General features: G+C 36.5%; 1 protein-coding gene across 4 annotated transcripts; it reads left to right on the top strand.

Moving 5' to 3' along the window:
• Positions 1 to 22672: 22672 nt before the first annotated feature.
• LOC149775160 (uncharacterized) lies at positions 22673 to 68508 on the top strand. Of its 4 annotated transcripts, none has more exons than XM_089944348.1 (7): positions 22706 to 22956; positions 24572 to 24650; positions 29007 to 29096; positions 31017 to 31169; positions 41178 to 41249; positions 42406 to 42481; positions 61851 to 68508. In XM_089944348.1, the coding sequence occupies exons 2-6, from the start codon at positions 24642 to 24644 to the stop codon at positions 42436 to 42438; spliced, it is 357 nt and encodes a 118-aa protein (XP_089800474.1). In that variant the 5' UTR covers positions 22706 to 22956; positions 24572 to 24641; the 3' UTR covers positions 42439 to 42481; positions 61851 to 68508. The 4 variants fall into 4 exon arrangements, with proteins under 4 accessions (XP_089800472.1, XP_089800474.1, XP_089800473.1 ...); XM_089944347.1 differs by lacking the exon at positions 61851 to 68508 and adding an exon at positions 51051 to 51187; XM_089944346.1 differs by lacking the exons at positions 41178 to 41249; positions 42406 to 42481; positions 61851 to 68508 and adding an exon at positions 51051 to 53541 and having other exon boundaries at positions 22673 to 22776.
• Positions 68509 to 72089: the final 3581 nt, after the last annotated feature.

The raw sequence follows: 72089 nt of genomic DNA, 5'->3' as shown, positions 1-72089 counted from the left end.
ATATTGGATGGATAAGACCCATGCATTGCGACGGAAAATGTCCGGAAGGAAGCGGCAAGTGTCCATGCGGTTACCTTTGTAATTGCGAAACGGAGTTTGCAGACGAGTGCGATTGTGAGCCTTGCGATGGGAGCGATGCTGTACATTGTGACCTTAGCGATGCCGTAAAGCATCATGGGAACTTTGTTCTCACTACCCCTATCATGGAAAGTGATGCTGTGCGTGTACAACCTGATGGATGCGAAAGCGATGCCACTCGTCCTCTCGGACACTTTACTGGGTTTCATGTTAAATGTGGATGTGAACCTTCACCTCTACCACCCTACGGATGTCATCTAGCCCTGAGCAAACTCCTATTGATGTCACCCTACCCCCATCGAGATCCTGTGGAAGACGAATATTCGTTTCATGTGCGTTTGCCTGAATACTGCGACTTTGAAAAGCGTCTTCAATCGTTCAAAGGAAAATGGCCTAAGTATTTGGGAGGACCGATCCCCGAAGAATTAGCCAGAGCCGGACGTTTCTACTTGGGTGAAGGGGATAAAGTCAAGTGCTTCAGTTGCGGTGTGTCACTTCACCACTGGGAACCACAAGATTCGGCCTACGTAGAACATGCTCGATGGTCACCGAATTGTCATTACTTACCCTTAGTGGGACCGAGACATGAAGTAACTTACCATGTCGTTGAAGAAACCAGATTGGTTAGGAGTCAAATGTTGGACATCACCGAGACCAGTATTTAAACTTCATTTCAAAAATGATATTGAATTATTACCTAAAGAACTGCAAGGGAAGATCTGCAAGGAAGTTTGGCAGGGACTTGCCAGAGTGAAATCTCAATGGGTAACTGCAGAACTTTTGTGCCGAGAAATTCACAAGAGGAAAGTGGAAAAAGATAACCAATGTGTTAGATTTCTCTGGATCAAGGGTGCGTTCATCCAATTATACCGCTTTAGACCGTTTACATCAAAAGATTTCAGTGACATTCTTGGACGTTACCCTGAGTGGCAGTGGTCAGAAATTACTTACTATGTGGATTACTTTTGCTCTATGAGAAGATTGTAAATTCAATTGTGCTGACTGACCTATTCATGGATACTTTACAAGAGAACATTCGTGCTTTGCCTGTGGAGTTGAGAGAACTGGTCAAACGTAAAGAACAATTGCATCCGTTACGTCACCGGTGTTTGAACCACTGGTTCCTGAATGCTATAAGAGAACTGATTCATCAGAAATTGTTCCAGTGGTCAGACCTTGTTCAATACTTCCAGGTCGCCAATGATCGACATGTTTATAATTTTGGTTACTTCGAGATTCACCTAGAGCAACGAATTGAGGAAGAAAAGTTAAAGGATTACCAACATATTTTACGTGGAATCTACTTAGTGGAAGAGGAACTTCTAATCGAACTCTCAAGTGTAGGTTACAGTATGCAACATTTAAATTTCCTACTGGAGAACGAAGATCTCTGCCTAGAAAGTATGTGTATTGCTTCCGAAAAAAAGAGAATATAAAAACAGGCTGCCATGCCACGACTTTTATCACATGTGATTGAACAGATTCCGTGGAATTATCTCAATGACCATATTCAAACCGTGGAAGATTACCAACACTTAGTACGACAACCGTATCCATTCAATTTGGGTCGACAAGTGGTGTGTGTCTTAGTGAATTGTTTTCTAGGATTTCGTTTACCAGCCGATTCCTTTTGGACTCTTTACGAACATTACTTAACACCCAATTCAACATGAAAGTCGTGCCTTTAAATGCTCACGAAAGACTCATTTTACTCAAAGCTTTGCGTTTTCATCTGGATACTTCTTGACCTCTACAGGAAAAAAAGATTCGTCAACTTTTAGCTACCGAAGACGTGTATGACGATGTGTGTGTAGCTTGTGACTTACACCCCCAATTGGACAGATGTACGTGCCTGGAAAAAAGAGGGTTCCGAGGCTTGGACCCAAGAAGTGGCCCAGTATGCTCGAGAGTTATGATCCTTCCTTTCAACGTCCAAAGAAAAAAGTCTCTTTTCAACCTGTGTTAGTGACAGTACCAGAAGAAGAACTCGTCACTCAGGATAGGACTATCGTGAACATGCCTGAAAGACCCTTTCGGGAGGACACTTGTGTGGCCTTACCCCCTATAGAACTGGTCAGAACATTACCCAAAGCATGTTGTATAGAAACTTGTTTCTATTTCACGTTGATGGTTTTTATGTGCCTTTTATCGTTGTACTTAAGCCTTTGGCTTTTATGTATTTTTGTATTTCGTGTTCATGTTTAAAACATTCAATAAACGTGTCCTGAAAAAATGTATAAAAACTCTTGTCTTGTCTGTTTTCGTGTCACAAGTGACATTCCTAACACTATGGCTACCTCTGCTGTCTCTGCTCCCTCTTCCTCCACTGTCAAAGTCATCGACGAACACTTAGATCGTGCCAGTTGGGAGGCTTTGTATCTTCGCCATCCCTTTAACATGCTCATTGCTGGACCTAGCGGTTCAGGCAAAACCGACTTTGTCAAACGTTTGATCGAACACAAACATCATTTGATCGATCGACCACCTCAACTCATCGTGTGGTGTTACAAAGAGTGGCAATCGGCGTACAGGCTATTCCGATAAAGTCAAGCCGATTCCATCGTGTTTGTGGAACGCATTCCTAACGAAGACTACGTAGTCGTCTCTGACTCCCGTCTAACCCATTTGGTCAATTTCAACGACATGTTAGGAGAAGACGAAGAAGAAATTAAACTGTGGTTCACGCGCAAAGGGCATCATCGTAATGCCAGTGTCGTTTACATCACCCAAAATTTGTTTCAACAAAGTAAAGCCCATCGCACCATCAGTCTGAATGCGCATTACGTGGTCTTGTTTAAAAGCCCTCGAGATAAATCGCAAGTGCAAGTCTTAGCCAAACAGTTAGGTACGCCTTGGCTGACTCAGGCGTACGACGTTGCCACTCAAACTCCACACGCTTATTTACTCGTCGATTTGAAACCTACGACCCCCGAGGATTTGCGATTTCGTATCCAATTGTTTCACCACTGGTGCCAAGACGGAGGGCCTGTCCTGTACACGTCTCCGTCCTCGACTTAACCCTTACAAAAAAATCTATAAAAACCTCAGACACTTTTCGTCTGTCTCACACAGTTTGAACATGACGTCCCTTCAGTCGCATCTTCCCGTCAAATTGATTCGTGCCTTGTATGGCATCAGTCGAGAAAAAAATCCACAAATACGGGCTCGTGTCTTAGAAGCTAGTCTCAAAGAAGTCTTACGATGGTTCACGGTGACAGCACGTTAATTACTCCAAGGGATCATTCAGATTCCTCATCAAACCAAACGCTTTTTTGATCGAAACAAGGTTGCTTTGACCCAACTGGCCGATCCCCACATCGACACTCAAACCAAAAACAAATCATTTTGAAACCTGGAGGGAGCGGTACTCTAGGAGGGGTCATCATTCGCTCTCTCTTAAGATGGGATCCTAATGCTCAAAAAGGTCTGCCCATGAAAAAAGTCAAACGAAGCTCCAAGAAGAAGAAAAAGAGCCATGGTGTCAAGACCAGGTCCCCAAGGAGACCCGTATCTCCAAGAACTTCTCCAGTGGGGGGACCCTCCTCTTACCAGTCACCACCCCGGAAAAAGAAAAACCCCCAGAAAAAGAAACAGAGAAAAAGTCCCCAGAAAAAGAAAAGCCCACAGAAAACTAGTCGCAAGAGAGGCACTTCGGCCAGGACGCAACCTTACACTCGCAAACCACGACCTGCAACGGCGGTGACCGCGTCTCCGGTAGCCTCAGGTTCATTCACTTTTCCGTTGATGACACCAAGAACTGAAAGGTACTTTGAGACGTTGATCACACCAAGAACTTCTCCGTTGATGACCCCAAAAACTTCCCCACTGGCAGGACCCTCCAATTTAGCGGCAGTAGCCGTTGCTCACAAAGTACCTGCTCCCAAAATCAAAGTTCAAGAAAGATCGGGCATGTTACAAAGTTTACTGGATTTGTCCAAGCAAGAACTGGCTCGATTTAGTCCGTTGCGTACCCCTGCACGACGTGTCATGCCTGTCCTCAAGTTAATACGACGTAAAGACAATCAGTGGCGACACGTTCCAGTATAAAAAAGCCTGCGACACAGTAGGGTGAACTTGCAAAAGATGTCACCTCAAACAAGTGCACACCGTCACTATCCTCAAAAAAGAAAGAGACAAAGGCAGACTCGTCATCCGACAAAGCGCTTACCCAAGCATCGACGTTACCCTAAGAAAAGATACAGTCGTTCAAAGAAAAAGAGGCGCCAACAAAGGGGAGGATTCCTTGGCGATTTTGGAAAAAACATTGTCACCTTTATGATAAAGCGATAGCCCCCAAAAAAGATAAAAGGATGTGTGTTAAGTCATCGACGTTAGTGTATGTTTGGTGACTGTCCCGAAACCCACAAGCAAAGATGCCACCCTCCAGAAAACATTCCTCTTCTAAACCTCAAGGAAAGAAAAGGAAAGAACTGCCTCCACGTTTAGTCAAACATGGGGACATGTTATCTGTGTTATCCAAAGCTTCTCCACCTCTGCGGAAAAAACTCATTCAAACGGCCTCCAAAGAGGTCATCGATACCGTGTGCGAATGTTGTTTGAACGTCTTGAAAGGCACGATCCCTTTGTCCAAACACCAGAAACAATGCTTAGGCAAACATCGTCACGTTCTTCGCCAAATGGTTCAAAAGAAAATCCCCCTTCGTCAAAAGAAGAAGATGTTGGTCCAACGTGGAGGCATTTTTCCCCTCTTGTTAGGTCCATTGCTGAAAGGAGTCTTGGGAACCATGTTGGGAGGACTGGTGGGAGCAAGATAAAAAGGTCCTCTGAAGTCCCAAGATCTCAGAATTGACCCCTGTCATCCCATGGAAGGACGAAAACTAGCTTTAGTGCCTTACAAACGATGGATGGAATACCATCGTTTGCAAGAACAACGCACCCCGCATTTACCTCCCAATCCCAATTTGAGCGAGATGTCCCAGTTACAACACGAATTGCAGTCCTTGATGGATCGCCAAGATTTGTCCGAAACAGAAAAATCGCAAAAGTACGGGTAACTCTTGCAACGACTGCAACTCTTTCACCAAAAATCTTTAGACGAAACAGCTCTTCCCACTCTGAAAGATTTTAAGACCTTAATGAAAAGTCCATCCCCCACACCATCACCACCACTACTACTACCATCCCCAGGGGTCACCAGAGACGCTACCCCACGAAGGCCTGAGGAAGAAGAGATACGAGAAGTGTTTCAAACACCGTCAGCACCTCCCATGTCTAGTAAGATTGCAACATCCTTGTTGACCCCGTCCCCCACACCCCAACGAGAAGAAATGAAAGAAGTGAAAAAGAAAGAAGGGAAACCAGAGGTGAAAAAAGAAAAGAAGACCAAAGCCATTCCATTGCCACCTCCACCACTTCCTTCGACTTCTACTCCCTTAGCCCATCGGACACGTAAGTCCGTTTCCAAACCACCCTTTCGTCCCACCCAAAGTAGCATCCTCGAAGAGTGGGTGCCTTATTAAGAAACAAAAAAAAATGGAGAAGGTGTTAGCCAGCATTTACTACGATCCCTCCCATCCTGCAGGTTACGCAGGAGTTCAAAAATTGTATTGTGCTGCCAAAACGCGACTGAAAAGTCTCCGTTTACCTCAAGTGCAACGAAGGTTACAAGAACAAGCTACCTACACTTTACACAAACCCATTCGACGCAAGTTTTCCAGAAGTCGCACCCGAGTGGAAGGCATCGATCATCAATGGCAAGCCGATTTAGCCGATGTCTCTCATTTGGCCACTACGATCGTGGCTACAAATATTTGTTTTGTGTCATCGACGTCTTTTCCAAATTTGCCTGGGTCGTACCCTTGACTTCCAAATCGAGCAGTGAGTTAGTGCGAGCCCTGCAACGGGTGTTGAAACAAAGTGGTCGTCACCCTCTTCGATGGCAAACGGACAAAGGTACCGAATTTCTGAACCAAGCTTTCCAAAAAGAATTAAAGAAACGTGACATTCATTTTTTTACCACCGAGAATCCTGAAACCAAAGCCAGCATCGTGGAACGTTTTCAACGCACTTTGAAAGAACGCATGTGGAAATATTTTACGCATAACCACACTCTGAAGTACATCGACATCTTACCGCACCTGGTGCAAGCGTACAACCAATCTTACCATCGAAGCATTGGACGTGCCCCACAAGCGGTGACTCCCGAGAACGAAGTGCTGGTGTCTGATCGCCTGTTTGGTACGTCCCCGACGAGGGCTGTCCCCGAGAAAAGTGAAGTATTGGCCGTAGGAGATTGGGTGCTCATTGGCAAAACCAAACGCACTTTCGACAAAGGTTACTTACCTAACTGGACGACCGAATTGTTTCGTGTCACTGGACGAGTGCATGGCCGTCATCCTGCCGTCTATAAATTGGAAGACATGAACGGAGAAGTGCTCAAAGGAACGTTTTATTTGCCCGAGTTACAACGTGTCACCAAAAAAGAAGACGACGTGTACGACATCGAAAGCATTCTCGAACGCGGAACCCGTAAAGTGGGCAAACGACGTGTCAAAGAAGTCAAATTACGTTGGAAAGGATATCCACCCAGTTTTGATTCTTGGATCGACGCTTCGCAAGTCATCGACTATAAAAAGAAGTGACCATCATGCCCTTTCACACAGACGCAGCTACGGCGACCATTCCTTCACCCAGTTCTTCTCTGCAATATTTACAGAAACAACCCTTGTGGGTGTGGTGTGGAGAACGTGTGCCTAAAACGCAAATCGTCTTTTTCTGCCAAATCTTCGTGGTGTATTGTGTCATCGGTGCGGCCATTGCCAATTTGAGTTTGCAACAAGGAGACAAACAATTGTGGACCACTTTATTAAGCAGTTGCATCGGTTACCTACTTCCCAATCCATCCCTGAAATTCACTTCCAACGGGAACAACGGGAACCTTGTGTCCAGTGCCAGTGTCAGTCACCATTCCAACAACAATAACAACCCCATTTTGGGTGGAGACACGCCTCTGACTTCCAGTAACCCCTCCGACAGCCACAGAACTCTGGAATTATGAGCCACCCTAACCAATTTTACTTAACCTTACCCAGTGACAGTTCCATGGAGGTGTTTCCCAACAACACGTTGTGCTGTTACACGGCCAAATTACCTCGGGCCATCCTATTAGATCACGAAGCCCATTGGGAAGTGGCTTTAGTGGAAATCATTCACCCGACCCAAGTGCTCTATGTCCTTCCCAATCAAAATTTTGTTACGGGGGAAGTTCATGACGAACAATTGCAACAGTACTTGGATACCAACGTCAAATATGATAAGAAAACCCTTAGCACAAAAACTCAAAAGTCGACCTTTCACTTGTTCATTCCCCCAGGTTATTATTTTAGTGGACAACATTTGGTGAGCACCATAGCCTCCAGGTTTAATGTCGTGTTTCTTAAAGCTTTGGAGAGTGTCAAAAAAGTGTCACCCTGGAGTTCCACAAAGTAGCTCGTCGCTTCCTAATGAAATTTCCTGAGGGGGGTAAAATCACGTCCATTTTATTTTGTCCTGAATTGTTTGCCATGTTGGGCGGGGACATGGAGCTAAGAAAGATATTAGAACAAAAAAAAAGACGAATTACCAGTCATCTCCGACAATGATTCTTTTGCCAAGTTTTTTCGTACCCCGGTAGAATCGAACCAAGGACTGAATTTGATGTTTGTGTACTCCGATGTGGTGGAGTACAACGTAGTGGGACACACCTCCGTACCGTTACTACGTGTCATTCCTTTCAAAGTGGAGTCTGCCACGAACGCTGACGAGGAAGGTAGAAACACTTATCACGTACACCGCGAATTTGTACATCCTCATTATTTGCCTGTCAGTAAGTCTTATTTGGACACGGTCAACATTGCTATAAAAGGAGATCTGGGACAAAATATTCCATTCACCAAAGGAAAAGTCACGGTGAAACTCCATTTTCGAAAACGGTTGTCTATCGACTCGTAAGTCATGTATCCGGTGTACCGAGGCTTTGCTCGACAGCGAGGACACGGTTTAGAAGATATGTTGAAGTCAGCCTTTCGTTCGGTGGCCCCGGTGTTGAAACCAATGTTGACACGCGGATTGCACGCCTTGAAAGATGCGGTATTGACACAAGGTAAAGAATGTCATCATCGACAAACAAAACCCAAAAGAAGCCTTCTTGATAGCAGGCAAAAATGTCTTGTTGCAAACGGGCAAAGACATTTTGAGCCGACGAGAAACACCTATAAATGCCCTGAACGCTACCGAGTCAGGCATTCCTACTTCCTTGAAGCCACAGCAAGGACAAGGCAGAAAAAGACGACGAAGAATACACCCTTTCACCAGACTTCACACGTCTAAAGCTAGAAAGACAAAGAAAAGAAGAACTGTTCGAGACCTAGACGTGTTCGATTATTAAAGTATTGAGAAATAGAAAAATGATGCACCGAGAGTCTTGCGCTTGTTTCAAGTCGGAACTAGATCTGTTTGCCATGCCACCCACCATGATGACCATGCAAGAATCCCAATGGGTGGAATTTCATCCCGTCTCCTCTTTGACGGATTCAGCTCCTATCGAGTTTGAAATCAAAGGACAACTCGAAAATTACATCGATCTGAATAGCAGTTACCTGTACTTGAAAGTCAAAGTAACCGAAGCGGACGGTGACCCTCTCAGTGATACGTCCATAGTATCTCCCGTCAACAATTTCATGCATTCATTGTTCAGTGGAGTGGACTTGTATTTGAATAACAAACTGGTCAGCAGCAGCATGGATACTTACCCTTACCGAGTGTACCTGGAAAATCTCTTGACGTACGGAAAAGAAGCCAAAAACACTCATCTGGATGCTTGCATGGTTTGGAAGCCAGACGCATTAGGTGTAAAGTTCGACAGCACTACAATTGATGGGGATGCTCAAAATTTATCGGGATTTATAGAACGAAGAAAGAAAATTGCACTAGGTCGTAGTTTAGAACTGATGGATCGTTTGCATTTGGACATGTGGTTGGAAGAAAAGTATTTGCTGAACGGAGTGAATGTCCGCTTGAGACTGAATCGTAGCAGTGCCGCTTTCCATTTGTTGTCTAATGCTAACGAGTACAAAACTGTCATCCAAGAAGCCAGACTGTACGTACGACGTGTGGAAGTGTTACCTAAAGTGGGAAACGACATCAGTCACACGTTGAGCAGAACGACCGCCAAGTATCCGATCCGCCGCGTAGAAGTGAAAACCTTCACCATTCCCGCTGGACAGTGATCCATGATCGAAGATCAACTTTTTCAAGGACAGCTGCCCAAACGTTTGATTATTGGTATCGTCGAGAATACAGCCTTCAACGGAGCTGTCGATAAAAATCCTTTCAACTTTCGAGACTTTGGCGTGTCCAAGATCGAAGTCAGTCGCGATGGCAAGACCTTGTGTACCCGACCCTTTGAGCCTAACTTTACCCAGAAGAATTATTTGAGATCATACTTGTCCTTGTACGAAGCCACCGGACAGTTAGGAACCAACACCAGTCACGGTACTTCGTACGACGATTATGCAGAAGGTTATGCTTTGTGGGCCTTTGATTTTACTCCAGACCAAGGCAGCGACGAGGGACATTTCCACCCTATAAAATCCGGTCAGATTCGTGTGGAACTTCAGTTTGCAAACCGAGACCCTGATGTAACGGTGAACGTCATCCTGTATGCTGAATTCGATAATACCATAGAAATCAACAGTTTGAGAGAAGTCATTCTAGATTATTAGAAGTCATGGAAGACTGTTATCCCTCTTTACCTAGTGGAGAAACTTTGGACATGGAATGTGAGGAGACCGTGAAAGAAGAAGAATCCCAAGACAAAGACAAAGACAAAGAAGTTATCATGATGAAGTCAAGATGGCCAGAACAAGAAGCCCATTTAGTCTCCTGTTTTGCTACAGTCCTGGCAGGTAAACTGAAAGAACTGATCAAGGAAGAGTGCTATGGATGTCACAACGATCATCCCAGTCAAATTCAACACGATAAATATCTGATGTTGAGTCAAGAAGAAAAGTTGGACGAATATCTGGAAAAAGCTTGGGATCTCATCGAGATAGAATTCGTGTTGAATGAGTGGTATAAAGGCTTGGATAAACATTGTTCTCCTCCATTAACGTCTCTGGAGTGCTGTCGCATCGAATCTCTCTTTGACCAGAGTAAGAAGTCGGAGCTAAACGCCTTATACTTGTCAGACATTTTCAAGCAAAAAGTCAGGATCGAATTGATCACTTATCATTACCTGTGAAGAAGAGAAAAAAAACCACACACAAATAAATGGATACCGGGGAACTTTATTACCTTTTGAACCACAGTTCGTATACTGCTTCTTGGAATCCTGTCGTCTGTGTTAAAGATGAACTCCCTCATCGCAAACCTCAAGACCATCAAACTTATGTGATCAACACGGACGACAGTCATCTCCCAGGAACCCACCGGGTAGATGTCTACTTTGCTCAAGAAGGATGTGTGGAATATTTCGATTCGTATGGACTGCCTCCTTTGGAAGACGATATCATTGACTTTATGAGAAGAAATGCTCAGACCACCCGATTCAATAATGTGAAATTACAAGGTACAGATTCCTTGGTGTGTGGACAATATTGTGTGTATTTTCTGCACCATCGCAGTCTGGGGTATTCTTTAGAACATTTAGTGACTCATTTTGATCCTCGTTCTTCTTCTAGAAACGATGTGAAAGTAGATCGATGGTTCTGTGACCATTGTGCTTATCTTTTGTCTCAAGCTAGGAAACGTAGTGTCCATCAATGGCCTAATGACTTCCAACAGTGGAAATCACAATTTCATTCACAACGTTATCAGCCCTGTCCAGAATAATGTGTTAGTTGAAAAAAATGTTTGTGATTTGAAAAAAAATGTTTGATGTTATATTGTTTGATTATTGTTAAAATCTTATAGTTAGCTGTTAGTGTTAAGTGAGTTTGAATAAAAATGTTGTGTTTTGAAGAAAAAAATGTCTTTGTGGTTTGTTTTGCTATAGGAATCGTGATTCATGCTCTTTGACTTCTTACTATCCCTCTCATGACACTCATTGAACGGTCCGACTCGAAAACCGTGTAGGGATGTTTTCCTTCACGTCCGCGCTTTGACTTTATAACCGGTGTTAGTCTCCAGTCTAACCATCCATTATCGACTCATCCTCCTACGAAGATGTGCTCCAGACTAGCTAAGCTAAACGAAGCCTACGTGAATTTGCATAGGGTCAGACACAGTCTGATACCGAAGCCAGAAGAGATAGAGAATGTGAGAATGTTAAAAGTCACTGAAGACCTGATACAAGAGCTCTTCAGAGAAGAAATTAACAGGGAGAAAGAAGAATGGACAGAGAAGTACAGACTTCAGAAAGAGCAGAGAGAGCAGCAACAGCAACAACAGCAGCAGCAGCAGCAGCAACCTGAACCTGACAGAGGATTTGTCGACTGTCGTATCGATACCAAAGAGTTCTTCTTCTCTTTCCGAAGAAGCAGACCTTATCCTGGGAGAAAGCCTATCGTCAGAGGAGGCCGCAATCTTAGAACCTAAAAGATGGCCATAGCTTCAAGTTCACACACAAAAAACAGCCCTTTTCAGGGCTACCCCAATCTCTAGAAAAGAAATAATTATGAATTTGCCAATGCGTAAATATAGAGTAGTGTGAATATAAACACTCACTCTTTTCTTGTGTGATTGTATATGTTTATGTGTGTGATTGTAAGCGCTCAAGTACGTTTGTGTGGATAGTAGATTATAATAATGTTTTTTCGGTGTTTGACGTGAGTGGATAGTAGATTTTGGATTTGATTTATGTATGTGGATAGTATATTATTTTTTTAAAGTGATTAATGAAAATTTTTAAATTAGTAATGGGTAGTAAAAAAGTGAGTGAGTGTTTCTTTTAGGTCCGCGCGTTTTAGACTCTAATGTAGGTAATATAAGTTTAGGGTTTTAGGGGATGTTTTCATTCACGTCCGCGCTTTTCGTATAAATTGAAAACCGCTAGGCAGTCTAGAAATAAGTGTTCCCTGAACACATTAAAGCCTGGGGGAAGCAGCACCTTTCCTCCCCCCAGGAGTAATCAAAAAGCCACCGGTGGTGGCATTAACCAGTGGTAAATGTCCCCAGTTGGACGCACACCACTTTAATTCTAGCAAAGAAGAAGAAACAGTCTAGCTACCCTTGTTGATTGATCAACGCTAGAGAATGAACACCAGACTAGCTAAACTGTTAGAACTTCATGTGCACCTGGAATATGCAAGGCTCATACTGAATGAGCTGGCTGCAGAGGCTATAGTGGAAGAAGGAAGGATGAAAGAGGAGGAGAGAAGAAAAAAAGAAGAGGAGGAAAAGGAGAGAGGAATGGCTGTACGACAGCCACAACAAGGAAATTTCAGAATCTCAGAGACAGAAGATTGGGATTCTGAAGCCACTCATCCCGCCTCTGCACTCCCAGCGAAAAGAGTGAAAGGAAACTGGAGTAGGAGATGCGTTTGCGGTGCCAGGCCGGGGAGGTGCAACCACTAACAGGTGTCTGTGGAGTTGGAAAAAAAACCAGCCCTTTTCAGGGCTACCCCAACCTCTAGAAAAGAAATAGTAATCGATTTGCCAATGTGTGTATGCAGAGTAGTGTGAATATAAGCACTGACTCTTTTTTCCTAGTCTGAGTGTATGTGTTTGTGTTTGTAAGCACTCACGTACGTTTGTGTGGATAGTAGATTATTGGGTTTTGTAAGCGCTTAAGTTGGTTTGTGTCGATAGTAGATTATTGGGTTTGATTATTGATTTTTGCTCATTGGCGTGTGTATATGGTATATTTTGGGTTTGTTTATTACTGCTTCGCGTATGTGAATAGTAGATAATATGAGAAGAGAAAAGTAGGGGATGTTTTCCTTCACGTCCGCGCGTTTTAAGTGATGATCTAGGTAATATACGTTTTGGGTCTTAGGGAGATGTTTTCCTTCACGTCCGCGCTTTAACTATAAAACTAACAGTGTTAGCGATTAGAACTCATTCCACGGAATAAAGACAAGGAAAATGGTTGTTGTTGTTGTTGTTGTAGGGTTTAACGTCATTTTTCAGCACACGATAGGCTATACATGACGGCCAGTATTAATGGTGGAGGAAGAACCCGGGAAAACCCCAGAAAGAACCACCGACCCACGAGAAGCTACTGGCAAGCTTTCTCACATATCCACATTAGCCGAATCTGAGACTCGAACCCACGCAGACAGAGGTGAGATGGCAGTGATCCGTAAAGGAGAGCGCTTTAGACCACTCGGCCACTCGGGGCCCCTGAAAAGAGTAGTAGCACCAGAGTTACTGAATCATTTGATAGGTATTTATTATTGGATAGTAGATGTTGTGTTTGTCATGGAAAAGATAGAGAAAGAATTCAAGTTAGAAAAGTGTCTTGACTGTGTTAATAGTCTGAAGGAAGCAAAAGAGATAGTAAAAGGAATGATGGAAGAAGAGGGAAAGAGATTGAGAGGATTGATTGACCCGCCTTATGTAAGAGTGGGAAGGTTAAAGGAAGCACTTGAAAATGTCATCGAAGTCAGGTGCTTCTTAGAAAAGATATTGAATTGGACGGAGTGGCGATGCGTAAAATGGGGGTTGGACCAGCTGACAAAAACGGAAGAAGTAATGAGAAAAGTGATGACGGAAGAGGTAAAGAACATCAAAAAAAAAAAGTGGACTAAGGAAAGAAAAGAAGAAGAAAATAGAAAGAGAAAAGAAAGCTTTGAGAAACTAAACAATAACTGGATAAGAATACAGGAGAAATTCCGAGCGATAGGTCATCCTGACTGGATGCCTGAGTCAGAAATAAAGAAGAAGACAGGAATCCTGGCAAAAGTTAGAAGATGGCTAAAGAAGTGGAGGAAATAAAAGAAGAAGATGATGATGAAACCAAAGGCCCTTTTCAGGGCCACTCATAGGTCTCGAAAAGACCTTGACTTTCATGCCTACCCCTTTTTTTAAATAGAGACCCTTCCCTGTTTAAATTTCCCATGTTCAATTTCCATAGACCCATAAGGTCGGGACCATATTAAAAAAGGGTTCCGACCCTGTTCAATTTGCCTTGACGCTAAACAGGCCCACGATTTATTCCCATGTTCAATTCCCCTTGCGCTAAACAGGCCCACGATTTATTCCTATGTTCAATTTACCTTGTCGCTAAACAGGCCCACGATTTATTCCCCATGTTAATATCCCTTGTCGCTAAACAGGCCCAGGGGTTTTCGTAATGTTAAATTTCCCATTGTCGCTAAACAGGCCCAGGGTGGTTTTTAATGCTAATTCCCATTGTCGCTGAATCGCCCCTATTCACTACTATCACACTCGGTAGTCTTGCAACCCATTCACGAGATCTCTTGTCTTTCTGAATTATTTCCTTCGCATATTGATATTGAAAACAATCGCACAGCAAGTGTTCCATGAACTGCGGTATGTCCTCGTCTGAGTTTGACGTTATGTTTTTTCATCAGAGATGATACTGCACCAAGAAATTTCTTGCCAGGATCAACCTGTTGCAACTGTAGCCATCGCAAGGGTCCTCGTTGATAAACCCTTTCGAAAGCAGATGCAACCTTAGTTGCTCTTTTAGTAAATAGTGGTTCTGCTTCTTTATACCTACTTGCAACGTCAACGACAGTCAACGCGTATTTGTATGTACGTGATGGACGTCTACCATTTTTAACGGTATAGTGTGGTAAAAACAAAATATCTGCTTGATAAACTTCATTGAGAGTACTGACATCAAAATGTGCGTACTGATCTTTTTTTAAGGTGGTAGTATATAAATTTGGAATATTGCCTGCCGTTCTAATCAATTTTCAGTAACAGAACGTGCGACATTTACTGCATCAGCAAGTTTTCTAATTGCTGCTCCACCCCTCCAGTATCCTCTTGGGCTATACTAAATCGGTTCCATAATCATCATAATAATCGATCAACTAATTACCAGCCACTAGCACTAGTTTACCTTTCATCGCCGATTTTACTAGAAAACTAGCAAGTTTTTCTCTGAGAGATTTATTTTTAATGGAATTTAACGAGTGAATCAACTTCACATCTGCAATATGTCATTGTTGTAAATCCTTATTTATATACCTCATGAGCGTGGGACGCTTGATCAATCGCATTTTGATACTCTCATGGTCTTGGTAGATCTTTCTCGTCAAGTCGGATATCAAGTCGGGTTCCAAGACCACAATAATTATTTCCAGGAAGATGTTTTTCTCCTGGGTATTTAGCCTATGGAGCTCCTGGTAATATTCCAAGTGAAGCAGCGACTTCAATGCCAGACACTTTGTATCAGGAGATAAATTTTTATTTTCTATATCATATTTCACACATTTTGCCTGTATGTGCGCGCTTTTTTCTTTTTGTTTCTTTTTATTGCTGTTGCTAATCCACTAACCCATATTATTTCTTATATTTGTACAACATGGATATCATTGATTTTCTCAAGACCAGTCAGGCATCATTCAGCGCTACCAAATTCTCTAAGAGCAATTATCATAGGTATATATGTTGCTTAATGTGATAATCAGATGGCTCAAGTGGGAATAAGTTATATTTAGTGGCACCATCTGTAGATGATAAAAGATGTTACGATGTGCTTAAATATTTTAGTGAAAACGCAAAATTGTTGGACGAGGATGGTAATGATATTATTGATTTTATCACCGATATTGATGAAGCCCAATCTGTAAATGACCTCGATGGATTTATTGATAATCTAGTAGTATACGATGAGGTGATGCTGAACAAACGTTTAAATCCAGCTCGGATATTTTCTCGAGGCAGGCACAAAAACACACACGTGATTTATGTTACTCAGCGATATACACAATTACATAAAGTAACCAGAGATAACTGCACTATTTTAGTTGTATTTAATGGAGTCGATACACATACTCTGCGAAACATTAATCAGACTTGGTGTTCAGTGGATATTGGTCTGATTAAGTTCAATAACTTCTGTTCACGTGCGCAAGCTACCCCACACGGATTTATCACAATAAATTTACATGATCCTCGGTGGCGATATCGTGTAGGTCTTGACAAAATTTTCGGTTAAGGAACAACAGCAGGGAGGGTGACGATAAAAATTGAGTGTCCGGCGGATAAAAGAACACGTATACAAATTGAAAACACAAATGTCAATAATAAAGTAACAAAATGAGCTAACTCGATTAGGGAAAATCTCGGTCGGTTTGAGACTTTGGTTCGGCGTCATTGACGTTGTATTTTTATTTTTTAATAGGAATCTTTATTTTCAAAAATATACCCTTCTAAAATTGGTCTGTTCACACTCCCCGCTGCTAGCGTATAATGCGTTTTATCTATCTATAATCCGAGAAATTAAACGAAATGTGCTAGTTCCACAGAGATTTTAAGATACAGTTCTTGCTATTATACAGCCATCACAAAAATCTTGGGGTGAAACGATACACCTGTGTCGTGTATCGATACGATTTACGATATACGACACAGGTGCGATAAAATATATATCAATGCACATATGAGCTTGATGGTATTTCCATCATTCCAAGGTAGTTGGTGCCTCTTTATGTATGTTGACATGCTTTTTGTATTTCCAGTATGCAGATTGCAGATTTAGATATAGTTATGTATTTATATCCAGTTCTCATCGGTGACAAGAAAACAAAAAGCTTTCAAACAGACTACATGTTGGGTTGTAAGTGAGTTTTATTCAATGTTTTAGGTCATTTAGTGGCGGATTTATTCGAAGCAAGCCATTCCCTACCCAAGTCGTTTTGTACACAAATGTGTCGTTTCGTACCCAATGTTATGGTCATTTTTTAGTTGTGATAGGGAGCGATATAGCGACAATGGGAATTAGCATTACACCCCACCCCCGGGCCTGCATAGCGACAACGTTTTTTTAAGCTCACCCTGGGCCTGTATAGCGACAAGATTTATAGCGACAAAAGGTTGGGACTGTATATGGACAATAGGAACGGAACAGGTTGGTGACGTCACGGAACTGGACACTGACAACAATGTTGCAAGTGGCTGACCTGAATACCCGCTACCCTAGGTAGCGACAAATACAGTAGAGACATACATATGCGCATACATAAGTTGATGAACATCAGTCTATCACATCTAAAATATAAAATCGACTTAAAATAGTTTAGGCAAGAGACTAAATGTTTTCGAGGCAAATATGAAATGTAAAATCGACTAAAATAATGAAGGCAAGAGAGCAAATCTTTTGGAGACAGTGGATTGTCCCTGAAAAGGGCCTTTGGGTTTCTTTTCCTTCTAATTTCTGCCTAGTGTTTTTCTTTGCCATCAGCACCTTATCTTCCCTATCACATTCTTCTTTTTCTTCTCCTTTTTATCCCACTCCTGTTCTTCCTTCACCACTATCTCCTCTTTTTCTCTCTTTTCATTATCCTCTTCTTTTACAATCTTGCATTCCATGCTCTCATCTGTTCTTTCTCTGCTATATCTTCTTTTTCATCATTTTCCTTTTTAATCAGCATCTTTACTATTTCTTTGCCTTTCTTGAGACTATTTAACATTTTCACATGATGTACGCTATTCAACCTTCACCAGCATTTCCTGCAACATCCCAAGCGTATCTAGCATCTCATGCCATTTCATCTTCTCCATGTTGCTGGCTATTGTTATGTATATTTCATTTTATTTATATTTGATTGAATTTAATTGTTTGTAAGTTTTAAAATCTTTGTATTTTAATTTCATTACATGTCAAGGTAATGTAATTTTCTTTACTAGGAATTTGACATTTTCCAGAAATTAGTCTGTCCTGACTTTTAGTTGTAAACACCGAACTTTGTATCTTATACTGACCTACTTCTTGTCCTTGATTGAGAATCCAGTAAACAACTTCTTTTTTTTAAAATCTATTCCTAGTGTGTGAATGATGATAGTGAAATCGAGGCTGACCCGGACTACGGGACTTTAGACGTAAATACTTCTACACTGTTTTCGAAGTTGACCTTCATCCGGGAATCTGTTTTGCGTCTCAATTTACTGTAAAACCTTTGTCTGTAGAGAAATTATTAAGTCTGGTTTATTCACACTGGGACATAAGGTGTTCGTTTTATTTCTGACCAGTTTGGATTGATATTTTAATTTTTATTCAAATTATTTGGATTCTAAAATATAATTGTTTTTCCTGGAAATGTTTTGAGTCCTCATACAGAATTCTTGGACAAAGACGTTTTTTTAAATTTCATTCGGATAATCGAACACCGGAATATTATTGTCTGTGGAATAACAAAGAACTGTAGACACTACATCACCATACTAACTACAGTATGCTTCATCGTTTTCCATTTTGGAATTTTTTCGTCAGGACTGGAAGTTGAAATCATTAGAACATTTCATTACTAGGAACTCGAAAATTTAATTCGAGGATTATTCTTAGTTTATTCTGGGATTTGATTCTTAAAACTGTAAGTTCTTATTGTTTCATTTTTACAGTGTATTTCCAGGGAAGTACATTATTTGTTATATTTTTCAAAGCTTGTTGTTTACACTCTTTATTTTGTTACTGTTTTTTAAAGCCTAAACACATAACATAAGAGCCATCTTCGTTTTATTTCGTGTTGAATGGCATGAATCACTTAATTACTTATTTAGTTTAATTATAGTCGCGTTTGCCCGCTAGGGCATGTGCGACTGTTAATGCCTGCAATGCAGGCTGATAAATTGATCGTGGGGGAAGGAATCAGTGTCACAAAGAGTGCTGATAATTTAGCTGGTAGGTCACAGGATTAAATGTCCCATATAACCGATAATTTAGGCTTTCATGAGTGGGAATAGTCCAACACACACTCATGTAAGAAGCAATAGTCAGTCTCAGTATAAGATGTCCTTCGTGGATTGATTTATGCGTGCATTGCACACTGATAAATTGTGGTGTCTGTCCGAGGCAAGGGTGGATGGAGGTCAGTTTGGCGCCGGACCACAGGATGATGCTTAGAGACTTCAGGAACATATCCAAAAGATTGTCGTATTTCACGAATTTTGAATAAAAACCTCGGTGTTGTTTTTGAGTAGGTTAGAGAAGAAGTGGTTACCTAGATGACAGCGATGTTAGATTCCTAATCTAGCTTTGTCACCTTGTTTGACATGTCCTGGTGGTCGTGGGCTTAAGACCATCTAACACGTAACTCAATTTGGGTTCATATATTTACTTTAAGCCTCAGAGTTGGATATTTTTGTTGCCGCTTTGTGCTGCTGTACCTGATGGTCCCTGGTGTTTAGACCACTTTATATGGGTTAATTTTGGGTCTTATTTTTCTAATATTTACTTGTATTGCCACATTGTGCGGCGGGGCCTGATGGTCCTGGGTGTTTTGACCACCTTATAAGTTCTTATTTTGAGTCCTCCTTATGCTGAAGTTTTAAATATTGCCTTAATTATAACTGTCACCTCGGGCAATATGATATTGTTAGGATGGAGATGTTAATATATTCGCATACACTTTGAGTACTTGATTAGATAATGGAGTTGAATGAGTAGAATACATATATATATATATATATATATATATATATATATATATATATATATATATATATAACTATTTTTTCCCCGATATAATAATAATAATAATAATAATAATGACTTTGTATAGCGCCTAATCTTTAGAAGCTCTAAGCGCTTTACAACTTTAGACAACACCTATAAGATAAGAAATATAATAATATTGTTACAAAAACAAACAACATGAAATTAGAAAAACATTTTTTTAAAAAAACATGCTGAGAATACTTCAGGTAGGAAACATCATCAGGTCTTTAAGTTTGTTCTTGCTGTCGAAATAAGTGAGTTTTGAGAGCCCTCTTGAATGTGATCACTGTGTCTTTGTGTCTAAGTTCAGTGGGTAATTCATTCCACGTTGCTGGGCCCTGGTACGCAAAAGAACGCTGTCCATATGACTTTGTTTTCATACTTGGAATAATGAGTATGCGATTGTCAGAAGAGGAGCGTAAGTATTTTGCTGGTGTGTACACATGGTGAGGTCAGATAGGTATGTTGGACTAGAGTCCGACAGCGAAACGTAGCACAGAGAACAAATTTTGTGTTTGATTGTGGATCGAATGGATAGCCAGTGTAGGGTACAGAGAAGCGGGGAGGCGTTCTCTGATCGTGGTACTCTAAGTATGATCCGAGCAGCTGTGTTTTGAACTTTTTGAAGTTTCTGGAGTAGATATTGAGATGAACCAGACAGAATTGAGTTATAATAGTCCAGTCTTGAAAGTACTAATGAACACACAAGTGTTTTAGTGGCATCAACTGAAAGATATTTGCGAATTGAGCTGATGCGTCTCAGCTCAAGATATGCAGCCTTGCATATGTTCATGACATGTTGGTGCAATGTGAGAGTACTGTACAGAGTAACACCTAGGTTTCGTACTGATTGTGTGAATTTAATGTTGGCGTTGCTGATATTTATTGTTTTAGGTAAAGGATGTGAATGAGAAAGTCTTTGTGTTGTGATCAGAATAGCCTCAGTTTTATCATCATTCATCTGCAGCTTGTTACGAGTCATCCATGATTTCACATCAGAAATGCACCTCTTTACACCTTGGATGGTAGCATCAACTTCAGTTGGGTGGCTAGATTTGTATATTTGCGTGTCATCAGCGTACAATTGATGAAACACTGAATGATGATCTATGACACTTGAGAGCGACTGAGTGTACAGAATGAAGAAAACAGGTCCAAGAACAGACACCTGTGGAACACCACAACACATATCAACTGGATTGGAGTTTTATTGTTTATTTAGTTTGTATTTTAAGTTTCGAGTTTTTGGGGGGGATGGAGAATTGTTAGTATGTGTTTATATTTCTAGCTTGCGGTTTGTTTGATATGGGTGTCAGAGAGCGAATCGTGCGACCACCTCCGGTGGTGGGTACGAGGACGCTCACTGGAAACCCACGCGGTGGTTGTCTATGAACGTACACCTGCGATGAAATGTTTATGAATGTTTCCCGCCAGTCACCGATAGGGGTGCCACGCTCGGCTACCTGGTTTTTATAACCTGCTGACAATCTTTTAGGGATTAGTTGGATCTTTTTAATTATTTAAAAGCTATGGCATAAACTTTGATAGAGAAGGATATCTTCGCTGAATAATGAGGTCTCAACGACATTTCAAATACATCCATCTAGAAGGTTAAGCCTTATATTAAAACCTATTTAATTGTGAGGTTGGGTTTTTTTTTCCTTCTTAGGGAGGACTTTGGGGGCATTGGGACCCCGTTTTAAGAGGAAGCGAATGATGACACCTCCTAGAGAACCTCTACCTCCAGGTTTGATAACGATTTGTAGTTTTGTTTCAGTGTCGATACGAGGATCGGTAAGTTGCGTCAAGGCTACTTTGTTTCTCTCAAAAAAGCGTTTGGTTTGATGTGTAATGTGAATGATGCCTTGCAGTAGTTGACGTGCTGTCACCGTAAACCGTCGTAAGACTCCTCTGAAACTGGATTGTAAGACATGAGCACGTATTTTTGGATTTCTTTCGCGACTGATGCCGTACAAGGCACGAATCAATATGACGGGAAGATGAGACTGAAGGGACTTGATGTTGACGCAATGTGAGACAGAACCAGTGTCCGAGGATTTTATAGATTTTTTGTACAGTCGACGGGGACGCGTACACGACAGGCGGAGGGCCAGTGGTGAAACAAATGGGTACGAAATCGCAGATAATCGGGGATGGTAAGTTTTAAATCTACGAGTAAATAGGCGTGTAGGGTTTTAGTGCAATCGTAGTACGTACAAGTCAGCTAAGGCGTTCGTGTTTTGCTAAGACTTGCACTTGGATTTATCTATATCTTTGGCTTTTAAACAAGACCACATAATGAGCACTGAGACTGGTGGTGCGATGGGTTTTACTTTGTTGAAACAAATTTTGAGTGATGTAAATGACACTGGCATTACGATGATGCCCTTTGCGCGTAAACCACAGTTTAATTTCTTCTTCGTCTTCTCCTAACATGTCATGGAAAATGACCAGATGGGGTTGACTGGGGTCAGACACGATCCCGTCGTCTTCACCAGGAATGCCTTCCACAAACACGATGGAATCACCTTGACTTTGAATGTGGAGGAAGAGGGAGCAGACAGCAGAGATAACCATAATTTAGGGAATGTCGCTTTAGACACGGAGACAGACAAGACAGGCGTTTTTATACTTTTTTCAGGAACGTTTATTGATTTTTTTAAATGGAATAATACGAAAGTCAAAAATACATTTTACATTCTCAAAAATACCATATTTATTAAGCTGAGATGAAATTTTTAATTTGACTGCTTATCCCTACATAAAGGTTGAATCACGCGTTCCCAAATCGCATGCCGCGTCATTGAATCACGCGAGCGCCCGATTGAACACGACTAATTTTAATTTTACCACATGCATCTACTACACAAATATTTCTTATTATATAAGATGCAGCATTGCTGATATTCTTAGACAATAGATTATTTTTATTCTGCAAAGCTGTAGTGATTGTTAAGCTATAATCTTCAAAATATAATATTGCCTTTTTTTCACTCATCACGACAAATTTTTTGCCGTTTTACGATAAGTTTGATCACGTGATCAACTTAGCTGCGGGAACAACTTTTCGTCAAACCTTGCCGTGACTTGTAATCACGAGTACACGTTTATGGATAGAGAATAACGAAGTATTGCTGGCTTTCATAATAGAAACAAAATATAAGGAATATTATTATCTGAAATGGATTTTATATACATCTGTAATAACAACTCCGTTTTTTGGACGTGTGTGAGACCTGGCAGTTTAGTTTTCAAAATCACATCCAGTTTCTTTTGAGAATGGATATGACTTTCATTTATTGACTTCTGTAAGCATATAAGACTAATCAAACACTCTCGATTCAGTTTTTGACTTGCGTTACGTTTTAAAGTAGAAGCGCATACTGTATCAGTCATAACTCGTGTCAGTCCGGTCTGCCACATTGTGATAAATACAGTGTACATGCAGACACTGTTTTTAATTTATTGTTGCTATGTGTTTAGAAAATAAAGAAATAAATGAAGAAAAAATTATACTAATGTTAAATCATGCTCCCATTTTGACATAGAGGGGTCTCGGTAAATGGGCGTAGGACGAAATCCCTTCAGGGGAAAATCCCCCCTGCAAAATGAAAGATAGGACATAGTCTAAGTTTTTATACTGACTTATTTGAAAAGGGGACACATTAATATGACATATCATCAGTATACTTCGTATTCAGTTTATCTAATAAAGTTAAAGCTTAACTTTTTAAGGACTTCCCACAACAATAATGGTCAAATACAGTAAGCTCAGTACTTATTCCATCTCTGCTAGCAATGCTCAATTTCCAACAGAGTAGCACCCCACAGCTGATCTTCAGGTCATGCATTTGCAATTGGTCTTTAGATCAAAACAATCATTAAGCTCCCTGTTTGTTAAAATCTAACACCTAACCCACTATACATCTTTACCTACTCAAATCAAGCTGAAACAAAACTCTATGATGCATATTTATGATGGTTTAAAATGTTTAAAAATGGCTAAACTTAGACTTAGAGGAGGGGATTATTTCATATCTTTCATTTCACTGGGGGATTTTGTACTATGAGGATATTTTTCAGGGGAATTTTGTCTGTACCCCCTGTAAATATTGCTAAGAACTGCTAAGCACTTAGTGTGCAAAAGTGGCACTAAGTAGTTATCAAAGCACTTTATAAAAAAAATACAAAAAGAAAATTGTTGTTAATCACTATTAATTTTCATGAATGAATGTATTAATTTAGTGACATGAGTGACAGTCAAATTTCACAAAGACAACCCTTGATGTATGACAGTTTATGCTGCTTGATTTACCTCTCATGTATTTCAGTACCACAGTACCAGTGATTAAGAAAAATGAAACCCATTTTCTTTTATTTTGATCTTTACGAATAAACAATATATTTCTTTAATTAAGACAATAGTTATTAGGAAAATGAAATACAGAGTTTATGTTTGCATTAAGACATTACTATAATGTCAGAATTAACATACAATTAATAAAAAGGTGAAAAAACTATTCAACATTTATTTTCCCCAAGTTGATATTTCTAAAATATAGAAGTATATGGTTTAGAGTGAATTAAAAATTATGCAAGTAAGTCAAAAATAGATAAACATGTGAATAACATAGATATAATCTTTTTACAGGGGTCTAATGATATCACTACAATCATAGTATGTTAAACAAGTTGTTCTAGACACTTTATAACACTTAGTGCCATGCTGTTGGTAGTTGTCAGAGGTATTTACCAGGAACAGACAGAGAGAACTAAACCAAGTGTAATCATCAGATTTTTCTAATCAGACCTTGATTTTATCGGTAGGAAAGATTAATGTGAGTCATAAAGCAACAATGACACATTAATTTTCCATATTTTTTCTTGCTTTACTATGCTATTATTTGCATTATATTTTTTCAGAGTTGATCAAGTTATGTCAGAGTTGGGCAAGTTAGCTTCAGCTTCAACACATCATTGTTGAAAAGAAACCATGGCAGAGGTATCTGATCTTTTTTCTCCAAAATTAAGTGTAAAAACAGTTAAAATCAGCTCCAACCTATTGCTAGTGAATTCATTTCATGCTTATACCAAGTTTAGTTGAATATATGTAAATTTTCATGATTTTTTACAATGTGCATTAATTTGCCTTTTTACCCTACTATTCTTCTACCACAGGATACACTCTAAACATCTTGTTGGATTCCACTCAGGTTTGTCAGTGGGTTACAGTACTAGGGGCACAAAAGCACACCTTGTTGGATGAGGACACTATTAGTATACATGCTGACATCAGTGTGATAAATGAATTACTGTTTGAAGATAATCACACTTTAGAAGGCTTATCAGTCATGTTATCCCAGTCAGTGACAGCTCTGGTGTCACTCTCACCACCTCAACCTGACAAACTCTTTTTTATGGAACCAATAGACTTGATACCATATGGGTTCAACAGCCAATTGTCTTTTCTGAGTGAGATTGAGATTAAGCAATACTGCTCAGATGATAATTCACACATCAGAAGTATGAACCATTTTTTGGGTGTAATATTCCCTAACCTTTCCCAACACTATGAACTGGACAATGTATATAAAATAACAGGGCACTGTTTTGTCATAACCGATCTCTGCCATACATCTGAGGTTGCAATAGGTATTCATTACAGTTGATATTATTATTTACACAAACTGACATAGTCTTTTTTCCAGTTTACCTCTCTACAACACACAGGCACACAAATGGATCATCATCCCCAGCATAGTGCCCGAAATAACTCAAAGCACAAGTACCCAGTTTAGTGCCCCAGTACAGATTGGATATAGATTTACTGCATTCTCATGTCTTTGCCACTTGAGGTGAGATCTTGCTTAGTAATTATTTGGAAGTAACTATCCCAGTCAGGTTATTCTGTGAATGTTGTGGCCTTCCCGATAGTGCAGTCTTCTCCATCTTCATCTCAGATTGTATCAGTGTCACATGATTCACCTAGAGACACTGAAGTATGCTCACATGCTCCATTGTTTTTGCCAGATCTCATGTTAATAAGAAAAGACTTTGCTTATTAAATATCAGTTAAGGAAATCTTTTACATGTTGCCACCAGTGTTATGTCCTCTTCCTCATTCTCTTTCAACCGCCTTGTCTGAAGTTTTAGTACAAGTTGATTTAGCATCAGAATGGACAAACCAGCATTCAGATTTGTATCCCAGTCAGGTGGAGTTGCTTTTGGCTTGCTTACATAGACAATTTCAGGACCCTAGTGTCAACAGACTCTACTTTTCCCAGCAACACCTTCAATACATTTTAGTAGGAGGTTCAATATGACCTATACTCCTGTTTTTTACATGGACACCCATCATTAGATAGAGACACCCATCATTAGACATAGACACCCATCATTAGATGGAGACATTCACCGTTAGAGAGAGACTCCCATCATTAGACAGAGACACCTATTTTTAGACAGAGATAACCACCATTAGACAGAGACATCCACCATTAGACAAACACTCATCATTATTCAGAGACACCTATCATTAAATGGAGACATACACATTAGACAGGGACACCCATCATTAGACAGAGACACATAGCATTAGACACCCAGTGATGTCAAAACCCTACTCTGTGCATGGACTGGAAGTCATTTCATCACACACAACAGCTGGTGCAGAATGTTGTGTGGAGTGGGCTGAACAAGACCTGGTGAAGCTTATCACTGTGGTACAGCATACTTCCTTCCCCGGTCATTTGGCAGCTTCTTAAACATGCAGCTTCTCAACATTAACTAGATTATCAGGAAGGGAGTTTCCCTTTAAGAAACTGCAACTTGGCATATCAAGTCCTCTAGCCAGTTATCTGTCGAGAAGCTGCCTCACATACCTTAGAGGACTAGAGATGGTCTTTCCGGGATAAGAGATATAACTCCCTCCACCTCTTACCTATTCTCAACACAAAATCCACTTTTCTCAATTGATGTCATGCAAATGTTGGGCACTGATTTAAAAAAAATAATTTAGAAATAGATATATTGAGTTATAGATGAAAAATATCAAAATACTATTAATAGTTTTTTAAATTTGTTTTATTAGTTTGTGTGAGTAGGCCTTTAATCTAAATTGTTGAATTGCATTTGATAAAACTTAGTCAACAGATAGAACCATTGTAGATGGTGTCATTTTACATTGTTCAGTTCACTCATCATACATCATTTACTGTACATCACAGAAAGTATTGTACATCACAGAATTTATATCTTAATGATCATGCACACTATGAATTGGGTTAAATTTGTACATAACAGTTGTTTTTTAAGACTAGTATATACTCGCCCTCTCTCTCCCTGTCTGTCTGTCTTTCTTTCACACACACACAATACTGTCTGGCCATGTTAAATAGATTTGACAGTTTTAACACAGCAATGACTGGAAATGCAGGATACATTTTGCAGAGAAAATGGCACACTACCTGTTTCAGAAAGACATAGAAATTAAAGACTGTTGTCACCTAAATAGGTTCGATTGTGGTAAAATTTTACAGCTGTAAAAAGTAAAGCGAAATCTGTCAGTTTAGTTCCCATTTTATCTTTACATTAAAATATACTCCAAAATCAAAATGCTGGACATGTTCATGATAAATTCTAGTTATGCAACTGTATACTGGTATATTGTGGTTTGCAGTTCTGGTATTATAAATACCGCAATATGATTTTCTGTGTCTTGCTTTCACCTTACAAATTGGTGTATTCCTCACAATTTTTTCCAATTTAATTCAATAGCTGTATTTTCTTTTTCTCCTACATATATGCTTGCACAAGATTGCAACAAAATGCAAAATGCAGTGCACAGTACCATTATTTGGTAGTCAGGCAAATTCTAATAGGGGGGCGGTTATGTTAAGACCAGGGGATAATAATTTATAAACTTCACTTTGCTATATATGTTTATGTCTTGTTCCTAATGACACTAAATCAACAGAGTGAAGCAATGAGATTGACTTGTTCAGGGATGAATAATGTTGGATGAGGATCCTTTGAAATGGTGGAAAGCTCAGCAGTAAAAGTTTAGACTCCTTGTACAAGTAGTCAGGAAAAGGCTATGCATTCCTGCAACTTCTGTGCCATTGAGAGAGAGTCTTTAATACAGTAAGAGACATTGTTGCTGCACAGAAGTCTGCTTTGCATTCAGATGTTGTTGATATGTCTATTTTCCTAAAATATTTAGTAATTATTTTAGTGACTTGCTAATAAAGATTATAAAGATAGTGGAGTTTAAATTAAAACATTTACAGTCTTGAAATGGCAGAGATTTTTTGTATTTGCTTATAATTTGACTGCTTTCAGGTGTTTGTCGACTTTTTTCATTTTTGTGCTAATTTTACATGTTCATTTGACTACCATTTGAAGTCTTATACGGTAACATCACCTAGAGATGTTGTATTTTTCTAGTAGTAAATGTTATCATGATTATTTTATTGTTTTCTTCAAGTGTTACTGTATTGCTATATGGGTTTGTTATATCGCAATATATTGCAGTAAAGTTTTGGGCATATCATTGCATTCCTAATAGACCGCTCCAGTGGCCTAGTAGTTGGGAGTGTCTGCCTCGGATGCGGGTGGTATTGGGTTTGATCCCCGGCCAAGTCATACCAAAGACTTATAAAAATGGTAATAACAGAGCTGCCTTGCTTGCGCTCAGCATTAAGAGGTTGGTGTTAGGACTGGTCGGCCTGGTGTTGGGATAATGTGACTGCTTGGGACATCATGCTACATGTCTGTGGCATGATGCCCCAGTGCTAGACATCACTATAAACTGCCACACTGCAGACATCGTAGCGATATGACTGAAAAATTGTTAAAGCTACATTAAAAATCCAAATTACACGCACACACACACACACACACACACACACACACACACACACACACACACAAGCACCTCTAATAAATTTAAACATGTAGCTTATTCACCTTTTTGTTTGAATTTATTGTTAGTGCAAGGGTTCAACCTGCCTGATGACATTGCTCTTGAAGGGTACCCTACTTTGCAACAGATAACAGTTTTTATATCAGTTACCTACTCCCCAATCTAAGTTTATAAGGAATTGCCCATTACACTATGATCAAGATGAAATACTGTGAAAGTTTCAGATGCATGAAAAAGCTCCCAACTATGCTTCCCCTTCCCTTTGCCTGGTGCCCAGGGGCTATTGCCCCTCCCAACCTTCAATACCTCATGCTGCCTCTGCTTGAAATTCATAAGAGTTTCATGTACAAAATGTAAACAGTGATGAAATTACTGAGAGCTATCTACCAAAATTAATTACTGTAATTATTGTGAATCTTTTCAAAATATTTGCAGGAGCTGCCAGTGGCTGCAATTGTGTGCATTGTCCTTGCTTGTTGGGCTGTACTAATCCTAGTTATTGTGGGTCTGTGCCAATTTCTCAAGGTTAGTATTTGGTAGGAAACATTGCAATGGCATTTTTTGCTACCATTGTAAGAATTTTGAAAACAGATAATAAGCATGTTTTGTGTTATGGAGGAACATGTTCTTGAAGTATTTACCCTATCCATGGAAATTGCGCATCAATTAATTGATTTTGTGTGTGTGTGTGTGTGTGTTCTTTTGAAATACAAGTACCATTGCCTCAACAGTTGTGAGATTTAAAGGGTAACTGTTTGTAGGATTTAAAAAATGAAAATCAATGTGTCTGGAAAAGAAGACAGTTTGAAAACTGGCATCCAGAACCAGATCCCAGATCCAAGGAAAACTGGTATTTAGTCAATGTAGGCATGATATATTTAAAGCACTCTACAATCTATGTAAACAACGAAGATAGTGATGATAATTTCTGTAAACATAGAAGTCCTAACTTAGAAAATAGTATCTAATTTTGAACAGGCTAAAAATAATTATATCGAACATGGTATCATTAAGTGACAACCTGTGTGTGTGTGTGTGTATTGAAAAATATTTAACTGCTTATTTTGCCATCTTAAAAGTGCTGCAGACAGACAGTATATACTCTAGTCTACACATTTCATTTGTACACAACAAGCTATCAATTTAGGTCAGAGCACATACACTGCCCTCATAAACAGTTCATTTACACAGTGATTATTTTTGTAAACTTTTCTTTGATGACATCAAAGAATCTGTGTTTTCAGGAGACAGTATGATACCAAAGTTTGTCATTTTTAAGAAAGAAGATTATAATATTTAGCTTTCTTATTTGATGCTAAAATCAAGCATACTACATAGTTTTGGTAATATGGAGATTTACGACAAATTTAATACTATATCAGTGGGGCGTTTTTTTTTGTTGTCTTTTTACAAATAGAATACACTTAACTTGCTATCAAAAATACCAGTACCTTAACTTCCCAACATAATTTCAGTGTTGGAAAAAAATGCTCTGGTGGCCTAAGTGTTTAGAGTGTCCACCTTGGATGCGGGAGGTCATGGGTTCGATCCCTGGCCGAGTCATACGAAAGACTTAAAAAATGGTACTAACAGTTGCCTTGCTTGGCACTCAGCATTAAGAGGTTAGTGTTAGAACTGGTCGGCCTGGTGTCAGGATAATGTGACTGGTGGGACATGATGCTACATGTCTGTTGCATGATGCCCTAGTGCCAGACATGACTATAAACTGCCACACTACAGACATCATAGTGATATTCCTGAAATATTGTTAAAGCAACATTAAAAACCAAACCACAAACACATGCACACACTCATTGTTGGAAAGTAAAATGATACTAAGTTGAAGCTTGATTATAATTTCCATGAACCTGTAGTAACCTTGTTGATCTCACGAAATGACACATAGGTCACATAACTGTTCAGTCTTTAGAGATGTCATTGCTGTTACAACTCTGTGGTCTTAAACTAGGTAACAGAACATGGCAAAACCAACAAGTTTTGTAAAACTTAACAAATAATTTAATTCTTTAAGTTACAAAAATGAAAATTTAAGAGGAACTTACAGCATTATGAATTAAATCCAAAATAATGTTAAAAGTTCGACACAAGTCCAAAAGAATTGAGTGTCCGAATTCCAGGTCCTGAATGTGCTGATGTAACAGTAGTCCCTTTGACTCATGTAGAAAATTTGCATTATTATTTTGCTTGAGGTCAAAATCACATGTTTTACAGATATGTTCTGATGAGAATATTACAATTTAGTTTGCACTGAAAAGAACAGGGAATGGGTTTAGGATAAGGAGTTAAGTTAATTTCTGAGGGGTTAAGATTTGTCAGTCCACAATTACAGGCCTAGAGAGAGGGTGCAATTCCAGGTTTCCTTCTTTCTGAAATTTTGTTGTAACAGCATTTGACCAATTGTACTGTGTAACTTTTTCTTTTCAGTCACGTGGAGTGTGTAAAAGTAGGGAATGTGCACCATGTGGAAAGGAAGGAGATCCTCGCTGCTCTGAATGCTGTATTAATCTCTCTGAGTCCTGTAATTGTTGTAAACCAAGCTTAGATGGGTGTCTTAATTCTGTTTGTGGACAACGAAAGGTAAGATTTTGGTTTGAACTCATAAACATATCAAAACAATGGACTCTTTTGAAGAGAAATTAATGATTCTTTTGAAGAATGAATGTCTAGAAGATTTAGATTAAAATCAGGGAGATTTCTAAGAGCATCTATGAGAAAAATGTACATGTCAGGAATGAAAAAAGAAAGCTCAATACAGAAAGGAAATGAAACCAAGTGTCAATGAAAATGTTACATGTCAAGAATCAGGCCTGCTTGTACACGTTATAGCAAGAATAAAAACATCCCTCAAGACATTACAACACAGTATTCTGTCTGTTATCCATACCAGTGTTTCTGTCATGTACTGGTATAGAACACATCTAGCATTTATCTGAGTCCCGTCCTAGTGTTCCTTATTGAGTTAATTATTATTTTGACTGCAGGTAAGATGGGCTACTTTACAACACAATTTTCACTCCTTTATCCTATATCTGGTATCTATAGGTGTCCTATCTTATGTTCCTTGTTGCATGAGTAATATTTTTGAATGCAGAAAAGACAGGCTACTACAACACAGTATTCTGTCCTATCCATGACTTGTGTTTCTGTCACATAGTGGAATAAAACACATCTAGCATACATCTGAGCCCAATCTTAATTGAGGGAGTTATTATTTTGATGGCAGGCTTGGTAGAGATAAAGAATTGTCAGATGACAAACTACAATCTATAAGAGTGAAGTAGAAATAAAATGACTATATTGATGCAGAGTTGTATTTTTATGTTGTTTGTGTATTAGATTTTAAGGAAATGTTCAACATATTGTATTCAGTGACTATTCACAACATAATAATGATGCACATTATACCAGTATTATGAGTCAATGTACTAAGATTTCTTAGTCAGTTTGTTTCTATTACTGTGAGGTGACCAGTAGGCGCAGTATGTCAGTTTTGGTCAACCAGTGGTGGGCAGTACATGTATTCTCCTTGCATATTAAATGGGAATGGTCATGACTGTGACTTGTGTTAATGTTGGAAAATGAACTGGTATTTCTTAAAGGTGGGATAGTGAGTCAAATTTTACATAGGCCTAAACATTCAAATTTCTGTGCTAAACATTGGTACCAAAGTTATTATGCTATGCAAAGTGTAGCCTTGGATACAAGTGTCATTTCTTAAAAAGAGCAGGGGAGAAATGGGAGAAGTGTCCTCTTTTGGATTATTATATATAGTACATAAATAATTTATAGGTAAATTGTAAGCAGTAATATGAACTTCTGTGCCAGTGTTAACCTCAACTCACCTTTGCATTGAATTTATAATTAGACCTATATATTCAGCAGTTTTGTACCCCAGCTACCATGATTGGTACATAATTCAGTCAACAGTTATGGAATTTGACTACCATGATTGGTACATAATTCAGTCAACAGTTATGGAACTTGACTACCATGATATAATTATGGAGATCTTCATTTAGAAAATTGTTAGTTTGCAAAAATGGGAAATCTTCCAGGGCAGTAAAAGGTAGACTGAGGAATCTGGAGTAAAAAAGAAAAAAAAACAACAACAAAGAGGTAAATCAGGAAGAGTATTAATGAGTTACACTTGTTCTAGATTATGGGCATTGTCTATGAAAAATGGATAACACTTGTTTGAGAATGTGGGCATTGCCAATGAAAAATAAATTATACTTGCACATCAATCTTAATTACCCTTGATTTGCTTCCAGCTTCGTTTCTTACAAAGATTACACTGTCCATAACAAATTTACTGATTGACATCTGCTTGACAATAATTTAAACCTTGATGGCTAGTAATATTGCACCAGTGGATGATATACATGAACTAGGTGAAGCTAACAGTTCACTGAAGTCAGACTTAGATTCAACTGACTTAGGTTGGATTGTTTTGAGATTATGTTTGAAGTTTATGATAGAGGAAGAGGTAACAATTATGACATGAATGGACTGCCTTTTGATCAGATATCAGCATTATTATGTTTTGACATCAAATTATAATGAACTGGTCAGAACTGGAGCATATCGTTATGGTGGCTCGCATAGCCAGTTGTCACTGGAAGTGGACCAACTTTAATTATTTTATTGGCAAGTTGCTTGATTTAAAAGTTCAGAATTGTTTATGACTTCACTGGATTCATTTCTGATAAAATATCGGCATTTGTCTGATTGGGCTTTAAATTATAATCAGTTAGACAAAACGGGAATATACGGTTTCTCGCCAAGCCAGTTTTCAGTGTGGGATTGTGTTTTATTGGTGATTAATTTGCTTAAATTGGCGAAACATTTAAAACCTCTAACGTTTTAATTAGTGGATCATTCAGAAAAAAATTGAATGGACGTAATACTCAGTGCTCACATTCGAACTTGAAAATCATTTTTTTGTGTGTCTATCTCGGAAACGACCTGGCAGTTATTAATTTTCTGACTCTAAGACTCCTTAGAAACAGAAAGACAGTGTCAGCTCTGTGGAGAAGAAGAAGAGTCAATCTCCAAAATTTGTTAGAAAATTTAAGGATGAGTGGAAAAGTGAACTGACATTTCTGTGATGTACATCCTTGATATTTGAATAAAATATAACCTTCGTAGTTGTATGGGTATATTTTTGTACATAAAATGATTTGAGCAGTTGATAATAGAATATGTTGAAAAGTTGAAAATATAATCGGGTATAAAATAATCCTCTGTTTTATATACAAAATATACACACAGTAACATATAGTTAGAAAGAGAAATACTTTAACAAATATGAGATTGTATATTGCTTACAAAATACTATACAGGTATTTCTCATTATTCAGCACGAGACAATAAATCTGAACCATCATTTGTTTCCACCAATAACAAGGAATCACAGCTCATGACTGTCCAAAAGAATTGACTCTCAAGATTTTAGTTTTGATTCTTGAGATTTTCATTTGACTCCTGAGAATTTGGGGTCAAGGGTCAACTGAGTCTTCAGTTTTTAAATCTATTGAGAACCTTGTAATATAACTTGTACTAGATTGTGGGTATTACCTATGAAAATGAATTAAACCTTAGTATTTTAAGATTGTGGGCATTGTCTATGAAAGTGAATGATACTTAGTATTTTAAGATTGTGGGCATTGTCTGTGAAAATAAATTATACTTAGTATTTTAAGATTGTGGGCATTGTCTATGAAAATGAATTATACTTGCACTAGATTTTGGTGGGCATTGTCTATGAAAAATGCATTATATTTCTACAGAAATAAAACAAATTAGATAGCATAAAATATAAATAGAAAGCAGAGTGTTATTGTCTTTGAGTCACACTCATGTAAACATTTTGTATTCTGTAATAACTTTTGACATTTTTTAATTTGTAATGGTAATAATAATCTTTTTAAGTATTTGAATAAATAAATAATATCTATTATAATTTTCCATTAAGTTTATAATTAAAGTCTTGAAAAACAAATGGGTGATTTGATTAAATTAACAACATTCACTTGCACTTCTTATTCATTGAAATTTGTAAATGACTTTGGCCATCGACTCCCTGCCCCCCTCCTACTGTTTGACCATGATATGCTCCCATGATTATGAACGTGAAAGAAACAAAACAGCAATGTTCGGAAAGTTTGCAGGTATAACATTTTCCTATTTTTTTTCACACCTCATTTGTATTTATTTTTCTGTAAGTAATCAATGCAAAGTCTGCATAACTCTCTGTATGATTTGCAAAGTCTGCATAACTCTCTGTATGATTTGTCTTAAAAAACCTGCTGTTGGAGGACCACATACAGGATTTTGTCTGGTAATAAGTCCACATCCTTATTTCTGGCCAGTTTATTAGACTGTCATGCAGGTTTTATCATGGCATAAATACTGAACCAAGAACTCTGATATGTCTTTAGTTGTTTTGCTATGAGCATATGAGGAAGTCAGCTCCTATAAATTGATTCTCTACTGATTACTATCTGCATTTACATGTAAGTAAGAAAAATAATCCATTCATTATTATGATTTTTTAAAACTTGTTGGTAAAAGAAGTGCATAGAAAAGGTTTGTTTTCAAGAAAATGTCCAAATATCCACTGAGGCGGCATAGTTATGATCAGAATCAGTGACCATTAAGTTTTGCTCTTTTAGCTCTATTAGTCATAGACCAGAAGAACTGATGGGATTGCCTGAAGTCCAACAGTCTGTCATCCATATGGGATTGCCTGTTGTCCATTGGTCTGTCATCCATATGGGATTACCTGTTGTCCATCGGTCTGTCAACCATCTATCCATTAGCGAAAGTTTGTTATTATTGCACCTTTAAAACAGCTTGATTGATTGTTTTGAAACTTTACACATAATCATCACAAGGTCTAGTTGGCTGCAAATGGTGTGTCATCAGGCAAGGATTCCATTGCCTTAGCATTAAATAACCTACTTGAGTTGCTGTGCCATGTAACACCATAAATCTCAAACAAACAGCTAAATAAAAATGATGGTGATCAATGGTGATCCTCTTGAAAATCTTGTTGTCACGACTGCTCTTGAAGGAATGGTCATATTGACATGGCAGCCATCTTGAAAATCTTGGTATCATAACTCCTCTTGAAGGAATGGTCATATTGACATGGCAGCCGTCTTGAAAATCTTGTTATCACATCTCCTCTTTGCAGAATGGTCATATTGATATGGTTTTCATTGAAGCACTTCTCACTACATTAGATCCTGTCCTGAAAGACCACAGCTTCTGCCAAAAATAAAGATGGTCTCTCAAGGAAATTGTGTTTAGTCGTGCCATCTTGAAAATCTTGTTATCTCTACTCTGCTTGTATAACTGATGGCATTACAGTTTAGTGTTAAATCAAACACTTCTTGCAAGTTTTCAGAGCCAGATCTAAATTTACCTGGGAGTCAACTCATTGGTCAATGCACTTAACTTTGTACCACAGCAAGTTTATGCATACAGTAAATTGTACATATACAACTGAATTTTGACTAAACTTTGTATTTATCTGTATTCCAATGAACCGGTTGATAGTTAGCACTCTGATGTTGATTTTAAGGTCAAAGGTCATGACTACTCAGGGTTTTCAGCTGTTTGGGCTTCTGAGCAAGATATCTCTTATAAGTCTGAATTTTGTTTTGTGGATATATCGGATGAATTCCTTGAATAATGCCACATAAATAACTGTTTGTTGGGGTTTTTTTTTCTTTCTCAGAAATATTTTAGATCTGTCCAAACCTATGACATGGATACATCCTGAAAATAAAAGTGACGAGTTGCTTTTCTGTCCATGATGTGATGTTTTAGCTCATTGGTCAGTTGATAGATAATTTTGCCCATCACTGAACAGGTATCTTGTGAACACGTTAACTGAAGTAAGAAAAATCTTTTCATCACCAAATGGATACATTAGAGTCTCTGAAGAATGTGAGAGATGATTTTAATGCTCAGCAGGTAAAAGGAACAAACAGTCTTATCTTGGATTCCTGGATATTCTTTTCAGTTGGTAGATACACAGTCCCACAGATAGATTCTTGTTTCCCTAACTATCACCATTACTACCTGTTAATACTAACCAATTTAGTAAGTAAATTTAGGAAGTTTGTTGTAGATGTGTCATGTCGTAACTTGATGATACACCATTGAATCTCTAAAATTTGTTGGCATAGCTTAGATTTTAAGAAAAACACGTACATTGTAGTATGCCAAGAAACACATACGTTGTAGTATGCCAAGAAAAACACATATATTGTAGTATGCCAAGAAAAACACATACATTGTAGTATGCCAAGAAAGACACATACATTGTAGTATGCCAAGAAACACATACATTGTAGTATGCCAAGAAAAACACATTGTAATATGCCAAGAAAAACACATACATTGTAGTATGCCAAGAAAAACATACACAGAAGTATGCTAAGAAACACATACATTGCAGTATGCCAAAAAAACACATACATTGTAGTATGCGAAGAAACACATTGTAATATGCTAAGAAAAACAAATACATTGTAGTATGCCAAGAAACACATACATTGCAGTATGCCAAAAAAAAATATATTGTAGTATGCCAAGAAAAACACACATTGTAGTATGCCAAGAAACACATACATTGTAGTGTGACAAGAAACACATACATTTTAGTATGCAAAGAAAAACATATACATTGTAGTATGCAAAGAAACACACATACATTGTAGTATGCAAAGAAAAACACATACATTGTAGTATGCCAAGAAACACACACACTGTAGTATGCCAACCATTTTATTAAGTACATTTAGGAAGTTTGTTGTAGATGTGTTGTGTCTCAACTTGATGATACACCATGGAATCCTTTCTATACCCTACTAGACTTCTAAAATTTGTTGGCATAGCTTAGTTTTTAAGAAAAACACATATATTGTAGTATGCCAAGAAAAACACATACATTGTAGTATGCCAAGAAACATACATTGTAGTATGCCAAGAAACACATACATTGCAGTGTACCAAGAAAAACATACATTGTAGTATGCCAAGAAACACATACATTGTAGTATGCCAAGAAACATACCTTGTAGTATGCCAAGAAACACATACATTGCAGTGTACCAAGACAAACACATACATTGTAGTATGCCAAGAAACACATACATTACAGTGTACCAAGAAAAACATACATTGTAGTATGCCAAGAAACACATACATTGCAGTGTACCAAGAAAAACACATACATTGTAGTATGCCAAGAAACACATACATTGCAGTGTACCAAGAAACACATACATTGTAGTATGCCAAGAAAAACACATACATTGTAGTATGCCAAGAAAAACACAGACATTGTAGTATGCCAAGAAACACATACATTGTAGTATGCCAAGAAACACATACATTACAGTGTACCAAGAAAAACACATATATTGTAGTATGCCAAGAAAAACACATACATTGTAGTATGCCAAGAAACACATACATTGCAGTGTACCAAGAAAAACACATATATTGTAGTATGCCAAGAAAAACACATACATTGTAGTATGCCAAGAAACATACATTGTAGTATGCCAAGAAACACATACATTGCAGTGTACCAAGACAAACACATACATTGTAGTATGCCAAGAAACACATACATTGCAGTGTACCAAGAAAAACACATACATTGTAGTATGCCAAGAAACACATACATTGCAGTGTACCAAGAAACACATACATTGTAGTATGCCAAGAAAAACACATACATTGTAGTATGCCAAGAAAAACACATACATTGTAGTATGCCAAGAAACACATACATTGTAGTATGCCAAGAAACACATACATTACAGTGTACCAAGAAAAACACATATATTGTAGTATGCCAAGAAAAACACATACATTGTAGTATGCCAAGAAACACATACATTGCAGTGTACCAAGAAAAACACATATATTGTAGTATGCCAAGAAAAACACATACATTGTAGTATACCAAGAAACATGCATTGTAGTATGCCAAGAAACACATACATTGCAGTGTACCAAGACAAACACATACATTGTAGTATGCCAAGAAACACATACATTGCAGTGTACCAAGAAAAACATACATTGTATTATGCCAAGAAACACATACATTGCAGTGTACCAAGAAAAACACATACATTGTAGTATGCCAAGAAACACATACATTGCAGTGTACCAAGAAACACATACATTGTAGTATGCCAAGAAAAACACATACATTGTAGTATGCCAAGAAACACATACATTGTAGTATGCCAAGAAAAACACATACACTGAAGTATGCCAAGAAACACATACTTTGTAGTATGCCAAGAAAAACACATTGTAGTATGCCAAGAAAAAAACATACATTGTAGTATGTCAAGAAAAACACATATATTGTAGTATGCCTTCTTGCTTCTTTCTGACATTTTATGTATCTTATATGTATCTTATGTGTAGTGTTTTTATTGTCTTGTTTGTGCATATTATCATTGGAAAAATATTTTTGTCCCAACCCAGGAAACAGTTTGCTCTGGAAGGTCATATCTGCAAATTGCTTTTTTTTTTCATGATAAGATTATGGGTCCGCTGTAATATATTTGTCAAAAGTTAAGGGATGGGCTTATTACAAATACATGTATATGCAACAAATTACTGTATATGGAAGCTGATGGTTCATTTATCTAGCATGTTTTTTTTTTAGATTAATATAACAGTGGCAGGAAATAAAACAGCTTGATGTAAAAGAAATGATGTTAGTATATGCATTATTCAAAAGGCAACGCTATAGAAATTAACAATTGATTTAAGTTACATCGAACCTGGTGTTCTTTTATTAATACAAAATTGAATCTACAATTTCCAATTTTGACCAAAGAGCCTTGCAAGGATAATATTGGGATAATGATCTCAAAAGTTATATTTTTTAATTAAAAGCCTGGAATACTTGCATGAAATTTTACTTACCCAACAGTAATGTTTAACTGTTTGGTCTAGTTGAGCTAGTTTGTTGTCATCTACTATTCATTAACTTGGGTTTTCCTAGTTCATATAAAGGCTGCTAGGAGCTCTGTTATAGCTGGTTACTTTGATACAAGATCATTAAAATCAAATATGGACTGAAGGTTTGCAGCCATAAGATTTATGAATTTGCAAATCATTGGTTTATCCTTTTGTACATCTACCACTTTTGCAGAGCATATGATTATACTACCCTGCCTGTCTGTACATCCATCTGCTCATCTGCCTGTTAACATTTCATTTTCTGCACAATAACTTCAGTTTTACAAATCTACCTTCAGCAAGCTTTGTGGATAGCTCACACACACTTGAGGTAAGGGAGAAGTCTGTTGATTTGGGGTAAAAATGCCAGTGGTCAGAATCATATTGACTGAAAGAAGAAAATGGTTTCTGTACACTAAGATTAGTTCTTCATCACATACTTGCACTTGGAGTAAAACTAACCTATTGATGTTGGGGTTAAAAGGTGAAAGGTCATTGTATTAGAAGAAAAATGGTTTCTGCTCAATAACATTAGTTCAACATGTCATGCCTGGACCATACATTGTGGATAGCTTGCACTTTGGGTAAGGAAGAAGCCTATCAGTTGTAGGGTCAATATGCCAAAGGTCAAGTCTAGTGACTGAAAAAAGAATATCATTTCTGCACAAAAATGCAATTTCTTGACCAACTAACATTTGGGTGCCAAAGTACCTTTAGTCTGTTGTTATTGTGCTGGATTCACTATAAAAAGGTGCAAGTTCCCATTCTACGAAGTGGATCAACCTGGGTTGGCACCCATGATGTATCCTTGGGCAAGGCACTATGATCCAGTTGCCTCAGCATTAAATAAGCGGTTTTTGTTGCTGTACTCTAAAACACCAAACCATATTCACCAAAGGTTTTTGATGACTTGCATAATGGGTAGAAAAGAACCTTGTTCATTTGGGGGTCAAATGTCAATGTCACCATGGCTGAGAGAGGAAAGTTGATTCATGTATATTAACTTGAGTTCCATATCACAGACCAGGACTAAGTTTTGTGAATGGCTTGCACTTGGAAGGAGGAAGAAGCCTTCTAATTTTATAATAAAATGGTTAAAGGTCAAGTTCACTGCTGTGACTGAAAAAAAAGACAAATAATTGCATAATAACTTTAGTTTTAGAGCATACATGTTGACCAAAGTTTATGAAGACCTTATGTTATGGATGAGGTCTATTGATTTTGGTGTAAAAAATATCAAAGGTCAAGGTCATTGTGGCTCAAAGAAAAAACTGGTTTTGAAAATTGCCTTTTATTCTAGTGTAGTTTTTTTAAACCAAACTTTGTGCATAGCTTGCAGTTAGGGTAATAAAAGCAGCTTAAGATTCTGGCATTAAGATTAGAGTGAAGGTCATTGTAAGTCTAATGAGAAAATAATGGGTTTTTTCCTACAGCAACATTAGTACAATACAACCAAAGAACCAGGTCATTGAGACCCCAGAGTAGCCATATAATGTGTCATATATGGTACTCTTGTTATTAGGTTACCATAATCAATCAAACACTCATTTCTTTCACTGTCTCTTTCTCTACCACCAGCATGTAACCTGTGCTGATATACTCCTCTGCCAGTGTTGTGCTGCTCCAGGGGAAGACCCATGTTGTGCTAAGGTAGGAAAATATCTCACTTGAACCCAAAAATGACTTTTAAATGCTGTTTGAAATTTCTTCACTGTTAATCTTTGAATTCTTTGGTTCTTGTTTATTGCCATAAAGAATAAGAGTTAAGAAGCTTCTATCTGTGACCATTCACACTTTAATGAAGTACTAAGAAATTGCAAATGGAAAATTAACCTCTTTCAGCTCTGTGTTATAATTTTCAGTAAACAGCATAAAACTCTTATTTCTTAACAGTTTAATAGTTGATTTGTATCATGTCCTAGAAGTTTTATTGAGTCATCTATGGTTTACTAGGAAATAAAATGAGGTAAATGCAGATGTGTCTATGGTTGCTATACTGTTCTGTTTGATACAAAATTTGTTCAAATTTTGAATCTGGTGTTTAAAAAATAGTCTTTTGGCTATGTGCCTTTGGTTGCTATATTATTCTTTTTGGTACAGAGTTGTTCTGATTTTGAATCTGGAGTTTAAAAAAGATCTTTTGGCTAAGTTCTGATAACAAAATTTTTCCATGGTCTTAGGACTTACTTGACTTCTAAATACTTGTAACTTGTGTATAGTCATTTTGTTTATTGCTCATCGAGAACATTTGTCAATCAGACAAAATTTAACAAATGCGTGTTCTTTGTGCATAAGAGAGTTTTTGCAGCTTACTTGTACATTTATACATTTATCTTCATTTTGCGAGGGCTTCTGTTCAAAATATCCTCAAACATAATGTTCCATGATATTGACAAATTAAATGTGTTCTTTCTTTGGGACTTAAATTAATAAAAACTCTTCTTCACTTAAATTCGGCATGTATTGAAATCCTTTTTTAGTGGCTACCTTTCACAGTATGGTACTTCAATGTATGGAAATCCTTGTATTATAGCTGCCCTTCACAGTATGTTGGTGTTTTGTGGTGGGTAGAGTTTCATGTTTAGTTTGTACCTATATGTAAAGGTCAATTAGTCGAGCTATGAATTCTGAGTTATGGACATAGATGCATATTTTGGTTTGTTACTGTATTGAATTGATTACTGGTATGTTAATACCTTTATTTTTGTCTTTACTGAAATCGTATATTAAAAATATGTGTTAAATAACACAGGTATGTGAGTACTGTGCTAAAAGATATTACTTTGATTTTCCTTTGTCATCACAGTGCTTCAGTGACACAGGGGGAGCTGTGTCATAGTGTCTGTTGTATGATACGTAGTCATGTATGTCACATCATTTCAGTAAGTATGCTGTCTCATTAGTGTGTTTTCATAGTAACCTCCTGGCTTTGGGTAGCGTGTAGTGCTTTCACACACATCCTGCAGAGTTTGCTAATTGTAACCTCTTCACTTTGGAATAGTAACAAGTGTATGTAAAATGCTTTGACTTACTCTGCATGCTTTGCACTTAAATCTAGCTATAGCTAATTAAGATATTGCTTGTACTTTAAAAGATTTGCACATCCAGTTAGAATGGAGTTTCAAATATACTAATCTCCATCATTTGTCAGGGCATCCCTTCTGCAGTTACAAAAATTGCCTTTTAATAAGGTTTCCTCAATTGCAGTGAACAGAATGGTAGAAAATACACAACATTTACCATACTGATATCAATAAGCACATCCTTAATGGTGAGTCTGTCAGTATTTTTTTAACAAAATTTGACAAATATTGATTGACTTGTCTTTGACGCATATTAAGCCCCCTCCTACTCTTGGGTCTTATGATGTTAGAAATTTTGTATTTTGGGGCAGTATGCCTTCACATTAGAACTATCAGATTAACTAATATGGTGGATAAACTGTTAAGATTTGACAGATATTCAGTAAATCATTTCCATCATTATGTTTTATCGAAGTCATTAAATTATTCCCATCATTGTACTGCATCAGTGTCAGTAAATTATTCCCATCACTGTACTGTGTCAGAGTCATTAAATTATTCCCATCATTGTACTGTGTCAAAGACATTAAATTATTCCCATCATTGTACTGCATCAGTGTCAGTAAATTATTCCCATTGTTGTACTTTGTCAAAGTCAGTAAATTATTCCCATCATTGTACTGTGTCAAAGTATTAAACTATTCCCATCATCGTACTTTGTCAGTCATTAAGTTATTCCCATCATTGTACTTTATAAAAGTCACTAAATTATTTCCATCATTGTAATGTGTCAAAGTAATTAAATTATTCCCATCATTGTACTGTGTCAGAGTCATTAAACTATACCCATCATTGTACTGTCAGTAAATCATTTTTATTATTGTTCTGTATCAAGTCAGTAAATCATTCCCATCACTGTAATGTATCAAGTCAGTAAATCATACTGATCATTGGATTGTATCAAGTCAGTAAATCATTCTGATCATTGTAATGTATCAAGTCAGTAAATCATTCCCATCACTGTAATGTATCTAGTCAGTAAATCATTCCCATCACTGCAGTGTATCAAGTCAGTAAATCATTCTGATCATTGGAATGTATCAAGTCAGTAAATCATTCTGATCATTGTAATGTATCCAAGTCAGTAAATCATTCCCATCACTGTAATGTATCAAGTCAGTAAATCATTCCCAGCACTGTAATGTATCAAGTCAGTAAATCATTCTGATCATTGTAATGTATCCAAGTCATTAAATCATTCCCATCACTGTAATGTATCTAGTCAGTAAATCATTCTGATCATTGTAATGTATCTAGTCAGTAAATCATTTCCATCACTGTAATGTATCAAGTTGGTGAATCATTCCCATCACTGCAATGTATAAAGTCAGTAAATCATTCCCATCACTGTTATGTATCTAGTCAATAAATCATTCCCAGCACTGTTATGTGTCTAGTCAGTAAATCATTCCCATCACTGTTATGTATCAAGTCAGTAAATCATTCCCATCCCTGTAATGTATCAAGTCAGTAAATCATTTCTATAAATGTAATGTATCAAGTCAGTAAATCATTCCTATAAATGTAATGTATCAAGTCAGTAAATCATTCCCATTACTGTTATGTATCAAGTCAGTAAATCATTCCCATCACTGTTATGTGTCTAGTCAGTAAATCATTCCCATCACTGTTATGTATCAAGTCAGTAAATCATTCCCATTACTGCAATGTATCAAAGTCAGTAATCATTCCCATCAATGTAATGTATCAAGTCAGTAAATCATTCCCATTACTGTTATGTATCAAGTCAGTAAATCATTCCCATCACTGTAATGTATCGAGTCAGTAAATCATTCCTTTAAATGTAATGTATCAAGTCAGTAAATCATTCCCATCACTGTTATGTATCAAGTCAGTAAATCATTCCTATAAATGTAATGTATCAAGTCAGTAAATCATTCCTATAAATGTAATGTATCAAGTCAGTAAATCATTCCCATCACTGCAATGTATCAAGGTCAGTAAATCATTCCCAGCACTGTAATGTATCAGGTCAGTAAATCATTCTGATCATTGTACTTATCAAAGTCAGTAAATCATTCCAATCATTGTAATGTTATCTAAGTCAATAAATCATTCCCTTCACTATAATGTATCAAGTAAGTAATTATTCCCATTTATTTATTTATTGTATCAAAGTCAGTAATGATACAAGTGTGATGATACAATATGTGTTGCAGAATAAGGGTGATGATACAATTTGTATCATGATAAAATTTATCATTATTTACAAGATATCTGTTGAAGATTGATTCCCATGCCTATAAATTCATGAAATCCTGCTATCAAAATGTTTGTGCCACATTCAGACAAACTTTTGTTATTGTTTTTAGTTCTAGAATAAAACAACTGCTGATGGGGACCATCAGGTATAGATAATGGGTCCATAATTAGGCATTTCTGCCATTTTGGTCTCCGTAAAGTAATTATGAAATTGGAACTTGTTCTTTTTGCTGGCATTAAATCAATGAATTACATATATCTGTCATGCATGAATTTGTAATTAAATATGAAAACAATACTCAATAGCAATGGTCAAAATGTAATTTGTCATCTCACATAACCATATACAACCCACCAAAATGTTGCTTTTTGTCATTAGGACTAACAGCTTCTGTATCCCTCTGATTATGGGAACCAGTCTTAGCAAAAACTAGCATATTGGATGGAACCAATCTTAGTAGAAACTAAAAGACAGAGTGCAACCAGTCTTAGTAACAACTGTCAGATTGGGTGGAACCAGTCTTATTAAAAACTAGCAAATTGGATGGAACCAGTCTTAACTAGAAGACTGGGTGGAACCAGTCTTAGTAAAACCTAGCAAATTTGCTAGTTGAAAAGAAGAAAATGATGTCACATTTCATGTTGAAGAGGCATTAAACAATGTACCATATTTATCTTTGTTTCCTCCTCTTTTGTTCAAGTTAAATCATGGTATCAACTTCAAGTACTACTGCATCATTGTTTTCCCAGACTCACAATGCAGTAGGTATTGGGATATTTAATCTGGCAGTAGTATTCAGACTGGTGCAAGATATTATACCAGAAAATATCACGATGCTGTTACATCTAAATAAATTGTTACACCTACAAAAACATATAACTGCTCCACCAGATAGATTTCACATGCTAAGCAAGTTAAATGTAGGCTTTATAATAAAAGAAACTTTCCTACCATGGTTTTTTATTATTTTAAACAGTTACTGACAATATTTTTGTTACAGTCTTGTTTTTTACATTATACTTGCTAACATTTTACTGAAGTATTTGGAACAACTCTAGGCTAACTAAATTTACCACTGTCTGCTGGTGTCTACACCAATTCTCTCTAGATATATTAAATGAAAATTGATAGTGAATCAGCTTCTAATGAAAATTTCTTAATAGAGAAGTGACTAGCAAATGTAAAGAAATATAGTAATAGTCACATGGGTCATGTATGCAAGTTTACTCATTTTAAATTAAATATAAATTGTTCTTTTAAAATTTAACACTGATTCTCTTTAACCAAAATCTATTCAATCCTGGTTATTGAATGCTCAGCACCTTAACTGTCATTAAGAAACTTCCAGGTGAAAATTATCGATCTCTGTTGTCTTTTACAATGGTAGCCATGTACTAGACTATTGTCAAGAAAAGAGTGCATCAAGTGGAATCATCACAATATATTGTAGTACGATATTGTTTATCAATATGCATAGCTTTCATCGTGATATCACAGCACGCTACATTCAATCTAGGTTGTATTGGATCAACCTATAGATTCATTTTGTCCAAAAATGTCTATATACTTTAACATTGATTTTGCCTTATACAATTTTTGGGCCATCTAAATAATAACCTTCCAAAGGAATGTAGATGTATAAGAATTCAAATGAAGTGAATGCTTGCCACTTGAAGTTATGTAGAATTAAATTCTAAAATATTACACCCATTACTGAAATAGTTGGTGTTGAATGCCTGTATGACCTGTGTGACTTGCACTTAAACTCCTGCTTTTCTAAAATGTGAAACAGTAGTGCACATACATGTATACAGGGGAATTGTTTCTTTGATAAGCACAAGTGACCTCTGTTGGACAGTTTTGACATATGGGACTACTGGACTTGTCTGGTACAATTCTGACATATGGGACTACTGGACTTGTCTAGTACAATTCTGATGTATGGGACTTCTGGACTTAAACAATTCTGACATGGGACTACTGGACTTGTCTGGTACAATTCTGACATATGAGACTACTGGACTTGTCTGGTACAGTTCTGACATATGAGACTACTGGACTTGTCTGGTACAATTCTGACATTAAACTACTGGACTTGTCTGGTACAATTCTGACATATAGGACTTCTGGACTTGTACATTTCTGACATATGAGACTACTGGACTTGTCTGGTACAATTCTGATGTATGGGACTCCTGGACTTGTACAATTCTGACATATGTGACTAATGGACTTGTCACAGGGCAGGGCTTATATAAATAATAATTTGCTTCAAAACTGAAGTACTAAGTGATTGTCTTATCATCAGGTATGGACTATGGTAATCTTCATACAGTTTTCCAAATGATACAGTTTCCATTAGACTTGTTCAGAAAGTACTGCATATACTTGCAACATACATGTATGCGCTGTTCAGTCATATTATATGTCTGAATCGTCTCTACGTTTTGACATATCTAATAACATCACTACTCCAGGGTAAGTCAAATCCAACAGCGAGTTTGCATTGACCCAGATCTGTCAACACATCATATACTGATACATCTGGGTCTTTAGTTTTGTAGGATTAATCAGTACAACAAATAACATAGACCCTTTTCTGCTACTTGCATTTTATGACAGCAGATCAGGGTCAGTGTTTTTTGCAATCGAACCCAACTAATAATTTAATATATATGGTAAATCTTATAATACAAGTACCATCACAAAGATTTCTCAAGGAATATATTGTTGTTCTTAAATCATAAGTCTTTTTTATTTAAATACATGTAACTTGTAGGTTTTTAGAAAGAAATATTGTTAGAAAATAATATTTTATTATTAGTAGTATTTTATTTTATGTTTTCTGTTGGACAGATATTACTGCTGTGATCTCTGTTACATTATATTCTGCTGGACATACATTATTACTACTGTGTAAAGTTCCCTGTTACATTATATTCTGCTGGACATACATTATTACTAGTGTGTCAAGTTCCCTGTAACATTATATTCTGCTGGACATACATTATTACTACTGTGTAAAGTTCCCTGTTACATTATATTCTGCTGGACATACATTATTACTAGTGTGTAAAGTTCCCTGTAACATTATATTCTGCTGGACATACATTATTACTACTGTGTAAAGTTCCCTGTTACATTATATTCTGCTGGACATACATTATTACTAGTGTGTAAAGTTCCCTGTAACATTATATTCTGCTGGACATACATTATTACTACTGTGTTAAGTTCCCTGTTACATTATATTCTGCTGGACATACATTATTACTAGTGTGTAAAGTTCCCTGTTACATTATATTCTGCTGGACATACATTATTACTACTGTGTAAAGTTCCCTGTAACATTATATTCTGCTGGACATACATTATTACTACTGTGTAAAGTTCCCTGTTACATTATATTCTGCTGGACATACATTATTACTAGTGTGTAAAGTTCCCTGTAACATTATATTCTGCTGGACATACATTATTACTACTGTGTTAAGTTCCCTGTTACATTATATTCTGCTGGACATACATTATTACTAGTGTGTAAAGTTCCCTGTTACATTATATTCTGCTGGACATACATTATTACTAGTGTGTAAAGTTCCCTGTTACATTATATTCTGCTGGTCATACATTATTACTAGTGTGTAATGTTCCCTGTTACATTATATTCTGTTGGACATAAATTGTTACTACTGTGTAAAGTTCCCTGTAACATTATATTCTGCTGGATATACATTATTACTAGTGTGTAAAGTTCCCTGTAACATTATATTCTGCTGGACATACATTTTACTACTGTGTAATGTTCCCTGTTACATTATATTCTGCTGGACATACATTATTACTAGTGTGTAAAGTTCCCTGTTACATTAAATTTTTCTTTTATTCCATGCCAGGAATATTACTTCATTTGTGTGTTGTTACCAAGAGGTTTTCTATAGATGTTGAAGAGGTTGTAGCTACTTGAAAATACTACTACAATAGCTAGTAGATTAGTGGCAAAGCAGGCATGAAAATACCACTACAATAGCTAGTAGATTAGTGGCAAAGCAGGCATGATTCTTGTACACGTAAACATGTACTCAGTATATGATATTCAAGTGTTTGTTTTGAAGACTTATAAAGCTGCTCCATGTATTTTTGTTAAAAAGTACTTCTTTTTGCTTTTTTCAAAACTTTTCATTTCATTCATTCTTGTGAACTTAGTCTTTTTCAAAACTATACGTATCAATCTACATGTACATATGTATTTTATGATTTCAGATACTACTGCATTGTGATTTTGCTTTGAGTGCTGTGATTTTTTAAAAAAAATTATTACAGCAAAATAAATTGTAGTGTACTGTACCATATGCTTATATATATATATATATATATATATATATATATATATATATATATATATATATATATATATATATATATATATATATAATAAGTATTTTTTGTTTTGATTTATAGGTAAGCTATAGAAGCATGATTCTCCAAAAATTGTCCTGGGATATGCATAGTTACATCTCCAAAATTTGTCTTTGGATATTTGGATATGCAAAGTATAATTCCAAAATTTGCCATGGGATATAATCAACTCTTTAGTTGTGCAAATAGTTTATGGTTTAATGCAAATAGACACAAATTCAGTTGGGCAAATAGTCCATAGTTTATTGCACATAGAAATTAATCCATTTGGGCAATTGGTCTGTGGTTTGATGCAAATAGACATGAGTTCAGTTGGGCAACTGTAATTTAATGCAAATAGACATGAATTCATTTGGGCAATTGGTCTGTGGTTTGATGCAGATAGACTTGAATTCAGATGGACAACTTTAATTTAATGCAAAAAGACATGAATCCATTTGGGCAATTGGTTTGTGGTTTGATGCAAATAGACATGAGTTCAGTTGGGCAACTGTAATGTAATGCAGATAGACATGAATTCATTTGAGCAATTGGTCTGTGGTTTGATGCAAATAGACTTGAGTTCAGTTGGGCAGCTGTAATGTAATGAAAATAGACATGAATTCATTTGGGCAATTGGTCTGTGGTTTGATGCCAATAGACTTGAGTTCAGTTGGGCAACTGTAATGTAATGCAAATAGACATGAATTCATTTGGACAATTAGTCTGTGGTTTAATGCAAATAAACATCAAATCATTTATTTTTGTTTTTGTGATAGTCTCTTTTGTACTAAGTCATAAGCAGGGATCTTTTCAGTTTGGAAAACCAATGGTCCTTCAAAAATGGTTAATTTTTTTAATATAGCACCAAAGTTGATGTCATTTTCCTGCCATGTCATGGCATTCAAGGTGTCATTTTGGAAATATAGCACCATAGTTGAGCATATCTTCTCAGTTTGTGATGGCATTGAGGGTTATTTTAAATAATGTTAATTACTTATTTAGGTATCAGTTTTCATGGTTCTGCATAAAATGTTTTTTTGTCATCAGTAATTAAATTCATGGATTTAATTGATAGGGAGTCCTGTGGCTTCCAAAGAAGGAATTTTTATTCATGAGATAATTCAGGTTTTAATAAAATGTGGTGGGTGGATGTGATTTAGATTTTTAATGTAGCTTTAACAATTTTTCAGTCATATCGCTATGATGTCTGCAGTGTGACAGTTTATAGTGATGTCTATCACTGGGGCATCATGCTGCAGACATGTAGCATGATGTCCCACCCAGTCACATTATTCTGACACCAGGCCGACCAGTCCTAACCTCTTAATGCTGAGCACCAAGTGAGGCAACTGTTACTAACATTTTTGTAAGTCTTTGGTATGACTGGGCCGGGGACCGAACCCACGACCTCCCGCATCCGAGGCAGACACTCTAACCACTAGGCCACCGGAGCAGTCCAGTAAAATGTAGCAATCATTCAATACATAAAGATTGGTTCCTTGTGAAAAATAGAGAATTCACATTAGATGGAATTAAAAGATGATGAAGTCAGAAGCTACTATGGAATTTTAACTAAAGCTTAGAAAAGTAACATTGATAATATATATATATATATATATATATATATATATATATATATATATATATATATACACGAATATTTCTCTAACCTATTAGTATTGTGTAGACTCCTTTGTACAAATTGTTATGAATTAAGGGACCTTTGCATCAACCTATTTGCAGTGCTGCAAGTGTAAATGTGGATGTGATTATTCTTCAACCTGCTGTGATATGGAACCTAATTGTAATTGCTGTAATACAGAGTGCCAAGCTTTCACTTGTTGCTGTTTGGAAATACGTGTAAAAAATCCACACTTGACCTCCAGAAACTTCAACAGTAGTCTAGCCAGTCATTCTAGGATTATAACAGAAAGTTCAGAAGCAAACTTGTCCATCTTGACAGCCAGATCTGTGAAGTCTGTCAGTGAGATTGAGCTGTCAGTTAGATCTACCAATAGTCTGCTGTCATCTGTTCATAAACCAAGGACATCATCGCCAGTCGTAAAAACATCATCTGCTAGGTTACTTCCGAAACCATTTGATCCACCTCAGAGGACTGCCAGAACACAACTAAATGTGAGTAGCAAGGCAGCAAAAAATACAGTGAATAAATCTGTCTCCAAGAGTAGTGCTCAAACAAAGAAAGTGATTGGTGAAGAAAATAATTCTCGACCAGTTCCTGTTTTAAAAAAATCAAATGCCAACAATTTCAGTGATACAAGCATTCACTTGAATCTCAGTTCTGGAGTAACATTCAAAAATGAATTAAATACTGGGAGACCACCACAGCCATCCCGGCCTCTGCCAGTTCCACAGTTGTCCACAGAGTCTGAAGAAAAGAGTAGCTTTAGGAAATTGCCCCACCTACCAGACTGATTCAAGATGGAGACCTGCAAAGCTAGTCCATTAAGATAAAAAGGACACGATGATCTTTAGACTTGATGTCAAAATATTTAACTTTTTAGAATGGACCTGACTTTATATCCTCAGAATTGACATAAGTTGCTAGTTATCTCATTTCTTGACATTTAGATATTGAGGCAAGTGTTTGGCTGTAACCAAACACCATGATGGGAACAATCTATTGAAGGTCATTCAGAATATTAATTGTTTATCTATATGATTCAGGTTGCATTTATTTTTAATGTAAACAATTTGCATTTGAATATTTAAAGGCTTTATTTATAAATATAAATTTGCTACCTTGGTACACAGCTTAATTTCCAATGAAATTGTATTTTAAAACTTAATTTTCCTCTGAACTTTTTCAAAGTTTATCCATTTTTCTGTGTTATAAGATTATCATACATGTACAAATTTTATAAAAATACAGTGCAACCATTCTTAAGCAGTGACCATTGGAATGGATATGTTTTGCTTGGGTAAGGGACATGGCTTTAGATGAGATGTTAAATCATCCCTCACTTTAATGATGATCGTGCGAGCCATGAAGTGTTTCCATGCTATCAGTAAGGTTGCCATATACAAAGGGTGCATTATACAGAATTTCTATTACATGATATAAATGGACCTTTGATCATATACACCTTAGACAGATGTGCCTTATAGTGAGGGGCAACTGTTTGTGGATAAAATGAAAATATGGCCTTGAAATAATTAAACTCTAGCTTGATATGAGATGCTAATAATTTAGGAAGATGAGCATTACAGGATGGTTGTGCTGTATTAGTTTAAAATAATTGATATTATTTATTATGTTGTTGACCATTAATGCAAATTTAACAGATTATCGTTATGCTCCATCTCCTTTATACCTCAGGCATAATTAGCTTTACTATCTGACTTGCAAACCAATGCCATCTGGCATTATGAATGTGTGTTGCCAGATCAGAGAACATTAATACATTTATTATCAAGAATCGTTTTCCTGGATCTGTTTGCATGTTTAACTGGAATTAGCATGTCGTTTTGCTGCCTCTGAAAAATTTAACTATATCATTGCATATAGATCTTGCATATTTTAACTTTTTTCTTTTACCCTGATTTTCTTTTACCCTGATGCTTATGCCGTGTAATTCCATTAGAACAGTCTTGTCTAGTCGATCCAAATTCCATGTATCCAATATTGTTTTTTCATATAATTCAGTATGAAATGTCAGTCAAGTTGATCTAACTTCCATTTATCCATTATTGTTTTTGTTTACGTATCAATGCTTCCCAATAAGGTCACTAGCTGACGGTATTCTGCCCATTTTACCTAGACGATGGGCAACCTGGCAGTTTCTCTTATATGCGATCACAAAAATTTACCATTTTTAACAAGGCATACTGAAGCAAAGTCAACTTATAAATCACAAATATTGATACTAACAGAAAGCTTGATTTGCGTTCTGTTTATATATGTACTTTTCGTAAAAGTATATTGAGATTCAGTGAATAATGTGGTGGCTGATGACGTCATTTGGGAACTATCTATTGTCTAAATACTTATATAATGTAATCCTGTAATACCAGTAAAATTTAGTTAATCTAGCTTCCAATTATCCAATATTATTGTTGTTTATGTATTGCCCTAAAGAGAACATGTTGCAGGTCAAAAGAAACCTTGATTTATTATTCATTAGTTATAATAACATGACAAAAGGTCTGCAACAGCTTGAACAATACACTGCCTTTGTAAAACTGAGAGTGAGAATAAATTATTGAAGCTTCAGTTAAATACAGTTGAACATGTCAATAGCTGCTACCTATGGGAAAAGGCCAAACTGAACTTTGTACATAGGCGACCTTTGCATGTGGTTCACCTTTCAGACTTCATTTTTGAACAAATATCATGCACCAGATACCATTATTATTATTATTATTATTATTACTACTACTATTATTATTATTATTACAGATTTTGTTTAGCGCACTATTCAGTAAAATCATAAAATAAAAGTAGATTTTCTTTTCTATATTTATGTTCCACACATGATTAATGTATCCTGCTCACCATAATCCATTCAATAAATTAGATAATCATTGACACTTAACAAATCTCTGATCTGAGTTTGCTTTGTGCACTATGTCAAAACTCAAATTTCAGTATCAACTGACTGCTTACATGTCACTGTGGAACAGAGGACTGACTCTTTGTTCAGCTAATTTATATAATTAGGCTTAGAAATGCCCGTCTATATTTCAAACAGTATCTGGATTAACCATTTGTTCAACTTGCAGAGATCAAAAGATAGTTGGCTTATGTGAGAGGCCTGTCATGGTTGTGGAATGAAAAAACTTTGCTTGCCTTTACAGGCACATTTTTAAAAACTGAATGACTCCACATGAAAAGGGATGTAAGTTATATATCTCCACAAAAATGTATTTCCATTAGAGATAGTTTTAATTCAAAGGCAAATAGATGAAAATATAGAATTATAACTGTCACACTGGCACATTATATATTTATGAATTTTATATTGGAAATGTTGGTTCAGGAAATTTAGAATGGTCATCAGGAACAGGTGACCACTACGTAAAGCTGAGCATTTGGACAGGTTTGACTTTATCTCAAAAACTCTTGATGATACTTGCAAGAAATATTTAGCTCTAGCAACTTTTCTTTAAAAATATTCCTGTAAATTTTGAAGTTTGTCCATGTATGGAACTTTGATTAAATTTTTAATAAACAAAATCTTGTATATACACATAGCAGGTCAGATAATATAAATGTTCCATGCTAGGTTATATACATGTACCAGGCCAGATAATATATCACATATGCTGTATAACATGGGGTGATGTAAATTATCTTACCTGACTGTATATCCTAACAAATTTTCACTAATATCCCAATCCCAGGCAGGTTTTGAGGTACAGGTCTTTTTCATAGAATTATGTATGTTTCTGTTAGTTAACTGTCAAATCATGGTAAAGTTGTGGGTGGGAGATAGGGTATTCCTGAATGTACAACTTGCAGAAAATATAGAATAATAACTATCTGGGTTTCATTTTTGATGGTAGATATTCAGAATTTGGGTTGGTTGCATAACTTTGAATTTATATATGTATATGTGTGTGTGTGTGTATGTATATATATATATATATATATATATATATATATATATATATATATATATATATATATATATACATACATTTTTCATTAAAAAGAAATGAGATCTGCAGAATTTCCTTTTACTGAATGATTAAAACAGTGAGTGGTATTTCAAAGATACAGCCTACATACTATACATATTTTCTATTTGTACCACATACATATACCAAAATGTCCAGTGGAGTGCAAATTGACATCAAGAAGCGGTATATTGATGAAGGAAATTAACTCTTCATGTCCCAACTGTGTAAGTCTGCTACAAAATGTTCTGCAGCTATTGCAGTACAGTCGTATTGGAAATTGTTTATATTTCTTCTTTTTCTAGCTATTTTTATTGATTAATTAAATAAAATAAATATTTAAGGTTTAAACTCGAAAGTTGGTTGAAATAAAGAATGTATAGTTGTGCAAACAGTACTGCATGACTAGCATCCCAACCATTGAAAGCATTCAGCCATCAGCAAGTTCAATAAGTGGGACTAGAAGACGCAAAAAGGAAATAAACAGAAGGCCATTTAAACATTGCAGCTGTTCCAGTTTATTATTATGCATGATTTTCCATTGCTACTGAGTATATGATTCCATTTTATCCTTCATCTCTTTCTGTCTGTCTATCTCTTGGTCAGTTTGGCTGTCAATTTTACCAACATAGGTCCAGAAAGAGAGAGATTGGTAAAGCTGACAGGCTTGCTGACCAACCGTGAGAGTGGGAGAGAGGCCTTCAGTCATTCAATATTTAAACATCATCTGTTTTAGACCCTTTTTAAAAATTTGTATAAAAAAGAACAAAATTTGACATAAATTTTAGCAGATGTGTGCTACCTTGTCAAAGAATTAACCATATGGTATTCTCATTTTGACAGACTTTTGCAAATTTATATCATTGGTTTGTATAACATTAGAAAAATCTATGGAAAGTGTACACATGTCATTATAAGAATTTGGAATTCTTGAAGGGTACATTATTATTATTATTATTATTATTATTATTATTATTATGATAGTGCAAGTTCAAGCTCAAGGTTTTCATCTAGCTCAAATTGTGATATTCTCCCTCTCTCCACAGCTTACCATGTATTTGTGTTCCTATGAGAGAGAAAGAGAGAATGCTGTAGGAATTTTGTTGAAATTTATGTAACATGTTTTATTTGTTTAGAAAATGTAGATTAAACAGGCATTGTACATATTGTTCTGATTATTTTATTGGTATCCCGATGTAATACTACAAAAATGCAGTGGAAAGTGTACACATACCATCATAAAGATTCAGGTTCTTGTAAATTACTTGGTGCAAGTTCAAGTTCAGGGCTTTCATCCAGCTCAGGTTCTCTTTTCTCTCTCACTCCACAGAATTCTGCATATGTTTGCCCAAGTGACATGAGAAAAAGAAAACAAGGAATCAAAATAGATTTCCATGACATAGTTTAACATGTTTAATTCATTTAGAAAGAGTTATGAATATTTTTTCACACATTCTTATTTTATCAGTGATTATTAAGTGGAAATTCATGATTGATCAGTGATTAATAAGTGGAAATTCATCACTGATCAGTGATTATCCAGTGGGAATTCAAGAATGATCAGTGTTACTAAGTGGAAATTCATGACTGATCAGTAATTACTAAGTGGAAATTCATCACTGTTAAGTAATTGCTGTGTGCAAATTCATCAGTGATCAATTATTACTGTTACAACTCTATGGTCTTACACTAAGTAACAGAAAAAAGTGAAAACCAACAAGTTTTGTAAAATTCAACAAACAGTTTATTTCTCTAGAATACAAAGTGAAAATTTAAAAAGAACTTACGATATTAAGAATTTAATCCCAAAATGGTCCTAAAGGTTTTATCATAAGTACAGATGTGTAGAGCTCCAACTTAATTCCAGTGGTATTCCAAATAAGTTCAAATATTGCATGTGTTGATGTGCCTTTAGTCTCAAACTTGGTAATGTGCCCATGACCTGAGTTATGATTTTGATGTATCACAATAATATAATCCAAAAATGTTCTTGTCTGGATTCACTATGATTCTAATTAATGCTCCAGTCCAAGAATATTATTGATGAACACTTTGTATTTTTGGGTGAAAAAGAATTTGAATAGTTAATTCCATGCAAATGAAAAACTGAACACAAAAATAAGACAGATTCTGCTTCAGGATGTTGGGGCAAAAATAAGTAATTTCTCAAGTAAACAACATTATATAAAAAACTAAGACAAAAAAAGTAGAATCAGGATGAGGATCAAACATTCATTTTAAGAAAGTTATAAATTGGCCACAAGATAAGGTCTATTACTAAAATTATAATAAAGAACATGGCAAACTTCAGGCACACCAGGTTTTTTCATGGGGGAATACCAATGTCCTAGACACAGATTAAGATAAAAATGTTTACCTCTATTGAAAATAATCCACACCCACAGAGAAATATTAGGTATGTATTATGTTGTTTGAAATCAATGCCCCATTTCAGGTACACAGTAAATTTGATTTTGGACAAAGGGCAGCACAAAATACAATTACACATTTAATATATAATCATACTGAAAAAAATTAACAAATAATAGCATACATAACATTACTAAGTGGAAATTGATCACTGATTAGTGATTATACAAAGTTGAAATTCAGCAGTGATTAGTGATTATTAAGTGAAAATACATTACTGATCAGTGATTGCTAAGTGGAAATTCATCACTGATCAATAATTACTCAGTGGAAATTCATCATTGATCAATAATTACTGAGTGGAAATTCATCACTGATCAGTGATTACTCAGTGTAATTTCATTACTGATCAGTTATTGCAAAGTGGTAATGCATCACTGATCAATAATTACTAAGTGGAAATTCATCACTGATCAGTGATTACTGAGTGTAATTTCATCACTGATCAGTGATTACTGAGTGTAATTTCATCACTGATCAGTGATTACTCATTTTAATTTCATCACAGATCAGGAAGACATACAAGTAATATTTAACTGTTGAACCCATGATTATTTGCTTATTCAGATGCCACAGGTGGGTCACAATTTTGATGTACCAGTGATATTGGTATGTCAGATTATATTATAACAACATTAATGTATGTGTTATAAATATTTCATGCAGATAGGGTTATTAATGTCTTTAAAACACATATTGTAAAAATCAGACAACTAATTTACTTTCTGTGAACATCAAAATTAACATGTGAAAAAATAAAACTGTTTTATGCACAAGACAATTACACAAAACATGTGCTTCCTGACTGAAGTAAGTGCAAACTTTCTGAACTAATCACTTCATTGTGGTTTCTTGCAGTAGATGCATTTATTACATTTTCTTGCAGTAAATGCATTCACTAAATTTTCTTGCAGTATATGATTCTAAAACGGGGTCCTGATGAAAGCTGTGTTATTCATCAGTTCTGCACCAGATGAGCAAAAGATAATTTTAGACTGCCACAAAAATATAGAAATCATGTCCATGCAGAAACAGAATCTATGTAAAAGTTCAGGACATTGAAAAAAATCTCAGAAAATCAAAAAATGAAAACATATCCAATCTAATACTGCAGCCAGTGACCCAGTCTCCATTTATTAAGTACAGTTTGCAATGTTCCCCCACTTCAAGTCTGGTACCCTGCTTATGTAATATTTAGAGGTCAGATTCTTTAAGAGATGTAACAAATTATGATGGCCACAGGTGTCTTCTGTGCAGATTTATTTAAATTTGTCCACTAGAACAGTGATTGCATCGTACTTTTACTTCCTATGGTTCCTAGTCATAAATAACATACAGGATTATTTGAACTAAAATGTTTATTCTTTGATATCTCTTAAAGATATCTCAGAACGTCTCAAAACATCAAGTTCTGAGTTTGTATATACATATATATATACACACACACAGTAAAACATGGCTTGTGAATGCCTTCACACTCAGATGACAGTTACTGGAAACAGATGTTCTTCCAGATACTTTAAACTGATTGATTAATCTGGATTTACAATAAATCCGAATCAGAGGAGTTGAATACACTGTATCAATACAATAAATCCGAATCAGAGGAGTTGAATACACTGTGTCAATACAATAAATCCGAATCAGAGGAGTTGAATACACTGTATCAATACAATAAATCCGAATCAGAGGAGTTGAATACACTGTATCAATACAATAAATCCGAATCAGAGGAGTTGAATACACTGTATCAATACAATATATCCGAATCAGAGGAGTTGAATACACTGTATCTAGATAAATGTTATCATCAATAACTGATATGGTCTGTAGGGAAAAAAACAGTTCTTTTATGCTGTATATGCTGACGTATAAAACGAAAGTCGAGTCCAACTGCTAGTAACATAGACCCTTGTCTGTGCTTGCATCATGCACCAGCTGAACAGCGTCTGAGCTGAGTTTTTTGTTGTATTGATTACTCCTAACTGCACAGACACAGATCTACTGGTCCATTATGCAATTATCATGATTCATGGTATGTGGATACATCTTGACAGTACAGCTGACAACATTATCATGTTTCATGGTATGTAGATACATCTTGACAGTACAGCTGACCACATTATCATGTTTCATGGTATGTGGATACATCTTGACAGTACAGCTGACCACATTATCATGATTCATGGTATGTGGATACATCTTGACAGTACAGCTGACCACATTATCATGTTTCATGGTATGTGGATACATCTTGACAGTACAGCTGACCACATTATCATGTTTCGTGATATGTGGATACATCTTGACAGTACAGCTGACCACATTATCATGTTTCGTGATATGTGGATACATCTTGACAGTACAGCTGACAACATTATCATGTTTCATGGTATGTAGATACATCTTGACAGTACAGCTGACCACATTATCATGTTTTATGGTATGTGGATACATCTTGACAGTACAGCTGACAACATTATCATGTTTCATGGTATGTAGATACATCTTGACAGTACAGCTGACCACATTATCATGATTCATGGTATGTGGATACATCTTGACAGTACAGCTGACAACATTATCATGTTTCATGGTATGTAGATACATCTTGACAGCACAGCTGACCACATTATCATGTTTTATGGTATGTGGATACATCTTGACAGTACAGCTGACAACATTATCATGTTTCTTGGTATGTAGATACATCTTGACAGTACAGCTGACCACATTATCATGTTTCATGGTATGTGGATACATCTTGACAGTACAGCTGACCACATTATCATGATTCATGGTATGTGGATACATCTTGACAGTACAGCTGACAACATTATCATGTTTCATGGTATGTAGATACATCTTGACAGCACAGCTGACCACATTATCATGTTTTATGGTATGTAGATACATATATATAATATATAAATGTCATTGTAGAAGGCCTCATGGCAGATTGGTCAGTGACCAAACAAGCTTCTTCTTTAAATAAAGTCATTATTATTATTATTATTATTATTATTATTATTATTTATTATTATTATTATTATTAGTAGTAGTAGTAGTAGTAGTAGTATTATCTTGTTGTGTACAGCTAGCCACATAATCTTGTTTCACTCTATGTAGATACATTTTGATGTCTATAGCTGGCCACAAAATTATGCTATTTGGTATGTGTGTACAACACCATCTTGTCAACAGCTCAGGATTGGGCTTGGCAAGAAGGCCATGGCCAGCTTACATTACATAGCTTTTAATGTACATAAGTGCTGATAAATTGACCAGATGTATATGACTTTGTAAGCATGTGAGTAAATAATTTACTTTTTCAATGATAAATGACTTGCCAAAGCCAATGCAGTCTCATTGTCAAGCACTTGTGGGAAGGAATTATATTTGGGCATTTAAATGAGATAGCTGGTGACAGGAGGTAAGCTGGGAAAGTTATATTCTGACTGGATGTTGAGGTAACAGTTCAGTGGAGGGAACTGTTATGGTAAGTTGCACTTTAAATATTTTCAATTTGTCAAACAAAATGAGGTTATAAGTCATTCACCAATATACATGTATCACTGTCATAAAATACTATAGTAACTAATCTTGAAAATTAAAAATGACAATATTACCAGTTATATTTATAACAATGGTAATACTTACTAGTAGGATAGAGCCCACGCAAAGTAAAAAGTTTTCATGCTGACATTAATCTAGGGTTTGGGTGGACATGTGGACATGGGCATGGAAGCCAAAATGAGTGACATATCAGGCTGTCAGAGCAGACTGGATGAAAAGCTAATAAATAGTTGTTCTGTGCATTTTTCTTAGTATATTAAAAAGCATTTGTATCAACTGAATATACATTGGACAGAAATAGCAGAATTTTTAATTTATTTTGAGTATAGTGGTAAAAATGTTAAGATAACATTGATGTCCCTTGACCATTAGCCAGGTTAGGGTAGTAGTTTCCTGTTAAGGTATTTTATCAATGAGAGGCAGCATTGTTATTTACTCCTCTGTTGTATTTGAGATCCTATTTACTATATATTGAATAATAGGTTTATTAGGATGCCATCTTGATGTCCAAAATGCATTGCTAAATTTGACCGTATGCCAATTATTAACTGCATGTAGCCTGGAAGGAATGTATCCCAGAGTTCATAGTGCAGTGACCTTCAAAAACAGGGACAACACTGAAATACACTTGTATTTGGCTGATTTTTTTACATTTTATGGCTTTTGTCTCGCCTACATAAGGATAGTGAGACATAGGGATATATTTTTCAGCTGTGACATAAACAGCATTAAAGGAACACTGTTTGTGTTGAAATTCTTCCAAGTCTAGGATGGAGTTGGGGTGGGTTACACCAGCAGCTGATTCTGTGGAACACTTATCACTAATCTTGAAGTAGATATTTATGTTGGTACTTCTTGAATATTTCTGTTTCTTATTTGCTATTTCTCTTTACATAGCTTTTGAATGAAGATCTCTACGGACCAGATGGAATTTGCACATTATGTTGTCCACAAGAAGATAGAACACAGTCTGTATGTAGTGTGTGGCAACACTGGAATATTTGCTGTTGTCATTGTGACATCAAACGACCACCACCGGGACATGCTGTATCATTCATTAGGCCAGATACATTAAATATGCCAGATTCAGTAATTAATTTAAACAATCAACTTGCAGCTCAAGGTTTCCAGTTACAGTTGGTTCCTAGCAACATCGGACCAACTTCATCAAGTAATCATGACAGCAGACACCAGTTGAATTCCAAACAGGAAAGTGAAGTTATAATTCGATCAGAAATGATCAGAAGATTGCCAGGAGATACTTCAAGACAGTTTAGAACCAGTCAAGTGCTTGGCCGAGGTTTGGACACAGGTTTAACATCTACCAGAACTTTTCAGCCTGTTTTACCAGCAATTCGGTCAAATGCCTCAACAGTTGAGGACATTTCAGACATGCCTCATGGAAGGACCAGACATGGAAGCCTTATTCCACAGGTTCATGAGGATACATTAAGGCAGTATATTCAAACAAGACGACATCAATCTATATCATAGGCTAGTGAAATACAGTACTTGTGTTCATTTCTCCTTGAAATAAAATGGGGCTAACTTTCACTCAAGGAACTGTGTTGATGGTATTCTATTTAAGTAAAGGACTAAAACTTTTAATCAATATCACTCTTTATGAATCATAGTTCTACTCCAGCAAAATATTTCCAACTTTACAGAAATATGTTATAGAAACAAGTAGATAAAGCTGCAGATTGCATGCAAGTATTATAATGAGATATAAAACTACTTACATCTGCATGAATACATTTATGGGTGGTGTAATGAGGTTGGGTCTACTTTTTACCTTACTCTTTTATGACAATTGTACGGAAGAGCCAATTGAATTGCCTCATAGTGGTCACATGGGTTTCATTAGCCAATCATTTGTTGGGGCTTGCAACTGCACAGTTACTTGAATTGTAATTAGCGTCACCTTCAACTGAACTGCAGAGGAGCAGAGACGCAATCCTGATTTCAGTAAATTATATTGTGTGGAATTTAAGTCCCACCTCTGTCCCTACACAGCCTTCTTTTTTATTTCAAGTTTTGAGTAAAGTTTCAGCTACAAAGAACAAGCTCATTTTATTAGATAATAACGGGGGGGGGGGTGCAGCTTTAATTTGGTGTCATCACGTTCTCATTCATAAACTAATTGTAATTATCTGATAACACATCCATCTGATAATTTTTTTCTTCAAGTTTTGAGTAAAATTTCGCTCCTGAATTTGTAAATTTTACTGATTTCTAGCTTGGAATAATGGATGTATACATATGTGCACCAAAGAATTAAATGACAACTCAGCATTTTAGTTCATGATAGGTGTTTATTGACAGATGTGGCATTACTTAAAGCATTATGTCACCTGCCCACCTCATACTGGCCAAACAAACTCAAAATATCTTCTTGCTTAATCAGCACAATATCTCGTAGGATTTCACTGTGTCTGCATTTCATAACTTATTAAAAGCAGTCCATTTTGTACATCTGTAGACTGTATTAAAAATCAGTCCATTTTGTACGTCTGTAGACTGTATTAAAAATCAGTCCATTTTGTACATCTGTAGACTGTATTAAAAATCTGTCCATTTTGCACATCTGTTGACTGTATTGAATTCAGTTCATTTTGTACATCTGTTGACTTTATTAAATTCAGTTCGTTTTGTACATCTGTTGACTTTATTAAATTCAGTTCATTTTGTACATCTGTAGACTGTATTCAGTTCAATTCATTTTGTACATCTGTAGACTGTATTAAATTCAGTTCATTTTTTTACCTCTGTAGACTGTATTAAATTCAGTTCATTTTTTACATCTGTAGACTGTATTAAAAATCAGTCCATTATGTTCATTTAGACATTATTAAAAATCACTCTATTTTGTAAATCTGTAGACTTTATTAATGGTCATCACTCAGAACCAAATTGAACAATGAACTAACTGATGTATATTACTTGCACAAAATGTATATTAATTACTCAGAATGTATATTTCATGTTTTATGTTGGTAACAACTGATTAACAGTTTAAGATTTCTGTCTATAATTGGGGGCCCTGAGTGGTCTAAAGTGCTCTCCGTTATGGATCACTGTCATCTCACCTCTGTCAACATGGGTTCGAGTCTCAGATTCGGCCAATGTGGGTATGTGAGAAAGTTTGCCATTAGCTTCTCGTGGGTCAGTTTTTCTTTCCGGGGTTTTCTTGGATTCTTCCTCCACCATTAATACTTGTCTGCCATGTATGGCCTATTGTGTGCTGAAAAATGGCGTTAAATCCCAAACAACAACAGCTGTCTATAATTGTTACTTCCTGTTGGACAATTCAGCTTAAAGAAGGAAGGCTGCTTTGTTACTAAGAGTTGTGTCCTCTAACTTGTAATTCATGTATGTAACATGACCATATGGGAACTTAACTTCTTGTAACCATATGTATGTCCTGGCCACTTCTCCACTTGAAATGTTCAGTTCCCTGCCTAGTAGAGATGCCTGCAGTTACCACTGGCATGCAGGCTTGTTAATTAATATGGCTGATAGGTGACTTCTTGTTATCTACCAGTGCCATTTCACCTCAGACTGAGTGGTTTCAAGTCCCAGGCTCAGCCAGTGTGGATATGTAACAAAGCTGCCAGTAGGTTCCCATGGGTCGGAGGTTCTTACTGGGGTTTTCCCATGTTCTTCCTCCACCAGTTATACTGGCCATCATGTATAGCCTATCATGCACTGAGAAATGACATTACCCATAAAAACAACAACTATCTTACAGTTCTTCTGTTGTATATCAGTTATTTTAACCCAGAAATTGAAAACAAGCTTGCTGTCATCAGAATGTAAATACGTACCATGCTCAAATGTTTGTTTTGGCTTTCAAGTGTTTTTTAAAAACTATTTGAGGCAGAATAGATTTTAGGTCAGAGGCATATCATCTGATAGTATTAGAGAGGGGCATTGAATCTAGATGAGTTAAAGAAACAAATGGTCTCACCTGGAATCCACATGTCTTTTCAATCAGTGGCAAATTTACACAAATCATGCATTAGCAGTACGAAAATCATTTGTCTACCAACTTGAGTAATAGCTCCAGATTCCAAGCTCTTCTTACTTTCATTCATAAATCTAAACTCCTGACCCAAGAGTCAAAACAAAAAGCATCTCTCACACTCAAAGCTTGGACAAAAAAATAATGACATCTGATTAGTCAGCAATTCAGAGTTTTTAATTGAGTGTTAGTTTGATTGTAATATAGGGGTCTGATCATTTCAACTAATTTTGTCTTCAGGCAAGTTTGGCTAATCAAGGTCTGCTGTGTTTGATTTTTAACTAGAAAAGTTCTGTCTATCCCTCTGTTTTATCTGATATGCCAGGGGTCAGCAACCTAAAGCATGTGTGCTACAGGTGGCACGTCAAGAGGTTTTGTGTGGCACATGAAGAGCAGCCACAGATCTCGATTTTAACAAGTTTACTCTCTTACTGGTTGCACACATTTGTTCATTTTGTAATTAATCCAGGAAAAAAGTGGCACACTATGTAAAATAGGTTGCCAAACACTGTCATATGCAAATCCACTAATAGAGCTTCAGTTATATTGGAAGTCCATGTCTGACACCAGTAAAGCTTCAGTTACATTGGAGGTCCATGTATGACACCACTAAAGCTTCAGTTATATTTGAGGTCCATGTCTGACACCAATAGAGCTTGTTATATTGGAGGTCAATGTCTGATACCACTAGAGCGTCAGTTATATTTGAGGTCCATGTCTGACACCAAAAAAGCTTGTTATATCAGAGGTCCATGTCTGACACCAATAGAGCTTCAGTTATATTGGAAGTCCCTATATGACACCAGTAGAGCTTCATTTACATTTGAGGTCCATGTCTGACACCAATAGAGCTTGTTATATGGGGGTCCATGTCTGACACCAACAGAGCTTCAGTTATATTTGAGGTCCATGTCTGACACCAATAGACCTTCAGTTATATTGGCAGCCCATGTCTGACACCAGTATACCTTCAGTTATATTGGGGGTCCATGTCTGACACCAACAGAACTTAAGTTGTATGTGAGGTCCATGTCTGGAATGAACAGAGCTTCAGTTATATTGATGGTCCATGTCTGACACCAGTAGAGCTTCTGTTGTATTTGAGGTCCATGCCTAACACCAGTAGAGCTTCAGTTATATTTGAGGTCCATGTCTGACACCAATATAGCTTAGTAATATTTGAGGTCCATGTTTGACACCAATAGAGCTTAGTTATATTTGAGGTCCATGTCTTGCATATAAGGCTCGCATATATCTATTTCTCCACATCATCAACAATAACTGAAGCTATTTTACATTATAAATTGAAATGTCTTCTTTCTAAAGAAACATTTGGTATGATTGTGTCATACCAAATCTGTTCCCTCTTCAGGGACTTAACTAATGAGCAATTGAATGTTCAGCTCCAACCCTGTTTGAGTATAAATAAACCAGTTGCGTTTCCTTAACAGTCATGTGCATGGATGCTTTTAACTCATTAACCCTTGGAGATTTTTGTCATTTTCATCTGAAATGCGAGTAGGAAACAGATTTTGGGGGCTACTTCTGAATACATCCCAATAAATCGGCTTACACAAGATTTTAGTGTAGCCTGCGGCCTAGTTGTGTTAGAAACATTTTTCATTGGCTATTTCACTCATGCATGAGCAGAAGGGTAAATGTTGGAGTTCTTTTTTGTTTTTCTTTTTGCTTATTGGACCCATCTTTATGTCCTGGCCACTTTTTACTCCAAATCTCCATCTTATCCCACTTTTTGCAAAGGTTCTTCTGTCTGTGTGCAGTTCGGACTGATCTGCCTTAGATTTAAGACCCAAAAGTCTAAAATCCAGGCACAAAATCAGATTCTGATCATGAGCAAATTTTGGGTATAAAACAAATCGGGTCTCAAAATATATGTTTTTCCTTCAGTATTTTGTAATGTGACTGGAATGTCCAGATTATTTGGTACCATTGTAGAGTTACATCTGTCTACTTTAATGTAATACCACTCATTAGTGTATCTTAAATGACCTTGATGCTACAGAACTCGGAAGTAGGAAACTACCTCCTGATGCTTGAATGGGTGCCAGGGGTTAATGACTTAAATAAACAAACACGAAATACCTATAAACTATGTACTTCAAGAGAGACATCATATTTCACCCATTACCCCATTCTATAATGGAAAACCCTTAAAAGTTGAATTATGTCATGTCTTTTTAAGAAACTATACTGGTTGCATACTCTGATAAGAGTTTGTATATAAAATATTCCTTGATAAATTGTTAATCAATTTTTATGTGAGGTAGGCTGTGGCATGAGATATTTAATTTTTATGTGAGGTAGACTGTGGCTTGACATATTTCGTTTTTATGTGAGGTAGACAATGGCTTGAGATATTTTATTTTTATGTGAACTAGAGATATTTCAATTTTTAATTTTTATGTGAAGTCGACTGTGGCTTAATTTTATGTGAGGTAGACAATGGCTTGAGATATTTCATTTTATGTGAGGTAGACTGTGGTTTGACATATTTTAATTTTTATGTGAGGTAGACTATGGCTTGAGATAAATCAGTTTTTATGTGAGGTAGACTGTGGCTTGAGAAAATTCATATACTTAATATCACACTCTGTAAAAAGTTTATATATCAGAAAAGTTGTATTCTGGCGGTCCTTCATCCATTTTAAAATGTTTTATCCTTTGATTTTATTTTTTCCTTTATGATTTTATTTTTTCCTTTTGCTTTACATGATCCATGTTTTATCAGCAAGATTGTGTTATTCCTCATCATGCCAGAGTCAGGTAGACTGGTTCTCTTTCATAAAACTTCTCAACACAGGCATTGTACCATATATACTCATTTATAAGTTGGATTTGACTACAGATAGCATTGTCCCAGATCTGCCATAATATAATTTGTTAGCAGATCTAGGTCTATGTTAGAACTATTCAGCAATGCTAAAAAAAATACCCCCTTGATCCATCAACTCATATTGTGATGGCACTTCAGAGCCTATGCTGTTTGCAGTTAGAATCAATTTGTACATGGGTATATACAATAATTATCTGATAGTGTTCAGTGCTAATTATTAGAGATAGCATAGCTTTCAAAAGGCTCTCCTTATTGCTTCTAGTTAGGATGGTCATTGGAGTTCTTAATGAGATTCATTATTTGTGCATGGTCTGCTTGTCATTTAAATTCATTACATTTCTTTTATTTTACATAACATTTAATTGTATTGTGTGAAATTTTTATTAAATTATTTTGTTTAAACAGTAGAGAAAACGTCTAAAGTGATATTTTTGTTTGAATGTCATTACATGTAAAGTTAAAATTTACTTTGTTCATCCAATGTTAGTTTTCAGTCTTCTCCTTCACAGCACTATATCGATTTTTGCATGATCATTGTTATTTATTATTATTTGTATTATTTATTATAAACCATTATTTGTATTGTTCTTACTATTCCCACCCAGGTTGTGATGTAATTTCATAGACGTTATCTGAAGGTTCAAAATCTTCTTTACTAAAATAAATACAAAAGTGTATTTCATTTCCTTTTTTTAATTTTCTTTGTGATCACTCTTCATTTAAAAAATATTATATGAAGAACTAAAATTCATTTTTCTACTCCTCTCTATATGTTTGCAGTGTATATGATTATAGTTTACCCATTGTCATATATAACTAGCAATGCATATCTCTTTATATTTGTGCATCCATAATGTCGTTCAATCCATCCACCCATCCTTCCCTTCATCCATCCATTCCACTTTCATCTCAGCGCAATAACTCACTTAATTTTCACTTATCTGTGTAAAGGTAAGGGACATAAAGCTAGTGTATCCATCTGCGTGTGATACTTACATTTCTATTCTGTAACTTGATAACCATTTCAGATTAAGGGATGATACTTGGTACATTTTTCATTTTTTTTATTACACTTTCAATTTATCTCATTAATTCTAAAGTGTTTAAGATTAATTTATGAAAATTGGTATGCTTTTAAATGATTGCGATATAAGGAGTCCTATTTTCATGATTAAGATATTTTTCATTTTCCATGACACTTTCCGTTGGTGTGTGCCTTTAATGTCTCATAGACATAAATGTGTTTTTTGGGGCTTTGTCTGTTAACAGTGTTACATTTTTTAAAAGACTTGTAGATAGTGGCACAATAAGCTGATAGCAAAATTGAATTTAGACTTTAAAAAATTCACAAGTTTCAAAATTACTTGGTTAGAGTAATCAATCAGTGCACACACACCCTTCCGGATTTCACCTCTAAAAATGTTTTGGCCTACATCCATAAAATATAATAGCTGACCACTACATATTTGTATCACCCACCCCCGCGATACAAATTCGGGGGGGGGGGGGCGCTCCTGCTCACACATATATTTGTAGACCGATAAATCAGCCCCTCTCCCGTGATATTGATTTTCGTCCATCAGTGTCAACACATATTGGGGAGGGGGGTCTTGATTTATTGGACTGTTACCTTTGCTACTGAGGCAGCCACCAAAGCACAGCAAGGACAGTGGTGACTTTGAAAATTATGTCAGTCACCTGACACATATACAGTCATGCATTACATCTTCTGTCTAATAATATTCATGGAATTACATCGGTGCTGCAGCGCTTTGGTCTCCCAGGAGTTAAGGCAGATATTGTTCTCAATGTGCATTTGACTATGCTGCTTATTTTTGACAAAGATGTGTTTTAAGTCGCAACACCATGGATTCACAACAGTGCTCATACAATCCTGAATCGTAGGACACCAATAACTGTTATAACTGTCAGGAGAAAGGACACTGGGCTCCTTAATGTCTACGATGTTAGAGCAAAGGATAGACAGGAGAAAAGAGAGACAAAGGTAAAGACGCATTTTATCATTGTCAGGAAAAAGGAAATTGGTCATCAGTGTCCCAAGAAAACCGATAATAATCAGGATGAGAAGCGTTCTTCAGGAACAGAATTTCGGTCAAGAAATTCAAGAAGGTAAGACAGCTAGAAGACAGTGACGAGAAAGAACCCATAACCGGTCAAGAGATTCAAGAAAGCAAACAGCTAAAACGAAGAGAAGAAGAACCGATGCTAGTGAAGAAATTCAACCTCAAAAAAATAGAGTGAATGAAAATTTATTCTTTTGCAGTGTGTTGTGAAGTTTTTCTTTGTGATTCTGATTCAAAGCGTCTATTCAAAAGATAAAGAAAATGTGTTTTATTGTCTTTATTTTTTTTTAAAACTTTTTGTATGGTTAAAATACTTAAACAGACTCGCACACGCATACATTGGAATCATCGGGAGGGATTTAAGTTTGAAATGATTTGGCAATTATCAGGTAGTATCTCTTTTCTAATAGATATACGTGGCCGTGAAAAGGAACCGCTGGCTTTTTTGTGGTGCTTTTTTTAAAAAAAATCAGAATTACATATGAATTTGACTTCATCCGTTTCAGCTGTCTCAATCCCTTTCCGCAGCCAAGTCAAACTCCTCCTGTTGCTGTTTTAGTGGTGATTGCTGTTGCTGCTGCTGCGACAACTTGTCTATAAATCTTTAAGCGGCGAGCGAAAAACCCCACAAGAAGAACAATCATAGACACAATAGCCAGACAAGATGATACCCTCAAGAACAACCATAGACACAATAGCCAGACAAGATGATACCCTCAAGAACAATCATAGACATAATAGCCAGACAAGATGATACCCTCAAGAACAACCATAGACACAATAGCCAGACAAGATGATACCCTCAAGAACAACCACAGACACAATAGCCAGACAAGAACGAGAAGCTCAACGATGTAGAGACAGTCATGATGATCTTAACACGTCCATATTTAAGTTAAATTTTACAACGTCAGAAACTTACCAAGATAGACCATTTAGAAGTACCCGTTGAAATATGCATTTAAAAAAAAAATTAAAATGTACACGTGCACTTATTTTGTCTCCTTTATTTTTATTGGTTTATAATTTTGTTTTATTAAATTAATTTTTTCTGGTGCTATTTCTTACACGTATATGATTACGAAGCCTTTTAAAACTATCTATTTCCAACAACACCATCATATGTTCGTCCGTGATTATGGCTTATATTTTCCATCGCCTATGAGAACACCATACAATTTTATTTAGGTTACTCTCCCCCATGATAACTATTTCAGTAATTTCCGCGTACGCGTATGTAACCGTGACGATCTAAGTTTACCAGCTGCGCCAGTAATCCCGGCGATTATTCGAAAATCATAAACTATAGCGCCAGCTGGGACGTTCGCGACCGAAAAGAGTGACATGTTCAGCCCGACAGTGGCGGCCACAAAAGCCGCACAAACGGTATCGACATTATTATATACTTGTCTGTATTTATTGAAGTCTATCACGTTTATTTATTTAATTTCATTTTTTTAGGGTCTATAATTCTATTAAGATGATATTGCTGGCGATCAAACCTGTAATCGTTGTGATCAATACTACCATTTGGCTTGCTAGGGCTTTGAGCATGTTGTTCTGTCAATAATGCTATTGAAAACTGTCATTGAGTCAGGTTGATGTCTATGTGGTATGGCGGTTACGCGTATCTTGATCCAGCTGCCATTCCTTTCACATGAAGTACCACTTTTGTATATAAAAATGAATCGTACTTAAAATATTTAAATCTGCGATTATTTCATTACGTTCTCCTAGAACTACACCAATACTGCATGCATGTGTAGCTCAAAATGACAACATCTCGCCTTGCGATATGTTATTTTGACAAGCTCTCTCTTTCTTGTTAAATATTAGCTTTCATTTGTTGTCTTTTACCATGCTTATCGGGAAATACAACCAGTACAGGTCTGTCGTCGATGACCTTGTTGTTGATGACGAAGCAATTGTTCGGTCGCGACGTTGCTATTGTTTCATCGACAAGCGACCGTGATACTGCACGCGCTAGCTCTATGAGTGCTTGTTGGCCACGAGATGGCGCTGGTATTATAGGATGATTCTACTTGGCGATTTCTATCGACCATGTTCTGAATTGTATGTGACCGTATACGATGGTTATGGGGCGCCGTAGCGGACAAAAGCTGGTCCAATGAAAAAGTTACAGTTGAAATTTCGATGTCGTATGTCGAGAAATC

Source organism: Sinohyriopsis cumingii, chromosome 19, assembly GCF_028554795.1.
Source record: "Sinohyriopsis cumingii isolate HCF-2022 chromosome 19, ASM2855479v2, whole genome shotgun sequence".
NCBI lineage: Eukaryota > Metazoa > Mollusca > Bivalvia > Unionida > Unionidae > Sinohyriopsis > Sinohyriopsis cumingii.
Note: the sequence above shows the minus strand (reverse complement) of the source record. Positions and strands in the feature narration are given on the sequence as shown.

Bases quoted from the DNA above. Each gene is read 5' to 3' on its own strand.
- LOC149775160 (XM_089944346.1), top strand. The intron at 29,097-31,016 runs GTTAGTATTTGG...TTTTCTTTTCAG, and splicing joins GTCTGTGCCAATTTCTCAAG to TCACGTGGAGTGTGTAAAAG. The intron at 31,170-51,050 runs GTAAGATTTTGG...ACCTATTTGCAG, and splicing joins CTGTTTGTGGACAACGAAAG to TGCTGCAAGTGTAAATGTGG.